At 33.6% G+C, this 72,089-nt stretch overlaps 2 protein-coding genes across 2 annotated transcripts; both read right to left on the bottom strand.

Moving 5' to 3' along the window:
* Positions 1–31,920: 31,920 nt before the first annotated feature.
* On the bottom strand, positions 31,921–32,412 carry LOC133037023 (secreted RxLR effector protein 78-like). The gene has a single exon (XM_061113822.1). It carries the CDS (start codon positions 32,410–32,412, stop codon positions 31,921–31,923), a length of 492 nt encoding a protein of 163 aa, XP_060969805.1.
* A 5,603-nt stretch (positions 32,413–38,015) lies between these two features.
* LOC115715081 (probable glucan 1,3-alpha-glucosidase) lies at positions 38,016–51,319 on the bottom strand. Its single transcript, XM_030643878.2, has 6 exons — positions 49,615–51,319; positions 41,490–41,763; positions 41,272–41,407; positions 39,501–39,711; positions 39,018–39,224; positions 38,016–38,648 (listed from the first exon to the last, which is right to left on the bottom strand). The coding sequence occupies exons 1-6, from the start codon at positions 51,187–51,189 to the stop codon at positions 38,283–38,285; spliced, it is 2,769 nt and encodes a 922-aa protein (XP_030499738.2). The 5' UTR covers positions 51,190–51,319; the 3' UTR covers positions 38,016–38,282.
* Between the last annotated feature and the right edge of the window lie 20,770 nt (positions 51,320–72,089).

Genomic DNA, 72,089 nt, shown 5'->3' with positions numbered 1-72,089 from the left:
CTACATTTAAATAATACAATTTCGAATTTATTAAAAAATGATTATTAAAATAAAATAAAATATATTTTGAAAATTATTCAAATTTAAGTTGTTCTGAAATTAAATTTCCAACTTAAACTAATTTTCTATTTAATTAAGTATTCTGAAAATAATATTTAAGTATCAAGAATAAAATCAACTTAAATATTTAATTTTCAATTTAATCAAATGTATTAAATATAAGAATTAAATAATCAAGTATAAAAGTATCTTAATTATTAATTCTAATTTAATACTAGGAAAAATATTCTAATTTAAGTTGGTCCAAAATTAATTAATAAATAATTAATTTTCAACTTAAAATATTTTCCTAATTAAATATTAGAAAATATAATTAGTTACTAGAAATAACTATTTAGAATATATCTCATTTAACTAAGTATTTTTCTAAAATTAACTTTAAAATATTCAATGAAAAATAAATTTCATATATTTTAAAGTTAATTATGTTGCTAATTCAATTTTAATTAGGTTAGACTAATATAATTAACCTAATAAAATTATTTAAATAAGGCTAATGAGCCTGCACAATTGCGGTGGTTCATGTGAGGGAGGGTTGGGTTCAGTATGTCGTACCCACTACTATGGCCCCCTAACTCTCACACAAGGCCCAAATAAGGGTGAGCATCGGTCGGTTTGATCGGTTTTTTTCTATATAAAAATCCAAAATTCGGTTTTCAGTTTGGATTGGTGTAATCTGAAAACCGACCGACCAATCCAGAACCTATATTAAAATCGACCGTTTTGAACCTCGGTTTGGTCGGTTTAAACTGCCAAAACTGAACTTTTTTTAAAAAAAAATAATCCAATTTATTTTATAAATATATTATTCTACATTTTACAACTATAAAGATACAAATTAATTGTTCAAAAACTAATTATTTTATTCTTTTAACTTTAATATTAATAAAAAAATATATAGTATTTTTTTTATTATTAGTAACTGTAATATATGAAAAAAAAAACCTAATAAATTAAAATATATATGTATAACGGTCGGTTTCAATTTTTTTGGTCAGTTTATTACCAAAAAAAGAACCGACCGTTTAATGGTAGTTTTAACCGTTAGCGGTGTTTTTTTTCGATTTTCGGTTTCCTCAGTTTCGGTTCTAACGGTGTTCGGTAGGTCGGTTTGAACGGGTTTTTCGGTTTTCTGGATTTTATGCTCACCCCTAGGCCCAAATGAGAGGAATTTAACCTTTAAATAAATAATTGTTATTCATTGAATAAGTCCAATTCTAATTAGGCCTAAATAAAATTACTTAAGTGAAATTTTATTTTAGCAACCTAGTCCATTTAATTACTAAAACTTAAATGGGCTTCCTATATGCATCTAAGCCCAAAAGCAAACATATAGGCTCACACAGGTCAAATGATTTGGATGTGCCCTATCATGTTACTAGGTTTACATAGAAGAAAGAAATTGAAAATTTTACCTGTTACAAATTATTTATAAGATCTATTAACAATTGGACTATGATTAAAATAAGATTATTGGATCTGTCAACAAGTTAATCATAGCAATTTAGATCAAATAAATAATAGGTTTGTAAAAAAAAATTGAATAAATAAATAAATAAATAATCAAACATTACAAACTAAACAAGTAACAGATAACTGGAAAGTAGGTAAATATAATTCTATTTTAAAATTAAAAATTAAAAATTTAAAATATATCTTAACTAGAATTTAAAATTTAAGTTGCTAGGGAATATTTGAAAAACATTCAAAAAAACTAACAAATCTCCTAAATATCCTAAATTTCCTAAATTCTAACTTAAATTTAAATATCTAACCAATTTTCAAATTTTAAGTTATTTAAAATTTAAATTAATAAAGTCTCTTAATTAATAAATAAATCCTAAAATCTCTTTTCTTCACAATTAAGCCCTTTGCTTAGTGAAAATTCATAAATTTTAGAATTATAATTGATTAATTAAAATCAATTAACTGAGTCTTACAAGCAGTATGGTTTCAACTAGTATGGGGACCATGGGCCTACACAACCGAGCTTCCTATAAGCAGATCTAGAATTTACCAAGTAAATTTCCTAACTTATTAATTCCTTATTGCATCCACCATAGAACTTGAAATTGCACTCTCAGTCATATAGAACACTCTATATGTTCCACGATATAGATACGCTATAAGCATTTAACCATCATTCTAATCCCAATAATCAAAGATCCTCTATAGATGATTTACACCGAGTGGGGATAAATTTACTATTTCACCCGTCAATGTATTTTATCCTTAAAACACTTAGCCTCCTATAAATTATATTTCAGTGAGCTAATATAATCACTGAAACAAGAGCTCTTCCATTTATTTCTATTAAGCCAAGCTCGAAGGAAATCATCATTTCACTTCTATGTCCAGATAGAAGCTACAGATTCCACATCTATGTTTAGCGCTCCCACCCAATTGTACTATCATGTTCCCAAAATGTGTTGGGTTTTATGCCCTAAATAAAACTCATTTCAATATAATCAGATTTACTTATTAATATAGATCATAAATAACATTTAATGTTGCATGGTTCACATGATTTATTTCATGATTATATGTATATAATGTATAAATTCATCTGAAACCCTTTTCACATACTTCATCCTGTTTATTGTGACGTTAACACATTGGAAAGTAAACATGACTATGTGAATAAAGTTTCCTAGATTTATCAGACATAGGGTTTTACTGATATGATAATCTACAACAAGAGTTTACTTGCATTTGGAGAAATGCTATGTTCTTTCCAGAGCATTGGTTAAAGTAAAGCACAGGTTGGATGCATGGAGTATGCATTGGAAGGGACCGATATTGAACTTTGACTTAGATTTATTAAACTTACCGTAACATCTATTCAAGTCAATATCGCCTAGTTGATCCTCGATCAAATGATCTTAATCCTGTTATGATTAGGATCGATCTCAAGAGGCTATTCGTGTTCTTTGATTTGTTAGTTAAGCCTACTTTTAGGTCAGGGTGATACGTACATTTTGGGAACACGGTAGTGCAATTGAGTGGGAGCGCTATCATAAACATGGAATCTATAGCTTCTATCTGGCGAATAGTAAGCAAAGGATGATCTCCTTCGAGCTTGACCAAACGAACATAAATGGTGGAGTACTCATTTCTCATAAGCTGAAATATCATTTATACAGGGTCAAGTGTTTTAAGGATAAATACATTGTCGAGTGTAACGGTAATTTAATCATTTTACAGTGTAGATCATTCATATAGAGGATCAGTGATCAAATTAAGATTATAACAATGGATAACTAATGATGTGTCTATATGGTGGAACATACAGAGCATTCTATATAACTGAGAGTGCAATTCTAAGTTCTATGCGTGGATTCAACGAAGAATTAATAAGTTAGTGAATTTTAGTGCTAAATCCTTGATCTACTTATTGGAAGCTCGGTTATATAAACTCATGGTCCCCGCACTAGTTGAGATAATATTGCTTGTAAGACTCATGTCATTGGTTTTGATTAATCAATTATAATTCTCAAATTAGACTATGTCTATTTGTGAATTTTTCACTAAGTAAGGGCGAAATTGTAATGAAAGAGTTATTAGGGGCATATTTGTTAATTATGATACTTTGTATGGTTCAATTAATAAATATGATAAATGACAATATTATTTAATAATTATCTATAGTTATTAAATAGTTAGAATTGGCATTTAAATGGTTGGATTAGAAAATTGGCGTTTTTGAGAAAAATCAGATGCAGAAAAGGTAAAACTACAAATTTGCAAAAAGTGAGGCCCAAATCCACTAGTATAGGGCCGGCCACTTTTGTAGGAAATTTAAACTGATTTTTTCATTATTTTAATGCCAAATAATTCAAACCTAACCCTAGTGGAATGCTATAAATAGATAGTGAAGGCTTTAGGAAATTTACACTTAAATTTCTACACTTCTGATTCAGAAAAATTGAGCCTCTCTCTCTCCCTATCTTTGGCCGAACCCACTTTCTCTTTCTTCTTCCTTCAATTTCGAAAAATTTAGTGTGAGAGTAGTGTCCACACACAGCAAGTGATACCTCAATCATAGTGAGGAAGATCGTGAAGAAAGACTTTCAGCAAGAAGGAGGTTTCAGCATCAAAGATTCAGAGAAAGAGATCCAGGTTCAGATATTGATAATGCTCTGCTACAGAAAGGAATCAAGGGCTAGATATCTGAACGGAAGGAGTCATTATATTCCGCTGCACCCAATGTAAGGTTTCTTTAACTTTATATGTGTTTATTTCATCGTTTTAGAAAGTTCATATTTAGGGTGTTAATAAACATACTTGTGAGTAGATCTAAGATCCTGGTAAAATAATTTCCAACAACTGGCCTCAGAGCCATGGTAATTGATTTACTTGCAAGAAATTTGGACTTTAAAACGATTGTTTGTTTGTTTTTGGATGGTATCATGTTGTATTGAGTGTTATTTGATGATTGATTGGTGTTTGTGAATTTTCGTTAAAAATAATTGAATTTCTATTTCTGGAATTATTTTTATTGGATAGTATGGAAATAATTAAGCAAGTTACTTTTTACAGAACTCTATTTCGATTTAATTTGAATTAGTTATGATTTTTTGAAGATTCAAAAAAATCGGAGTTGTGCTAAAATTTTCCTGCGATCGCGAAAACTGTCCGTACAGCTCACAATTTTTTCGTTTTTCTTCGATTTTTCATGCTTTTTCATGGAATTAACTTCCGATTTTTTGTAGTTCTATATTTATACTATTACTATTCCTAATTCAATTCTAATTATCATTATGAATTAATTTAATATTTTTTAAATTTAATTCAAGATATTAGTGTAATTTGAATTTAAAAATAGTTAGTATCTATCTTTTTTGCTTAATAATTTATCTTATTTTTAAATTTGATTATATCTTATCTTATTTTTAAATTTAAGGTCAGATTTTAAATTTTTAAATTAATTTTTTTTTTAAATAATTTGACCTTATTTAAATTTAAAATAAGATAACTATAATCATGTAATTTTAAATAGATGTAAGATATTTTGCTAACTTTTAAATTTTGTTATTTTATTTATTTAAATTACATTTAAAATCTGAAAAAGATATTCATTTATCTTTTTTAATTTTTTGTTTAATTTTTATATATAAAATAACATTTAAATTTTAAAAGTAGTTAGCAAATTTTTGAAATGATATTTAGGTTGGTTGAAACTTAATTTTTCAAAATTGTAGGTTTAATTTTAAATTTAATTTTTTTTTTAAAATTTCGAATTATTCAAATTTTTTTTTAAAATTTTCGAAAATTATTTTTATTTAATTAATTATTTCGAAATTAATAATTTAATTTAAAATTAAATAAATCCTACATCCAACTATCCAGCTAACCTTGTTGCAGGAGTATGTGTTTTAGCTTGTGTGTAAGTTTTCAAAACCTATTATTACTTGATTGCAAATAGCCATGGTTACATTTTGCCAAATCTATTGATCTGATGGCTCCCTTGGTCAAGATAATAATTTGTAACAGGTATATTTACAAACTTCTTTCATCTGTGTATGACCTAGCAACATGATAGGACCCATCCAAAGTGTGCCTGTGTGAGCCTATGTGTTTAATTTTATTATAGATGCATATAGGTTGCTGTTGCTAAATAAAATGTCATAGTTCTTGATAGATTTTATTTAGGCCCATTTAGTTTTTGGGCTTAGTCAATTAATAACAGTTGTTCATTTTAAGGTTAAATTCCTCTCTTTTGGGCCTTGTGTGAGAGTTGGGAGCCATAGAAGTGGGTACGACATACTGAACCCAGCACCCCCTCACATGAACCACCCCAATTGTGAAGGCCCATTTGCCTAATTTGAATAACTGTACTAGGTTAATTAAACTAGTTTAACCTAATAAAATTGATTAGCAACATAATTAATTTCATTTATTTTGAAATTAATTTAAGAAAATTATAGTTTAAAGAATTCTTTATTCTAAGCTAAACTATATGTATTTTCTTGTATTTAATTAAATATAGAATTATAACCATCTAGATTCTCTCTGGAGCTTAATTTAAATTTTTCATTAAATATTCCTATTTAAGTTGATATTTAGTTATCTACAACTAACCAACTTAAATCTGAATATCTTTTGAATTTCAAATTTCAAAATTATGTTGAGGAATTTTAGGTATTGGTTATTAAGATTCTTTAGATATTTTTTAAGTTAATATATTTTCGAATATTAACTTAAAATGGAATATTTTAGATATTTTTTGAGTTAATATCTTTTCGAATATTAACTTAAAGTGAAATATTTTCAAATTAAATGGTTATAACTTAATATTTGATATTTAATTAAATTTAAATTTGAAAAATATTTAAGTTCTAGATTTTTTCTAATACAACTTAAATTAGATATTATTTTTTCAAATTTTGTAGAAAAGATACTTAGTTAAATAAGATATTTTCTAGATAGTTATTTCTAGACTAATTATTATTTCTAATATTAAATAGGAAAATATTATACATTGTGAAATTAATTATTTTAAATAATTAATTTTGTTACAATTTATTTTTTCCTAGTATTAAACTAGAGATTAATAATTAAGCCTTCTCTACACTTAATTATTTATTTCTTGAATTTAATACATTTAATTAATTTGAAAATTAAATATCTAAGTTGATTTTCATCATGATACTTAAATATTTCTTTTTCATGACACTTAATTAAATAGAAAATTATTTTTAGTTGAAATTTATTTTTTCAACTAAATTTAAATAATTTTCAAAATATATTTTTTCTCTATTTTATTAATCAAATTTCAAAATTGCATTTCTTAAATGCTGGAATTTCGAATTTTATTTGAAAAATAGATTAAAGTTGTAAATTATTTATTTTAATTTTGGACCAACTTAAATCAATGATCTTTTCATTAATTGATTAATTTAAAATAAATGAATTAAAATATATTATTAAAAATTGAATTAATTAGTCAAAGGAAAATCTAGATAGGTGATATTTTTGCTTGAAGTATTTTTCTAGTGTATTTAATTAAATAGAAAATTAATATTTAAGTTCATACTTAAATATTTGAAATTTTTCTTATATATATTTAATTAAATAGAAAAATTATATTTTTTGTTGTAAATTAATTTTATTAATTAATTTTGGGCCAACATTAAATTAGAATAATTTTTCCAAGATTTATTTTTTATTTTAACATGCATTTTTCGAAAATTGTATTCTTAAATACTTTAATTTTTCGAAATGCAATATATATTTATAGAAAATTAAATTTGAGTTGTAAATTAATTTAAATTAATTTTGTAACAACTTAAATTGAATATTTTTCTAGATATTTATTGAAAATTATTACTAAGATGGAAATAATTCATGTTATTTTCATATCCATCTAAGTAAAATTTATAAATATTAAATTAAAATTTATATTTAGAATTTTTCATTCTAAATTGGAAATTTTAAATAAATAGATTAAATAAAGAGAATCAAAGAAAATACAACTCACTTTAAATAATGAGATTGATTATTATTAAGATATTCGATCTCCATTGTTGGTCTTACAAAAGTTAAATGTTTTCAATATAACCTCGAGACGCTAGACTTCGTCCCCCTATGGATGGTTATTCGTTGAACGCATTTAACACCGTAAAATCTCATTTGATAAGTGTTTTGTAAGTTTTCGTCTCTATTAGACTCTCCCCTACGGTGACTACTTAGAGATAAACTTATGAAACATGAAACAATGGTGGAAGCTCATAAAATGAGAATAACCTTGACTCTCGCCTACCGGGACAATGTTGGATTCTTATTTTGATTGAATAAAAGGTTGCTAGAATGGTTTCTATTTTAGATGAGCTGACAACTCTATTCAATGAATGATACTTTGACTCTCGCCTACTGGGACACTGTATCAGTTTGTTGAAAACCTTGGAAATTATTTAGGATTGTATGTTTTAGTATTTTCACTGGTCATTCCTACTTGCTATATGATTAATAATTTCTGAATTGTGTATGAATTTATATTGAACCATGTTAATTTCTGTTATTAAATTATAGTTTAATTTCAAATCTTCATTGTTGGTCAAATATGTTTGTTTATCTAATGAGATAAATCCCTAAGGGATTTTCACCATTAGACATACATAATAGTGTAAGATCTCGAAAGATAAATATTGTATATGCAACATCTAGCTGTTCATCAATTGACGACACCTTAGACTAGTATTTTTACAATATGAAACAAGAAGATTACATAAATAAGATTACTTTGTCTTTCGCTAATCGAAGCATCGTTGGATTCTTATTTATAAACGAAATTATCCTAATTCCTCTTAGTTTATTCATTTCGAATTAGCTTCAAAACATATCATTGGATGAATGGTCTATAAATCATTTCATGTCATTCTATATTTTTTCTTAAGAAATTAAATGACCCATATGATTATAATCCCGAAATTCTACTCCCAATTGATATAAATCCTCAATCTTAGAAATCTCCTACTTGTATGGGCAAATCTGACTTAGAGTTTGTATTAGTAGTGCTGGTCCAAGATAGAATTACTCATTCCAGGAAGCAATACAGTTACACTTTCCAAGTGTTCAATATCCATCTTCTATTAATGGATTCAAAATGTATGGAATATGAGTTTGGTATTCTGTGACCAGGATCCACTTGCACTATTCTAAGAACTCTTTGATGTAACTATACCTAAATCATCAAAAGACTCAACCACATTTTTCATTAATCTATGGCATTTGTATCTTGTTCATAGTGGATTTGACAAGATCAGTCTCTGCAAAGAGTTAATATGCTTATAACCACTGAAAGTAGTTCATCTCATTCGCAGATGGATGTACATTTAGGGGTGGATATGAGTTTTTCGTTGTATTCTTAAAACGATAACTCTAGATTATACCTTTTAGCCAGAAATTTGAAATGTTTGAAAATTTTCATTAATTTCTAGCAATGGTTAAAACCATTAAGGTAAGTGGTTAAAGATCTTGCGAACTGATAGGGGGTGGAGAAATAGTTAGTAGATATGCAGTTCAAAGATCATTAAATTAATTTTTGAATTATATCCAAACTTACCTCCCCAGAAATTTCGAGTTGCATATTGATGATTAATTACTAGTCATTGCCTAAATCCTTCTATGGTAATACAATTTCAGAATGATGTAATGGTTGTATACTTAATGTAAATCATTACTAGATTCATGGATGACCTAATTAAAATCTTAAGAAAAGCTAGAACTGTTAACCATGGTTTGTTAGCTGTTCGAAGTGATTAGGGGTGGACCATCCCATTGTCAATAGATAAGAAAGTGTTTGTTCAAACAAATACTACTTTTCTAAGATAATGACTAAGTCTGAAAACAAGTAGCAAATAAATGAGATATTTTTCTTGATTCCAAAAGTGTTCTATCATCTTATATAACATATGATGATCCCACTGCCTCTGTTGTCTTGTCACAACTGAAGAGATCAATACCATTTAGTTTTCTTAGACATAATTCACAGTACCTTGTCGTAGTGGGAGAGTTTTTAGTAACTCACCTTCTTATGACTTGGGAGACACTAGTGATTAAAATCCATTGTTAGTTTAAATAAGTAATGGATTGTCAAGATAAGAAACTAAGAAGAAAAGCCAATATAACTATGGTTTAATCCATTCACATGGAATAACCTAAAGTTTTCTATTACAAGGACATAAAAGGAAATTTTCGTTTATAAGTCTGTTCAATGGACTTAACAAAACTTCCTGTTCCTAGTATTATAGGTTTGAGTTTATCTAAACCTATGGCTTGTGGTATACCTGGTAATTACTTACTCTAATGCAAGCAACTTACTTTAGTAAGATGCTGAAGCATTTTCTTTCTAATGGCAATCTACAGAAGCTTCACAACTTCTTAGGCATAGATTTTATTTATCTAAGGAAAAGTCTCAACTATTCCAGAAAAGATAAAGCCATGAAAGAATTCCTTATATCAACAGTGAGAGGTCTTAGATATGTTTTTGTATGCCTTAGGCCAGACACCTGCTGTTGAGTGGGAGTAATGAGTAGGTATCAGATTAATCCAGGAGAAGAACATTGGAAGACAATCAAGTAAATCCTAAGATTAAGAAGAGGAACTATATGTTAGCCTATAAGAGTGTGTTTAAAACTCTTAGACTACACCACATCAGATTTCAAAATTTGCCTTTGTGCTAGAAAATCTTTCTGATAAGATGGTGGTTACTCTGGGGGTGGAATAGTGATTTTGGAGAAGTGTAAAAACCTATCTGAAGTCTCTAGGTCTACCAGAAAGGGACTGAATGTTAAAGTTGCAGGAAAGGTACTTATTCAGTCTAAGGAAAGTTCTATACATTTTTGGCACCATTCCAAATTGCCTAAACTACTAGTGTTAATTTCCTGATTAACCAAAAGTAGTTGCCAAAGGTATGTATAGAATCCAGTATCCCAAGAGAGTAGACATATAGAGAGGAATTTCACATTATTAATGATTTTGTGATTAAAGGAAGAGTAATAGTGGAGGAAAGGTTGTGGTTAATTCAACCTTTCAGATCCTATTACGAGGAGTTTACTACTACTACACTTGATTTATATATCAAAGTGTTAATGATTATTTGAAATGCACATTTTGTTTTATATTAGTGCAAGTGGGAGTTTGTTGGGTTTTATGCTCTAAATAAAACTCATTTCAATATAATCAGATTTACTTATTAATATAGATCAGAAATAACATTTAATGTTGCATGGTTCACATGATTTATTTCATGATTATATGTATATAATGTATAAATTCATCTGAAACCCTTTTCACATACTTCATCATGTTTATTGTGACGTCAACACATTGGAAAGTAAACATGACTATGTGAATAAAGTTTCCTAGATTTATCAGACATAGGGTTTTACTGATATGATAATCTACAACAAGAGTTTACTTGCATTTGGAGAAATGCTATGTTCTTTCCAGAGCATTGGTTAAAGTAAAGCTCAGGTTGGATGCATGGAGTATGCATCGGAAGGGACCGATATTGAACTTTGACTTAGATTTATTAAACTTACCGTAAAATCTATTCAATTCAATATCGCCTAGTTGATCCTAGATCAAATGATCTTAATCCTGTTATGATTAGGCTCGATCTCAAGAGGCTATTCGTGTTCTTTGATTTGGTAGTTAAGCCTACTTTTAGGTCAGGGTAATACGTACATTTTGGGAACACGGTAGTACAATTGAGTGGGAGCGCTATCATAAACATGGAATTTATAGCTTCTATCTGGCGAATAGTAAGCAAAGGATGTTCTCCTTCGAGCTTGACCAAACGAACATAAATGGTGGAATACTCATTTCACATAAGCTGAAATATCATTTATACGAGGTCAAGTGTTTTAAGGAATAAATACATTGTCGGGTGTAACGGTAATTTAATCCCTTTACAGTGTAGATCATTCATATAGAGGATCAGTGATCAAATTAGGATTATAACAATGGATAACTAATGATATGTCTATATGGTGGAACATATAGAGCATTCTATATAACTGAGAGTGCAATTAGGAATGTCAATGGGGCGGGTCGGATCTGATCCGACTCTGATCCAACCTGATCCAGGTCATATACGGATCTGCCCCGCCCCGCCCCGCTGGATTAGATACTCGGATCGGATCTGATCCGACCCGCCTTATACGGATCGGATCTGATCCGACCCAACCTTTTTTTTTTTTAAAAAAAAAAAAAATATATATATTTTATATCTAAATTTATATTTTTTTTTTTCAAAATTTATTTGTTTAAGAACTAATAATGCATCATTTTTTTTTTCTTATATATTTTTATTTTATTTGTCAAAATCGATAAAAAAAATATATCAAATTCTTATCACATAAAAATGTAATTTTACTATTGAAAAATTAATTTACCAAATTTTAAAAATTCCACTAATATAATCATCAATAATAATGTAGTATGATGATTACATGAAATAAATCTCCTCTAAAAAGATACATGAAATTAACTATAAACTTTTTATATGCTGTTCTCCTAGTCTTCAAGATTTACTGTGTACGGCTCCTAATATTTAAAAATAAATATGTTAATAATAAAAGTAAGATTTTTTATACTGAGTCACAACAAATTGTAATTTTTGTAACTAATACTTTTAGTGATGAACCTATTTTAGTCACAACATAATAATGATGATTTATAATTAGTTACAATCTTTTTACTTTTAGTCACAAATTTTGTTGTGATTAAAAATAATATTTTTTGTAATGATATTTTTCTTATCAATTTTTAAAATTAAAAAAAAAAATGGTTATAGAATACATATTTTTTAAAAACAAAAAATTACTTTTATTTTTATGATTAAAAAATTAAAAAAATTAAAAAAAATAAAAATATTACCAAATGCCCCTTAAAGACTTAAATATTTAAGAGTCAAATAATAATATTAATTACTCATTATTATAATATTTAATTAATTAGTATTTTTATTTGATAAACAAAAATTAAATATTATTCTTATTAATTAATAATATGTTTATATTAAATGTAAATTATTGTTGCATACATATATAAAAGTCATATACTATAAAAGTGTAAATTATTGTACAAATTAATATATTTAACAGTGCCTATACATAAATCGATCTATTGTGTATAACATTTGTTACTTTACTTTCTTATTATAGGAAATTTTGTAAATAATAATAATTATTATAATCAAATAATTAAAATATAGAGTGGCCAGTATGCATATATATTTTTATTTATATATATACGCATATATAAGAATTAAATGAGAGAGTAATTAATTCGAATAATAATATATAGTGTGGTCTATGGGCAGATCATATATGTCTAATGGTGGTATTCCACTGGCCTTACACCTTAAAAAAATATATTAAAAAGTAAAAATCTTTTTTAAAAAAAAAATATATATATAGATATATTTAAAACGGATCGGGTCAGATCCGATCCGTAAAAAAATTAAGCGGGGCCGGTCGGATCTGATCCAAGATCCAATAACTATCCGAATGTTTCGGATCAGTAATGATCCGTCGGATCGGATCACTGATCCGATCCGAATGAATGGATCTTTTTGCCATGCCTAAGTGCAATTCTAAGTTCTATGCGTGGATTCAACGAAGAATTAATAAGTTAGTGAATTTTAGTGTTAAATCCTTGATCTACTTATTGGAAGCTCGGTTATATAAACCCATGGTCCCCGCACTAGTTGAGATAATATTGCTTGTAAGACTCATGTAATTGGTTTTGATTAATCAATTATAATTCTCAAATTAGACTATGTCTATTTGTGAATTTTTCACTAAGTAAGGGCGAAATTGTAAAGAAAGAGTTATTAGGGGCATATTTGTTAATTATGATACTTTGTATGGTTCAATTAATAAATATGATAAATGACAATATTATTTAATAATTATTTATAGTTATTAAATAGTTAGAATCGGCATTTAAATGGTTGGATTAGAAAATTGGCGTTTTTGAGAAAAATCAGATGCAGAAAAGGTAAAACTGCAAAATTGCAAAAAGTGAGGCCCAAATCCACTAGTATAGGGCCGGCCACTTTTGTAGGAAATTTAAAATGATTTTTTCATTATTTTAATGCCAAATAATTCAAACCTAACCCTAGTGGAATGCTATAAATAGATAGTGAAGGCTTCAGGAAATTTACACTTAAATTTCTACACTTCTGATTCAGAAAAATTGAGCCTCTCTCTCTCCCTATCTTTGGCCGAACCCACTTTCTCTTTCTTCTTCCTTCAATTTCGAAAATCTTAGTGTGAGAGTAGTGCCCACACACAGCAAGTGATACCTCAATCATATTGAGGAAGATCGTGAAGAAAGACTTTCAGCAAGAAGGAGGTTTCAGCATCAAAGATTCAGAGAAAGAGATCCAGGTTCAGATATTGATAATGCTCTGCTACAGAAAGGAATCAAGGGCTAGATATCTGAACGGAAGGAGTCATTATATTCCGCTGCACCCAATGTAAGGTTTCTTTAACTTTGTATGTGTTTATTTCATCGTTTTAGAAAGTTCATATTTAGGGTGTTAATAAACATACTTGTGAGTAGATCTAAGATCCTGGTAAAATAATTTCCAACAAAATGTACGTATCACCCTGACAAAAAAGTAGGCTTAACTAACAAATTAAAGAACATGAATAGCACTTCTAAGATTGAACCTAAGCATGTCAGGATTAAGATCTTTTGATCTAAGATCAACCAGTGATATTGACTTAGAGAGATACAACAATAAGATTATAATATCTTTACAAAGATTAATATTGTTCACAGTCCAATGTATATTCCATTCATCCGAAACTAGCATACTTTACCAATATTTTTGAAAGAACATAACACTTATCCAAGGTGTAAGTATACTTTATCACTGATTATCACATCAGTATAAATCCAGTGCACTGATAAATCAGGGACATTATCTTTTGAAGCATATAATCACAATTACATTCCACTGTGTTGACATCACTGTAATTGTGAATAACTATATGTTCTGCACTTAACAGATTTTGTACACATTAAACCATAAACATGAAAACATAAATGACTTCTAATCTTTTATTGATAACAAATCAGATTAGATTGAAATGTGTTTTATTTAGGGCATAAAATCCCAACAGTTAGATGCTCATGTGGCCTAGCCAATTTTAGACAGTAAATGGGTAAGCCCAGTCCAAGTAGTGTCGAAGAAAGGGGGTATGACAGTGATCAAGAATGAAAAGAATGATTTGATCCCCATAAGAGAATTTTTCTTTTCCATTGAACATATGCTAGATTAATTGGTTGGACAAGAGTACTATTGTTTTTTAGATGGCTATTCCAGCTATCATCAAATAGCCATAACACTAGAGGACCAGGATAAGACAATGTTTACGTGTCCATATGGCACTTTTGCTTTTAGGAGAACGCTATTTCGATTATGTAACGCTCTAGTAACATTTCAATGGTGCATGATGGCTATCTTTCTGAATTTGATGGAGGGTTGTATAGAGAGTTTTATGGATGACTTCTCGGTTTTTGGCTCATCTTTTGATAATTGTTTGAGGAACTTGGAGATTGTACTAATTAAGTGTGAGGAGTCAAACTTGGTACTCAACTGGGAGAAGTTCCATTTTATGGTGAAAGAAGGGATTGTTTTGGGACACAAGATCTCAAGGGCATGCATTGAGGTTGATAGAGCCAAGGTGTCTACGATTGAAAATCTATCCCCTCTCTGTAAAAGGGCTTCGGAGTTTTCAAGGTCATGCATGCTTTTATCGAAGATTTACCAAGGACTTCTCAAAGATCTCTAAACCATTTTCCAACCTGCTTGTTAACGGAGTACCCTTTGAGTTTGGAAAGGAATGCTTGGAGGCTTTTTAAGCTTTTAAGGAGAAGCTAATCTCAGCACCCATAGTCACTACACCGAATCGAGAGTTGCCATTTGAGCTGATGTGTAATGCTAGTGACTACGCCATTGGAGCTATTTTGGGTCAACGAGTTGATAGGGTATTTCATACCATCTACTATGCTAGTAGAACCCTGAATGATGCTCAGTTGAACTATACCACTAAGGAAAAAGAAATGTTAGCTATTGTGTTTGCATGTGACAAGTTTAGGCCATATCTGATTGGGAATAAGGTAATAGTGTATACAGATAATTCAACAATTAAATACCTAATGACCAAGAAAGATGCAAAACCAAGACTAATTTGGTGGATTCTTTGCTCCAAGAATTTGATATTGAGATAAAGGACAAGAAGGGGACCGAAAATCTAGTTGATGATCATCAGTCAAGACTTGAATTGGAGGAGAGTCAAAATGCAAAGAAGGTGCAGATAAATGAAGAGTTTCCTGATGAACAACTATTTAGTTTGAGGGAGAGCTTATTGGTCACTTGGTTCGCAGATTATGTGAATTTCTTGGCTGCTAATCTTACACCTATAGAGATGTCTCGACAACAACTTAAAATGTTCTTTTTAGAGGTGAAGCACTACTACTGGGAAGATCCAATCCTCTAAAAGCACTGCGCTGATCAAATAATAAGAAGATGTGTGCCTGAAGAGGAGATGTACTCTGTCTTGAAACATTGCCATAGTTTACAATGTGGGGGCATTTTAGTGGAACCAGAACGACTGCAAAGGTTCTTCAAATCGATTTTACTGGCCAACTCTTTTCAAGGATGCTAATGAGTTTATGAAGGCATGTGATCGCTATCAGAGGACTAGAAACATTTCAAGGAGAAACGAAATGCTTTTGACTGATATTCTGGAGTAGAGTTGTTTGATATGTGGGGTATTGATTTCATGGGTCCTTTTCCATCAGCTTTTAACAACTTGTATATTTTGTTGGATGTGGACTACGTATCAAAGTGGGTGGAAGCAGTTGCAACACATGCCAATGACGGTAAAACAGTCTTGTCATTCCTTCAAAAGTACATATTCACCCGGTTCAGAACTCCTCGAGCAATCATCAGCGATGAAGGGAGTCATTTTTGTAATAAACAGTTTGAGGCATTACTTACAAGATATGGAGTCCATCATAGAACAACCCTACCTTACCATCCACAAAGCAATGGTCAAGCTGAGATTTCCAATTGGGAAATTAAGTTGATCCTAGAGAAGACAGCTCAACAATCTAGAAAGGACTGGTGAAGGAAAATAGATGATGCATTGTGGGCTTATCGAACTGCATTCAAAACACCTACTGGGATGTCACCATATAGGTTAGTTTATGAAAAAGCCTGTCATCTTTCAATGGAATTAGAGCATAAGGCCTTTTGGGTGATGAAAACTTTGAACATGGATCTCACAGTAGCACGAGAGAAGAGACTGCTACAATTAGATGAGCTAGAAGAATTCAGAAACGAGGCATACGAGAATACAATGATTTACAAAGAGAGGACGAAGAAATGACATGACAGGAATTTAGTCAGAAAAGAGTTCCAACCTGGCTAGAAAGTCTTAACTTTTTAACTCAAGGTTGAAACTCTTTCCTAGTAAATTGAAGTCAAGATGGTCCGGACCGTTTGCTATGGTCAAGGTGTATCCATATGGAGTTGTTGAACTGAAAGGCGAGAAATAAAAAACTTTCAAAGTTAATGGGAAAAGAATAAAGCTTTACTTGGGAGGTCAAATTGACCAACCCAAGTCCGCCATCATATTGGCACCTCTTTTAAGAAGAAGTTTAGCGTCTGACTATATGATCATAAAGACAGCGCTTTTGGGAGGCAACCCAAGTTATTATTTACATTAATTATTTTTGAGACATTTGCAATATTTATTTTTTTAGCATTTTAATTGTTGTTTTTTTAGAATTTTCAGACGTTTGTTTTTATTTTGAATCGTGCAAAGCGTGAAAAGTAAAAAAAAAAAATTGTGTCGACCCTACAGTGGCCGTGACTATCAAATGCCATACTTGCGACTAATTTAAGGGTCATGACACCAGATGTAATGACCGCATGTTAGATTACATATTAGTAAAGGCAATTATCATTAATTATTGACATTTTTATGATTATTTATGATTTTATATTGTTGTGGGCATCATTTTTTAGAAATGGTCATTAGAGTTATAATTTCTCAATTCTAGAGATTTTATTAAACTCTAAGAGTATTCATTATGCTAAATATGAATTATGTAATTTCTATGATTTTTGCTAGCGACGACAGAAAATACGATGGATGGTCGTTTGAGTCACAAGGGTAAGTTTAGAACCTATTTTTTTTAGTGGGATTAACATTTTGGATATTTAGAATACCAAGGTTAGGTAGGATTATAGTTTTAGACTATTTTACCTCTAGGCCTATTAATGGCTTAAGTTCTAATAAAAGGGCATTTTGATAATTTACATAAGAAGAATAGGTGGCAGGTGGCCTTCTTCTAAGTAAAAGAATAATAATACAATATTTTATTACTTTTAATTTATGTAAATAGAAAATTCAAGAGAAAACCCAATTTCTAACTTTCTCTCTCTCTCGTTTCCTTCTATCAGCCATGGAACCAAGGATTCATTCTACTCGTTTTTATGATTGTTCCTGGGAATTCAAGGTTTAGCTTAAAGCTTTTGGAAAGGAGAAGCTGAGGTAAGCTCTAAAACTTATATCCTTTGAGTTTTGAAGGTTTGAAGTTATGTATGGATGTATTGATTTAGGCTCTAATTTGTTAGGGTTTTGTTTGAAATTGCTTTAGCAATTTGGTATTGATGTTCTAGGGTGGTTTAAGCTGTTGAATAATTTTAAGGTTGAGCAACTTTGAGTTCTTGGAACTCAAACTTGGCTCAATAATGGCATACTGAGTTTTTGTGCTTTCTGGCTACTGTTTTTGGTTGGACTCTATTATTGGATGTTAGTGCAGGTGTTCTGGAAAGTTTGATGAAGTTTGGGATTTATTTGAGGGAATTTTGTTATTATTTAGGGAACCTGATGTAAAATCAGCTAACCGATTTTAATAACCCTGTAAAACTGGTTAACTGAATTAGGGGCAAGATTCCAAAAAATTCCATTTTGTCAAATCGTATTATTTTCAGAGCCTTAGTTTGTTGTTTCCTTGATAAATAGGTTATAGTCAAGTTAATTATCGATAGTGAAACCTATAATTGTGAGTTTTGATTCCCAAATTAGTTTTTAGTATGTTATTTACCTGTTTACGTAAATGTGACTTAGGACATCCATCCAGCACGAAGTTTTAAGTTCAGGTCGGCCAACTCACTTGAATTTGGAAACAAGGTAAGAATAGCATAAAACATGTGATATATGTAATTATGTGTATGTGTGATATATGCATGCTCATTGTGATTCATACACTACCAACACTAGTACGGTAGCGATATTGAGTACATTGGTATAATGTACGATATTTAAAGAGTAAATTATGGTGTTACCAACACTAGTATGGACAGGTACAGAGTGTATATGGTACAACACTTAGGGGTACTCAGGGTACGGGGCAAACCCTACCTACACTCATACAATAGTGGTACTCTTGGGTTTTGTGCCCTAAATAAAACTCATTTCAATATAATCAGATTTATTAATTAATAGAGATCAGAAATCATTTTATGTTGCATGGTTCACATGATTTATTTCATGGTTATGTTTAATGTATAAATTCCATTAAGTCCAGAACATATGTATTTGTTCATGATTATAGTGTTGTCAGCACAGTGGAATATAATCATGATTATATGTTCAAAAGTTTAATTCCCATGATTTTTCCATTCACTGGATTTAGACTGGCATGATAATCTGCGATAGGTATACTTACACCTTGGATAAGTGTTATGTCCTTTCCAGGGCATTGGCAAAGTTTACCAGTATTGGATGTATGGAGTATACATTGAAAGGAACCGATATTGATCTTAGATAAGATATCATAAACTTACCGTTATATCTTTCTAAGTCAATATCAATGGTTGATCTTATGTCTATGGATCTTAATCCTGATATGGTTAGGTTCGATCTCAAGAGTGTTATTTGTGTTCTTTGATTTGTTTGTTAAGTCTATATTTTGGTCTAGGTGATACGGACATTTTAGGAACATGATAGTACAGTTGAGTGGGAGCGCTAATCATAGATATGGAATTTATAGCTTCTATCTGAACATAGAAGTGAAACGATGATCTCCTTCGAGCTTGGCTGAATAAAGATAAATGGTTGAGGCCTCATTTCAGTAATTATATTAGTTTACTGAAGTTTCATTTATAGGTTGCTAAGTGTTTTAAGGATAAAATACATTGAAGGGTAGAACGGTAAATTTGTCCCTATTCAGTGTAGATCATCTATAGAGGATCCTTGACTATTAGGATTATAACAATGGATAATCATAATGTATCTCTATCGTGGTACATATAGAGCGTTTTATATAACTTAGAGTGTATTCAATTCCAAATTCTATAGTGGTTCAATGAGGAATTAATAAGTTGAGAATTTACTTGGTGAATTCTAAATCTACTTATTGAAAGCTCGGTTATATATGCCCATGGTCCCCTCACTAGTTGAGATAATACTGCTTGCAGACTCAGTTAATTGATTTTAGTTAATCAATTATAATTCTAAAATTAGACTATGTCTTATTTATGAATTTTCACTAAGGAAGGGCTTAATTGTGAAGAAAAGAGGTTTTCGGGTCAATTTGTTAATTAAGAGATTTTGTAGGGTCTAATTAATAAATTACATAAATGAAAATTTTATTTAGTAATTAATTATAATTATTAAATAGATAGTTTTGGCATCTATAAGGTTGAATTAAAAATATGGTATTATTAAAAGAAGAATATGTGGTTGAAATAAAGTGGTAAAAATCTAACTAGAGTTTGGCCCTTTGAAGTGTACGACCAACAAGTTATTTTGTCCAATATTTTATTCTTTTTAATCCATATAATTCAACCCTAAGCCCTACTTGAAACACTATAAAACGAACATGATACTCTCACTCATCCAATTAATGTCAACTTGACTATTCAACCAAACCTAGATGAGAGAGTTCCTTCTATAGAGATTTCACCTCCTTCATTGTTCTTCACTTATTTGAACCCTTGAGTGAATGAGTGCCATGCCCACACATAGCATGTCAAATACTCAATTATAGTGAGTAAGACGATGGTAACCAAACCCAAAGGAGAGAAAGAAATCCAGGTACAGATCTTGATAATGCTCTGCTACAGAAAGGAATCAAGGGCTAGAGATCTTGAACGGAAGGAGTCATATTATTCTGCTACAACCAATGTAAGGTTTTCTTAAACCCTTATGTGTTTATTTCACTATTTTAGAGAATTCATATTTAGGATGTTAATGAAACATACTTGTTAGTAAATCTAGATCCTGGTAAAATATTCCCAACAGGTACATAGTGCATGTGGTATAGTGGTCGTACCCTAGTAAAGAACATTCTTACTTAGCTGATATGCCTTGTGGATAGGTGTATGGACGCGGAGATACAAGTAAGTGATATATTATTTGTTATATGCTTTTCTTATTGGGTATATTGGCTCACAGATTCTATTTTCATGTGTAGGTAAAGGAAATCTAAAAGTTGAACGTGAGTGAGTTCTGAGCTCGGGTGATGATTGTGTTGGGAATGTTTTACCAGGATCTAAATTTACTAACAAGTATGTTGATTAAAATCCTAAATATAAATATCTCTAAAACAATGAAGTTAAACACATACGAATTTAGAAAACCTTACATTGATTGCAGCAAAATATAATGACTCCTTTTTCTCAGATCTCTAACCCTTGTTCCTTTCTGTCGCAGAGTATTATCAAGATTTGAGCCTGGATCTCTTTCTCTCCTTCGGGTTTGGTTACCACCGTCTTACTCACTATGATTGAGTACTTGACTTGCTTTGTTTGGGCATGGCACTCTATCACTAAGGCTCGAGTATGAAGAATAATGAAGGAGGCTTTAAAACTGTATAGTAGGTGTCTCTCATCTACTAGTTGTCTAACAGAGAAAACTAGGTTTGTTTTAGTTGAAGGCAATAGTTGGATGAGATGAGAGCATCATGTTCCTTATAGTGTTTCAACTAGGGCTTAGGTTTGAATTATATGGATTAAAAAAGAATAAAATATTGGGCAATAATTTACACTAGTGGTCGGCCATAAAGGGACCATTCTCTAGTTACAGTTTTGCTACTTTATTTCAACCACTTATTCTTCTTTCAATAATACCATATTTTCCAATTCAATCCTATAAATACCGAAATTGTTTATTTAATAATTATAATTAGTTTTCAAATAAAATTTCTATTTATATTATTTATTAATTAGACCATGTAAAGTCTCTTAATTAATAAATTGACCACAAAATCTCTTTTATTCACAATTAAGTCCTTGCTTAGTGAAAATTCATAAATAAGACATAGTTTAATTTTAGAATTATAACTGATTGATTAAAATCACTTAATTGAGTCTGCAAGCAGTATTATCTTAACTAGTGAGGGGACCATGGGCCTATATAACCGAGCTTTCAATAAGTAGATCTAGAATTGACCAAGTACATTCTCTAACTTATTAATTATGCCTTGCACCACTATAGATTTGGAATTAAATACACTCTCAATTATATAGAACGCTCTATATGTACCACGATATAGATACATTATGATAATCTATTGTTACAATCCTAATAGTCAAAGATCCTCTATAGATGATCTACACTAAATAGGGACAAATTTACTGTTCTACCCTTCAATGTATTTTATCCTTAAAACACTTTGCTACCTATAAATGATACTTCAGTAAACTAATATAGTCACTTCTAAATACTTATAGAAGCTATAGATTTTATATCTATGATTAGCGCTCCCACTCAATTGAACTACCATGTTCCAAGATGTCAATATCCGCCAGAGCCATTGGTTAGCTTCCATGAACAACTTAAAGAACATAAATAATACAACTGAGCTGAACCTAACCATATCAGGATTAAGATCCATAAACCTAAGATCAACCATTGATATTGACTTAGAAAGATATAACAGTAAGTTTATGATATCTTATCCAAGTTCAATATCAGTCCCTTCCAATGTATACTCCATACATCTGATACTAGTAAATTTTACCAATACCCTAGAAAGGACATAACACTTATCCAAGGTGTAAGTATACCTTATCGCCGATTATCATGTCAGTCTAAATCTAGTGAACTGACAAATCATGGGAATTAAACTTTTGAACATATAATCATGATTATATTCCACTATGCTGACGACACTATAATCATGAACAAATATATATTAATATATGTTCTGAACTTAAAAAAATTTATACATTAAGCATAATCATGAAATAAATCATGCGAACCATGCAAAATAGGGTCGAGCATAAAATTCAGAAAACCAAAAAAACTGCTTAAACGACCTACCAAACACCGTTTGAACCAAAACCGACGGAATCGAAAACTAAAAAAATCGCTAACGGTTGAAACCGCCATTGAACGATCAGTTTTTTTGGTTAATAAACCGAAAAAACTGAAATCGACCATTATACATATATATTAATTTATTAAGTTTTTTTTCCTTTATGTATTATAGTTACCAATAACATATAATAATAATATATTATTATTTTATTAATATTAAAGTTAAAATAATAAGATAATTAGTTTTTGAATAATTAATTTGTATGTTTATAGTTGTAAAATGTAGAATAATGTATTTATAGAATAAATTGGATCATAATTTTTTTTGTAAAAAAAAAGTTCGGTTTGAGCAGTTTAAGCCAACAAAACTGAGGTTCAAAATGGTCGGTTTTAAGATAGGTTCTGGATTGCTCGGTAGGTTTTCGGATTGCACCAATCTAGACCGAAAACCAAATTCTGGATTTTTATATAGAAAAAAACCGACCAAACCGAACGATGCTTAGCCCTTATGCAACATAAAATGATTCCTGATTTTTTATTAATTAGTAAATCTGATTATATTGAAATGGGTTTTATTAAGGGTAGACAACCCAACAAACTTCCACTTGCACTAATATAAAACAAAAGTGCATTTCATATAATCTCAACATCTTGATATCCAGATCAAGTGTAGTATATAGTACTCTCTCTGTAATAGGATCTGACAGGTTGTATTTAATACAAACTTTTCTCCATCATTACATATCCTTAATCATAAAATCTTTGATATTGTAAAATTCCTCTGTAACGTCCCCGCTTCAAGCCTCCATTGGGTCCTTGCACCCACGGAATTAATGGCTCTTATACACGAATACTCCACTCTAGCTGCTTTCTGGATTGACGACTGACCCTACAGACCAACACGAGTGTTTCCAGCTTGCTTTGTCCTCACTCACACGATTCCTGGAGGTCACCCATCTTGAAATTGCCTCAGGTCAAGCACGCTTAACTGTGGAGTTCTTTCGAGATGGGCTACCAAAAAACAAGATGCACCTTGTTGACATAGGTAGTACCAATCAATCCATTTAAGCTCTCTTTAACTGTGTAGTCCCATACCTACACAGTGTCAGAATCATCCCACTTGACCTTCCCTAGGCGGTGTGGGATTGCACAGCTTACCCGGTATTTCCCCTTACGGATCACGAGACTACTGACTGTCACAATCACCCCCCCCTTACGGGGTCCGACGTCCTCATCGACCACACTTCCGCCTGGGTCAAGGCTCTGATACCATTTGTAACGTCCCCGCTTCAAGCCTCTATTGGGTCCTTGCACCCACGGAATTAATGGCTCTTATACACGAGTACGCCACTCTGGCTACTTTCTGGATTGACGACTGACCCTACAGACCAACGCGAGTGTTTCCAGCTTGCTTTGTCCTCACTCACACGCTTCCTGGGAAAACTTCCCAGGAGGTCACCCATCTTGAAATTGCCTCAGGTGAAGCACGCTTAACTGTGGAGTTCTTTCGAGATGGGCTACCAAAAAACAAGATGCACCTTGTTGACATAGGTAGTACCAATCAATCCATTTAAGCTCTCTTTAACTGTGTAGTCCCATACCTACACAGTGTCAGAATCATCCCACTTAACCTTCCCCAGGCGGTGTGGGATTGCACAGCTTACCCGGTATTTCCCCTTACGAATCACGGGACTACTGACTGTCACATCCTCTCTATATGTCTACTCCTCTAGGGATACTGGATTCTTTACTTTTTGGCAACTACTTCTGTGTTAGTCAGGAAGTAACATTAGTAGTTAATTCATTATTGGTACAATGTCAAAAACTGTATAGAACTTTCCATAGGCTGAATAAGTATCTTTCCTGCAACTTTAACATTCAGTCTCACTGGAAGAGTTATAGATTCTGAATAGATTTTTATACTTCTCCAAAATCACTACTCCACCCCCAGAGTAATCATCATCTCATCAGCGAACTTTCTAGCATCAAGCAAGTCTAGAAACCTAGTTTGGTGTAGTCTAAGAGTATTAAAATACCACTCTTATCAACTAACACATAGTTCCTCTTCTTGATCTTAAGATTTATTTGATTATCTTCCAATGTTCTTTTCTTGAATTAATCTGATACCTACTCATTTCTCCCACTCAACAGCAGGTGTCTAGTCTAATGTATTGCAAAGCATATCTGAGACCTCTCACTATTGATCCTAAGGAATTCCTTTCATGACTTTTATCTTTTCTAGAATAGCTGAAACTGTTCCTTAGATAAATAAAATCTATGTCTAGAAGTCAAAAATCTTCTATAGATTTAGCTATTAGAAAAATGCTCGAGCATCTTACTAAGTAAGTTGCTTGCACTAGAGTAAGTAAATTACTAGACATACCACAAGCCATAGGTTTAGATAAACTTAAACCTTTAATACTAGGAGCATGAAGTTTTGTTAAGTCCATAGACTTATTTTGAAAAATTTCCCTTCTTGTCCTTGTAATAGAAAACCTTTTGGTTACTCCATGTGAATGGTTTTAACCATAGTTCTCTTGGTTTTGCTTCTTAGTTCCTTATATTGACTATCCATTACTTGTTTAAACTAAGAATGGATTTTAATCACAAGTGTCTTCCAAGTCATAACAGGGTGAGTTCCTTGAAACTCTCCCACTACAACAAGGTACCGTGACTATCTATCTAAGATCATAAGTGGTATTTTCCTATTCGGTTGTGTCAATACAATAGAGGCAGTGTGACCATCTTATATAGAATAGAACACTTATGGAATCAAGAAAAAAATAGTATCTCCTCTACTTTGCTACTTTGTGTTCAGATTTAGTCATATTGTTAGAAAAGTAGTATTTGTTGAACAAACACTTTCTTATCTTAATGACCATAGGATGGTCCACTCCTAATCACTTAGAATAGCTATCAAACATGCAAACTTAAGTTAACAGTTCTAGCTTTTCTTAAGGTCACGATCAGGACATCCCTAAATCTAGTTATGGTTTACACTAAGTATACAACCATTCCATCATTCTGAAATTTTCCTATCACTAGGGTATTTTGTTAGGTTTTCTTTTTTGATGAATAAGAAATTTTATTGCTCCAACCAAACTTTTACATCACTAATCTTTACAATTTACTAACAAAACATTTACATTTTGATTCTATACAATTCAAGTCATTAATATCCATGCTTTATCTTCATCCTTAGCTTTTTTAGGAAGCAGCCCCTTGATTCTAAGCTTACTCATTTGCTGAGTTTTCTTGACCGTGGTGTTGATGAGCCATTCTTGTTGATTCCATAACACCTCATTCCTTGCTTTCCACACATAGTACACCAAACTTGCAGGTACAGTCTTCACCATACTCTTCCTAGCCGCTGAGAATCTTTTTCGTGTTGTTGTAAGCTTGAAGTAGCTGCTGAATGTTGATTGCTGGTGTGTTCCATTGCAGGAACTTTTTTCATTTCTTGCAAGCAGCTTCGGCTGTATTCACACTCAAAAAACAAGTGTGTAATGGTTTCCTCTTCCTTGTTGCAGAATAAGCACTTTGCATCCATGTTGGCCATAAACTTACTTAGTCTATCTTTTGTATTCAGCCTTTCCCAAAACACCAGCCAAAGGATAAACCTATGCTTTGGAACAATAAGTCTATCCCAAACTAGGTTACTCCAAGACAGTTTTTCATATTCAGCAAATAACAAATGATATCCCTATTGTATTTTATATTTCTGCATAACAAGTATTTTGTTAGGTTATTTTTAGTATTAATTTTGGATTAAGTTTAGTATATTTTTAATTAAGTTTTAATCGTGTTTGGAGCATTTTTACGCTTGTTATCTTTTATTTTTTGCAGATTTAAAATAAAAGAAGATTAGAAAAATATTAGAGGAAAAAGATGGAAAAAAAGATAAAAAAATATCTCACAAAAGGATGATATTTAAAATAGAGAAAATTGTGCAAGAAAATAAAGCTGAAACTTCAAGCCTGAATTCTACTATCTTTTGATTAGATTTTGGAAAAAGTCAAAATATAAAAGTTCTAGATCTCTCTTTTATCTTTCCGAAAAATATTGAATCGTCCAATTCCAAGCAATATCGAGAGAGTTATGGCCGAAATACTATCAGTCAACGCAGTAGAAAAAATATCTCGTCTGAGATTTCCCAAAAATTTAAATCCAAATGGGAATTTAAACATGTGCGTTTTTTCCATCTTTTTAGGCCTTCAATGCCTATATAAAGGGAAGAAGTGAGTTGATTTCAGCAAGCAATTTCAGAGAGAAAAATAGAGAGAATACAGATGCAAAGGGGAGAGATCAACTGCAATATTGGAGACATTCTTCAGAGGGTTTTCAGCATTCTTCTCTTCTCTATTTTCATCTCTTTTCTTAAAGTTAATATGTGTGATTGTGCTCTCATAAAAATGAGTAACTAAACATTTAATTAGGGTTAGATGGAGATTGTTTAACATTGTTTTATGGTTTTAATATGATTTATTTTTCCCCTAATTTCTATGTATTCTATTTTATTTGTGCTTAATTACTTTTAATTGCCTGATCACCAATTAATTGTCTATGATTTTGATGCGAGATTTGAGAAGTGAGTGTCAAATATGCTATAGTAAAATAGAACTGAATTTCGATATAGGACGAGAGTACCTATATGGTTTAGATAGCTTATAGGGTTTCTGTGTTTAATGCCTATTGCATGTTAAATTTATCACGAGAGTAGAAAGTTTGCATGTAATTGAGATTTATATATCTGAGAAAACTATAAATTACCTTAGTAAACCTGCTATTGCATAGAAATCAACATTAGGAAAATAATCATATTAGGCCATAATCAATAGAAACAATTGAAATTGAAACCCTAGTTTTTATTAACTGTCAATTTTCTTAAATAATTGCTTCTTACTAGTTTTCTTATTTTTAATTCTTTCTTAATTTTTATAAAACCAAATAGAAGTAAAAGTTTAATTTCAACGTACTTAACTGCAATCCCTGTGGGATCAACCTCACTCCTAGTGAGTTTACTACTTGTAACGATACGTACACTTGCGTGTGTAAAATATCACAACATATTTCCCTAGAAGGACTTAGGCTAGTAACTAATCATTGACCTTTTACTTTCATCAATACGCAATCCAAATTTTTGGGGAGGTAAGTTTGGATACAATTCAAAATTTAACTTAATGATCTTTGAACTTCATATCCACTAAATATTTCTCCACCCCTATCAGTTTGCAAGATCTTTGACCACTTACCTTAATGGTTTTTCAACATTGCTAGAAATTTATGAAATTTCTCAAACATTTCAAATTTCTTTGCAAAAGGTAAAATTTGGAGTGATCGTCTTAAGAATATAATGATAATTCATATCCACCCCTGAATGTACATCCATATTCGAATACAGATGATCCTACTTTCAAGTGGATATAGACATATTTTCTCTTTGTAGAGAATGATCTTGTCAAAATCACTATGAACAAGATGCAAGTGCCACCATAGATATATAAGAATGTGGTTGTGGTCTTTTGATGACTTAGGTCTAGTTACAATAAAGAGTTCTTAGAATAATCCAAGAGGATCCTGGTCACACAATACAAAACTCATAATCCATACATAAACATACAGTTTGGATCCATTGATAGAAAATAGATATTAATAACTTGTGAAAGTCATACTGTATTGTCCAATGTATTCTAGGAAACTGAAATTTAAAATTTCTATTTGGAATCTAAAATTTAAAGTCAAAAACTTAAATTTATACCAAATATACAATGAGTAATGATTCTTTCTTGGACCACCAATACTAATCTAACTCTAAGTTTAGGTTGCTATAGTAAGCATATACAAGTAGGAGATTTCTAAGATCGAGGATTTATATTATTTTGGGATAGAATGTTGGGAATATAGTCATCTACGCCATTCAATTTCATAGAAGAAAATAGAATGACATCATAAGCAGATGATTTATAAACTATTCATCCAATAATATACTATTTAAGCACATTCAAAATGGAAAAGCTAAGAGAAAAAACTAAAGGATAATTTTGAATAAATTAGAACCCAATGATGTTCCATTTAGGCCAGAGTCAAAGTTATTCTTATTTTATAAATCTCTTCAATGTTTCATATTGTAAATACTAGTCTAAGTTGTCATCTTTGGATGTACAACTAGATGTTGCATTTACAAATACTTATCTATCGGGATCTAACACTATTTTGTTTGTCTAACGGATGACAATCTTTTGGGATTTGTCCCATTTAAACAAAAAACTAAGTTAGACCAACAATGAAGATTCGAAATTTATACTACAACATTAATAACAGAAAATAACATGATTCAATATAACTTCATACACATTCAAAAATTATCAAGCATTTAGCACGTAAGAAAGACATGTGAAAATACAAAACAAACACATCTTAAATAATTTTCAAGGTTTCCAACAAACTGATACAGTGTCCCGCTAAGCGAGAGTCAAAGATATCATTCATTCAATATAGTAGTCAGCTCATCTAAAATGGACACCATTCTAGCAACCTTTTATTTGATCAAAATAAGAATCCAACGTTGTCCCGGTAGGCGAGAGTCAAGGTTATTCTTATTTTATGAGGTTCAACTATTGTTTCATACTTTGTAAATTTATCTCTAAGTAGTCACCGTAGGGGAGAGTCTAATAGAGACGAAAGCTTACAAAATACTTATCATACAAGATCTTTACGGTGTTAAATGGTTCAACGAATAACCATCTATAAGGGGGACGAAGTCTAGCATCTCAAGGTTATATTGAAACAATTAATCATGTAAGACCAACAATGGAGATTGAATATCTTTATAACTAAAGCTCAATATTTTAAAGGATTGAATTTTCATTTGATACTTATTTTTATCTATTTATTTTAACTTATATATTTCTTTAATTAAAATTACTAATTTTGATAATTCTAGAATAAATTTAAATTTTAATTTAATATTTATAAAATTATACCCTAGGAAGATCTGAAAAAATAAAAAAAAAATATTTTCCATCCTCAGTATTCATTTTCCAATAAATATTATGAAAATTACTTAATTTAAGTTAGTCCAAAATTAATTAAATAATTAATTTTCAACTCAAATTTAATTTTCTATACATATATATAATTGAATTTGAAATCTAACGTATTTAAATAATACATTTTTGAAATTCACCTTAAAATAAAATAAAATAAAAATTGGAAAAATTATTCAACATAAAAATAATTTTCCTATTTAATTTTTTTTTTAAAAGGGAGAGGGTCCGCAAGTCATAGACAGGACCCTCCTAAAAATGAATTAATAAACCTCGCTTATGGCGGAGGGAAACCATATTACAAAGTGATACAAAGGATAGTTAGCACACCAAAATTGCTGAGAAAAGGGTAAAGGGGATTTCCTTTACAACAATGCGTTCCAATCTCTACATAAATCTAAGAAAGACAAGTCCTCGAAAAACTTGGTTTTAAAAACCCAAGTAGCTGTCCAGAATTTAACTTTCTCCCACAAGTCCTCTACTAAACACCCAACCCCTTCGAAGATTCTAGCATTCGTTTCCAACCACACAACCAAAATTATTGCTAGTATTGTCGCTCTCCAAATCTTTGTTTTGCATTTGCTGCCATTTAACTTGCTAACTAACAGTTGTGGTACACATCTTGGCATGACCCATGACAACTTAAATTCCTTTATCAACTTGATCCATAATTGACTGGTGAAACTGCATCCTAAGAACAGATGCCCCACGTTTTCCCCGCTAGCTTTGCAACAAACACACCAACTAGGTGAGATGGATGTGTATCGCCTCCTCTTTTGCATCTTATCATGAACATTCACTTTTCCTAAAGACACAAGCCACCCAAAAACTTTGACTTTTGACGGAACACAACTTTTCCATAAGGGCCTTACCCAATAGACTCCACTGCAATTCGGGTTTGCTGTAAACAAAGAGAAGGCTGACTTACAAGAAAAAATTCCGGATGATTCTGGTTTCCATATTCGGCTATCATTTGAGATATTGAGCACTCTAACATGTTCCACCTTTTGCAACAGCGAGGAGAGGCTTGGGATCTCCCGCTCCAGTAAGTTCCTTCTAAATTTGAAATCCCAGCTTTCAACCCACCCCCCAAGCTGACCTTCGTCGACAATCAGATCTTTGATCGACACATTTCTGTCCTTGGAAATCACTGCTAAGTCAGGAAAGGACCTTGATAGGGGAGAGTCACCAAGCCAAACGTCTTCCCAAAACCGCATACTGGCTCCATTGCCTAATTTGAATTGTACTAATCCAAGGTATTCGTCATACAGATCTGAGATATCCCTCCATGGGCCTTTGGGAGAAAGGCGACTTCCTTTTCTTGTATCCCAAAAATTATCAGCCTTTCCATATCGACTCAACACTACCTTGTGCCACAACAAATTTGGTTCTAGAGGAAACCTCCACAACCATTTCATAAGCAAGCCCTTGTTCCTCAACTCCAAGTTCCCAATTCCCAAACCGCCCTCCTCACGAGGTCTGCAGACCTCATCCCAAGCCACTAAATGATCCCCACCCGACGACTCGCAGCCTTCCCAAAGAAAATCCCTCATCATCTTCTCCAAGGCTTTAGTTAAAGATTTTGGAGCTTTAAATAGGGAAAGAAAGTAGATGGGAAGAGAGGATAGAACTGACTGGATGAGAGTCAACCGACCCCCACGAGATAAAAAAGCGCATTTCCATCCATCTAGTCTTTTAGCACACTTGTTCAAAACCGGCTCCCAGAAAGCCCATTTTCTAGGCGAGCCCCCCAAGGGCATGCCTAAGTACGTCAATGGCCAGCTGCCAACTTCACACCCTATCTGATACGCCAACCTTGACACCTTTTCCTCCTCCAAGCAAATCCCCAATAATTGACTTTTGTTCATGTTGACTTTAAGCCCAGAAATAACACAAAAGGCTTCCACTAATCGTATCAGCTTCTGCAATGAGTCATCATCTTTGATGAAGAACTAGGTATCATCTGCAAATTGAAGATGGCTTATATGAACCTTCTCTTTTCCAACCTCAAACCCGGAGAAATTGCCTGAACTTACTGCCTTAACCACCATCCTCCCTAGAACGTCCGCGACCAGAGTAAACATAAAGGGTGATAGTGGGTCACCTTGTCTGAGGCCCCGAGAGCAAGAGAACTTCCCCCTCGGTCTTCCATTAATGAATACTGAGAATGAAGTAGAAGACAAGCATTTATTGATCCATTTTCTCCAAGTGACTCCAAAACCCTTCTTGCACAATACCAAATCCAAGAAATTCCAATCCACTCGATCATAGGCTTTTTCAAAGTCGATCTTTAGGACCAATCCGCTTTTGCCTTTGCATCTATAGTCCTCCACTGTTTCATTAGCAATAAGAACCGAGTCAAGAATTTGTCTACCTTCAACAAAGGCAGATTGAGTTTCATGTATGGTCTTCTCCAACACCCCTCTAAGCCTGATGGAGAGCATTTTTGCAATTATCTTATAGACGCTCGTTATAAGGCTGATTGGTCTGTAATCTTTTACCCTACAACTGTTGAGTTTTTTTGGGATTAGGCATATGAAAGTCTCGTTGATGCTGCCTTGGATGATTAACAACTAACATAAGGTCTTCCTTAATTACCTCCCAGTGAGATTGAAAGACAGCCAAACTGAAACAATCTGGTCCTAAGGCCTTACTTCCTTCGCCGCTAAACACTGCCTCGTTAACTTCCTCTATCTCAAAAGGCCTCTCCAGGTCCATGGCAGAATCCATTGGAATCTTTTGCCAATCAATACCTTCTACGCTCGAGCCTCGTCTTCTTTCAGCTTTATACAGGTTTGAATAGAAAGACACTATCTCTGTGACTATTTCTTCTTCTCTATCAATGATTGAACCATCTTCCCTTTCAAGTCTTGATATTGTGTTCCTGGCTTTTCTTGCATTCAAGAGGTTGTGGAAGAACCTTGAGTTTGCATCACCCTCTTTAGCCCATTTGCACTTTGATTTGAGCCACACACTTCTTTCCTCTTCAAATGCAAGCTGCTGCCATTCTTTTTTGATGGCTTTCCTTTCCTCCATTAAGGACTGATTCCACTCCTCAGAGGCTTCCAGACGATCCAGGATCAGCAATCTTCTTTCCATGGCAATCTTAGCCTCCCGTTTGACTCCATAGTTTTCTTTGCTCCACTCCTGAATGTTTTCTCTTACTGCTTTTAATTTGCTCATGAATTTGGTGTCTGCCCATCCTGACCCGACTGCCTTTTTCCACCAAGTCCGGAATTCAATGGGAAACAATTTATGTTCCAACCATTGGTTGTCGAAAGGGAAAGGGCTAGGACCTCATTTAGGAGGGTTTGAGTCCAGGATAACCCGACTGTGGTCCGAGACAATCCTCACCAACATTTCCTGTCTCACATACGGGAAAACGTTGCTCCAATTACTGGTGAATAGGAATCGGTCCAGTCTATAGCAAATAGGTTTATCTCGGAAATTCGACTAAGTGAAGCGTCCGTTATTTAATCTTGGATCAATTAGCTTCAAATCCCGAACTATTTGATCAAACATCTTCATACTCTTAGTCCAAGAAGTACTATTTAGTTTTTCTTGTACCGTTCTGACTACGTTGAAATCCCCTCCTAAACACCATAAATCACCACAAATTGCGGTAAGACCAACCAACTCATCCCAGAAATCATGTCTTGATTTGTACGAACACGGTCCATATATCCAAGAAAACCACCACGGGCTTCTACCTTCTGCTTCTACTAACACTGAAATAGAGAACTCGCCCACCAAGGAGTCCAACACATTAATACTTCTGGCATCCCAAACTAACAACGTCCCTCCCGAACTTCCATTAGCTGGAATCAAGATCCAAGCTTTAAATCGGGAGCGTCAAATGCTGCAAATAAAGTTCCTATCTACAGATGCTTTCTTCACTTCTTGTAATATAACTAAATTCGGATTGACTTTGTTGATAGATGCCTTAATTGCTTTTCTTTTTGCCTTGTCTCCACTACCTCTTACATTCAACGTTAGGATTCTCATAATGATCTCTTTTGGGATCCCTCTTTTTTCTGACCTTGCTCATAGTCAATGTTAAAGGCCAGATTTTTGACTTCTCTGATGCTCCTCCTCTGAGCCTTTGATTGTTGTGTTGTTTGTTTTTCTTCACCCTCGTTCATTATCAAGTTCAAACCCAATTCCTCCAAGGCTCTCACCAAATTATTTTCTTGAATAGCCCCTATCTTGCCCTTTGCAGAAGCTTCTACCACCACATCACCTAGTTCCATACACAATTCATAACTCACTGGGCACTCTCTAGACTTTTCACTATCATTCCAAAAAGCCTTGATATCCTTCATAATTTCCTCCTGCTCTTCTCCTTCATCTTCTACTAATCCCGGATCATCATCTTCTTCTGAGTTATCGCTCTCTGAGGAAAAATCAAGAATGTCATTTGTCATGGGATCGTTGTCAACCAGTGTCACTTCTTCAATGTTGTCCATTCAATCTAAAATCATTGTTTCCTCTCTACTGCGTTTGGATGTAGACTTCCTTTTTCTAAAGTACGTTACGACATTGCGTTTGCTTACTAGTTCGTCCTCCACTGGGATTTGTCCAATTCTTTCAACACTACCTTTGAATAATCTCTATCTCTCGGGTCGAATTCTTCCCAGAATTGAATAATTGCACTTCTGAATTTTTGTCTTGTTTTTGGCTTGACAGACTTGAGGAAGCCATCAAAATATTCAGAGATGATCTAGGTTGGGTTCTTCTTGCTGAAAATAGATAATGACTCCTTCTTGCCGACTCTAATCGGCCTGCTTCTCTGAAGTTCATGATTAATCAATCTCAGCGTGTAGGGCCCTTGGTGCATATAAACTTTCAAACCCATTTTGCTACTATTCTTTAGGCCCAGGCAGTCCCATTCCATCTCATTAAAGCTTGTATATCCAGCATCTATTTGACCCACTTTATCCCTAAGTGGTCGGCCCATTAAGTCTTGGCCCAAATAAAAAGTCACATCTTTTTCAATTGACTGCCACAACAAATTTAAATTTAAATATCCAGTTGGCATTGAGAGAGCACCCACACGTGGCTCATTCAGGCTTCTCCAGATACGGTGAAAAACCTTTTGAAGAGGAACCGACCTCCTATAATCACGTAGCTCTTCATTGGGAATCTTAATCGACGGCAATTCTACAACACTAGGGCGGCTATCCGTCTCGAGGGACGTACCTTCATCATTGCATGGTAATTGGATTTTTGAAATTAGCTTCTTTGACAATTCTCTCCTTCCCTGAATCGCCCTACGTTGCTTGGCCCTGCCGTTGCCGGAGAAGGGAGAGTCCTTGGTTCCTTTTGTCGAGAAACCACCATTAATGCGCCGGCCGATCTCTGAAGTTCACCCGACGCCTTCCCGCTGGACGAAAATTCCACCTCTTCTCTAATTTCTTCTTCCCTTAGAGATTGACTTTTTTCAGCTTCATTATTTTTATAGAACTCAGAGTCCTGGTGCCATATTGTGTGGAAAAAACCACTAAATCTATAGCCCCAGTCATTCAGTCTGAACAGTTTCAAAGGAAATTCGAGTCCCCCGTGACGTAACAGAATAGAGTTGTTTGCGAATCCCTGATCATCTCCTCTCAATTTGAGTCTCAAGTGGTGTAAAAAGTTCTTCTTTGCTGTGTCTTTCTCTACATCCAGCAGACCTCCATATAAGCCACCAATTTTCCCCATGATCTCAAGGTTCCATAAGTTCAGGGGCACCCCTTCTACCCCAATCCACGAGCTCCTGCATTCTACTTTCACCTCTTTGTATTGTTCTTCCCCTAATCACTTAACAAAAGAGACAATAGTGTCGCCTGTTCCCGGTATTACAGTACTTTTGATCTTCAGTAAGGTTTCCATCTCTTCCACGTTCTTGCACCATATTATAGTACGATCATCGAACATTTGACTAACCACTAACTTTCTATTAATTTCCCGTGATAGGTTATAGAAAATAGAGCTCCAAGACAATTCGCTGTTGTTTCTGAACATAATCACAGCTCGGCTCCAATCCTTATCACAATCCTCTGCTTGTAGAAATTCATGAAAAATTTTCTGTTCCATTCTCCTCCTTGGAAATGGATTTCGTGGCCTGAAACTCCCATTACCTTTTGTAAGAAGTTCCAGTATCCCAATCTGTTGGCTTTCCGATTCTGAGACAATTGTTGTGGAATACTGTTTCTCCCACCAAGAGGTTTCAAACCTTTAGGATAAGTTCGGTCGAAGTGTCTGTCATCAGTCTGACTTCTCGATGAACCCGTTGTCTGTTTCAAAATATTTGCCCAAGATTGCTTTGTTCCTCCCCGCTTCTGCTCCTCAGAAGGTTCCATGGACATGTTCACTTTGTCAATATTCAATTGATAGTCTCTCTTTAATGCTCCCTTGAGGCATCGTGCAAAATCCTTTCATCCACTAGCATGTTTCTCCTCTGGGATGATCACCATTGATATCTTGTTATTCTTAAGGACTGATACCTTCATGAACACCCCCCTGTTGTTATGAAAAAATTCCAAGAAGCAGCTGTTGGAACTGTTACGAAATGATCTCTTGTAGTTTACTTTCTGCATCTCCTCCCTGTCTAACAACTCTTCTAAAATATCTGACATCCACGAAGCTGCATCCAATGTAACTGCAATTTCATACCCTGAAAGGCGAGTTCTTTCGCATATTCTAACCGAGCCTCCATCATTCGATAAGGTGATCATAAACACCTTATGAGAAGTACGAAAGCTCCAATATTTTTGAGACCCCTGGTCGCCAAAGGATCCAGGATGTTTTCTAAGGCCAAAACCAGTGGGGTAATAGCCATTTTTCTTCCCAAAACCAGTGGGGTTTCGGTGCTTACCATGGCCAGAAGAGCCATGGAACCCCCTCGTATGCATGGGCACAATTCTCTGACTTGAGAATTGTGTTTAGCCATCTTTTTTTTTCTAAAAAAGAGTAATTTTCCTATTTAATTAACTCTCTTAAGAAAAATATCAAATATATAAGTGTCTTGAACAAAATCAACTTAAATATTAATTTTCTAATTTAATTAAATATATCTAGAAAAATACCAAAAGTCTACCTAAAAAATATATGTCTAGATATTTCACTTTTGGAGATAACTAATTCCCTGCCAGTCAGTAGAGTTCCAAACCCTTCAACATAACTATCAAATGGTCTACCCAATTTTATCAAAAATTCTGGCCGCCACATAAGAATGAGTGGCCCTAGAATCAAATACATAGAAATAAGAGTTGTTGACCGAGAGCTGACCTGTAATAACTAAGGGACTGGCTAGTATGGGTAAGAGCAAACACCCTTATTGGAGCAGGCTTTGCTACGGTCTTCTACTCTTCTTTCTTGAGTTGCAGGCAATCTCTTTTGTAATGTCCAGGCAAACCACACTGAAAATATACTCGCCCTTTACACTCAACCAGATGATGCTTCTTACATTTGGGACATTCTGGGTAAGTGTATCGGGTTTCAAAACTACCTTGACGGTTGCCACGACCCTGGTTCCCTTGAAACCTCTTGTTCTGATTTGAGCCACCAAGTGCAGATGGTGCCTTTCTCTTCTGAAGAGTAACTACCACCCCTACCATAACAAAAGGTAGGAGGAGCAGTGACTCCACCAACCACCTGAGTCCCTCGAGACTCTTGGATGCACTCAACTTCGCCCTCAGCTCGTAATGCTTTTCCAACCATGTCAGCATAAGTGGTGTTATTGTCGGTTGTGATCATCAGGTCGTGTTTGATTTTGGTATTCAATTTAATTATCACTAAAAAAATACAACTGCACGCGAAACGCAATTTGTTTCCTAATTAATATAATAGAAGAGAATAATCTAATCCCACCTTTTTTTTACGATATCAACATTATCTTCAAGGATAGTTTTATTACTAAAGAAATAACATTACAATATTAAACCCTTAAAACAAAGATAATGTTTAACATTACTATTTCCATGCTAGTATGAATAGAGTAAGCTATTAAAGTATAACCAATACGGCGGAAATGCAAATTTCCGTATCTACATAGTAGGGACCAAACTTCAAGCAATAGCAATCAGTATTGAAAGATAAAAGTCAGAAAAACCAAAACAATGAGACCAATGTCAAAATCCGCACAGAGAAAATATATAAATATATATCATGCTGGCTGAAGTCTAAAGCATATAAAGGTAAAATTGCATCTGGAAGAGGTCATTCTGTCTCTAAAACTAATTATGTAAGCAAGGCTCTTCTTCCGTCAACATTAAGACCCTATCAAATTACTAGATCAAAGTTAATATGGTGGGATGGGGGGCATCGTAAATTTCTACAAAAATTTTATTGTCCAATCACTGGCAACCGGTACATTAGGTTTGCGGATTGTGATGAAACTTGAGCTTTCCTTTGATTTAAGGAGTATCGGTCCCATTTCAACTTCTACGTTCCTATCTTCTGGTTCGATGATGGCATTTTTCGGTCTAGCAGAGTGTCCCAACAATATGATCCTCTCAATAACACATTCAGAAGAAAATTGTGCTCCGCCAGGAGCAGATGCCACATTGTGAGATGTAAGCTTGCCGTTTGAGAAAACAAAGCGACGGTGGATGTAAGCACCGTTTTCAAATGAAAAGCTTTTGCCATCGTCGATATAGAGCTCTCCTTCAGCCTTTTGGGAACTATTAAGAGCAATTACCTAAAAAAATGGCACAAGACGATATCAATAATCTATGGATCATATGTCAAACAAACAAGAACTACTGAAACACATGTTCTACTGAAAAATGTCAGTGACAGTAACCGGCAATTCACCATAATATCCAGAAACACATGCTCTAAACTTCTTTACATCTGCCTAACAGATGCCAGAGAACTGACAGAGTATATGTATCTAAGTATATATTAACAAGTTCTATGTATAAGATATACAAATAAAATTTCCGTGCAAACATACATGTTATTTTTTCTCTTTTTCATATTTAATTCTAAATGTATAATACAAAAGATAAAGCTGACTTGACGTCCAATAAGTTTTTAGAATTTTAGAGACATGCTCAAGTTTTACCAGAGTGTATGGATCGTTTATCATCTGAGTAGAGCTTCGTCGCAACCTGTCCTTCCGTGGAATGATTGTTCCTGCTTTCTGGAATGCAGGAACACTCTCTTCAGAAACGTCAAGCTTATGAGTCACACCTCCCTTGTATACAGCTCCAGTTCTCAAATCATACCAAGATTCTTTCCCAGGCAAATAAACAGATGTATGCTTTGCTCTCTGGTAGAAGGCATTGGAAAAACAGATTTTATCACCAGAATAATATTAGCGGTAAGGGAATGAAAAAAGGAGAGCATCAGCAAAGGGAATAGCGGTGGAATTCGATGTGCAAATATACAAGGGAAAAGCAAACCAAAAGATGGATATCATTGCCTAGCTAGCACATTGGTAAAGGATGTTGAGATTTGTGGGCATTAGAACCAGGATAAAGTGAAACAAAGCTATGAAGTACAGAAAAAAATACAAAATCAAGTAATAAGAACTCAACTAATTTACCTCTGTGTAAATGCCTTGTACCAAAAGACTGTTTCCAACCATAAACGCTTCATCGTTGCTAAAAGTAGCTTCATCAGAAGGAAACTCCATCCATAAAGGACGAGCAACTGGAATGCCACTCGTGTTCGCCTCCCTAAATAAAGTGTAAAAATATGGAAGCAACATGTAGCGCATTTGTACAGCCTCCCTTATAAGCTCTGTTCTTCTTTCTCTGTATTAAGAGAAAGAAAAAAAAATATTACAATTATGTCCTAACAAGTAACCGAGCATAATAAATTTACATGTATATTTGGAGATGGGATATAACCACCAAGGAAAACAAGAGGCAGGGAAACAAGAGTACTACAAGTCGACCTCAACCATACAAAAGTGGAAGACATCAAACAATCACCAAAATATACAGCTACATACCGGTTCATAAAAACACAGAAAGGGTATCACTCAGTTCTGTAACATAGAAGACTGATATTAAAATCCAAAAAGTGAACAATTTTATAGTTCCTTCTAAGCCATAGGAGCACAATATTTGCCAAAACTCAACAATTGCAAAAATCTGAGCTATTTTTGACATCAAAACCAGGAAATAAAAAAAAAAAAGCACTCTTCCTAAATTGAAATTAACAGAGTAGCAGAGCTCTGTCAACATAGTCTGGAAACTTTCAAACAACACACTAGCAGAGAAATTATACATAGAACACAGCTTAGACAGCACACAATAAAAGCCATTAATATGGTAATATTGAAAATGAAAACTTGACCACATGGTATTATTGACGAAGCATCTTCTGTATAGATGCTTTCATCAATACACAATGGTGGCGCTTCAGCAGCTGCTGCTCCCGCTGCTGAGGAGAAGAAGGAAGAACCAAAGGAAGAGAGTGATGATGACATGGGTTTCAGTCTGTTTGATTAGGAGCTTCTTTCAGTGTGTGATGCAGTACTTTGATATTTTAGTTGCTTTTTTGGGTTATTACCTTTTTTATCTTTTGTTTTAGGAGTTTTTCTTTTATTCTTAACAAATATGTGTTCGCATTGAGTGAATTATTCAGGGTCTTGTGAATTTGAACATCTTTAGTTCTTTAGATTTTCCCATCGAGCTTCTTGGTATACGCTTTCTTTGGAGTCATTTTTGGCTTCCTATTTTTAAATTTGCAAATGCTCTAAAAAAAGCTCAATGACAATCCTTAATCATTTACCTAAAATTATGAGAAAAGCACAATGACAATCCTAAATATTATACTTTCTTTTCATGTGATAAGATTAATTTATGGGCAACCCAACCACTTAAACACACATTCATGCATCTAACCACGTAGATGAGCCTTATGTGGCTCCAAACATATCCTAACTACAAATAATGATAAAAATAATATGGTCATAATGATAAATGTTGAAAGCATTTGGGACAAGATTAGACATTGGGTAGCCACTTAGTTACGATAAAGATTTCAAAAATGAAACTAAACAGGTAAAAAGTTCATTAGCTTTCTGTTTTTTGGCTACTGGTCCAAGTGGGAGTTCTCACTCACTCTTCTTGTATCACTTTCAATACATCAATAAAAGTCTTTCCTTTCAGAAATGTACATATACACACATACAGATAGTCATACATATATATAACTCCTAATTTAGATAGTTGTCTTTGTATCAGTTTTGCTTTGTCTCCAAAAAAGTTGGAATGAATCATCTTCTGTCTTAGATAAATAAAAGCAAGGAGCACCGCATTTGGGGTTGAAAACTGTAAAATTAAAAAAGATTATGAAAATCTTACCCAAACAACCAAGGTTCTCGTCTTTTTGTGTCATGATGAGCATGTGCTCTGAAGAAAGGATAGTAAGCACCTATTTGATACCAACGAACTAATAATTCGGGCTCAGGATTGCCAAAGAATCCACCAACATCAGCACCTGTATAAACATTATAACATCAGTTGGTGTTAACAAGCAAATATTGTTGCTTGATTATCCTAATTAAATAGTTGTTTCTGACCTGAGAATGACAATCCTGTAAGACCAAGAGTCAAAATCATAGGAACTGAAACCCTAAGGTGATCCCAATCGGCTGTATTGTCTCCGGTCCAAACTGCACCATACCTTTGGCTACCAGCAAAAAATGCCCTGGACAACACAAAAGGTCTGTCGCTACCATCACCTCGCTTTACAAGCCCATCAGATGTAGCCATGTGAAAGTAGTATCCATAAGCATTATGCACCTCCCGGTGCTCAACACCCCCTTGGTGTAAAGCATCTCTAGGCATCGTAACCTGGAAAGTCAAAAAGTTTTCTAAGTATGTAGCAATGAGATTAAACTTTTATGCAGAACCATCTCTTTTATATTTTAAAGAAAAACAAATAAATATATAAATGAGAGAGAGGACAGAGAATAAAAATTAGTTAGAATAGCCATGCTATGCTGTACTACATAGTCTCTATAAATAAAAAGTTAACATTAGTTAGAACAGATATTATATGCTGCAGCATCACTTCTCTACCTATGAAACATCAAGGGCCAAATTACACCTACCTTTTAGGCTTCCTATAAATGTACTTTAACTAGATTTTGTCAAAAAATTATGTACTCTAACAAGATCAATCTAATGAGAAGGGAAAAGGGGACGGTCTCGACATTTTAATCAGACTATTTAAATAAACACACGTGCACGTACAAGGCACCAAACACTGTAAAAGTAAGGGATAACCTAACAATCAATATGGGAATAAGGAAAAGGAGAATTTGAGTTTCAATGCATTGTCGCCCCATAATTCAAATCAATCCCATATAATGGCACCATTACTAAAATATGCTAATTTTTTCTATACTTCCAAAACTACTCCCACAGCTCACCCAAAACCGCCACCTCCACCACCAGTCTCGATGGCGCCACCCAACCCCCTCTCTCAATTTCAGATTCTCTCATTTCTCTTAACTTCCATTGAAACTACAAAAAAATAAAACCCATAATGTTTTTTTATGATTTAGAACTAGTAGAAAATGATGAATCAATTGTATATTTTATTGAATAGAATAGGATGTACTGTATTTATATACAAAACTAAAGAGATTAAATAGAAAATTAGAAGAGAAAATAAGAGCTTGTTTGGCTGTGTTTTCAGTTTTCGGTTTTTAAAATTGTGTTTTTAAAAGTGGGAATAGAAAACAGTTTTTTGTCATTTTAAAAATTTAATGGTGTTTGGCACAAATTTTTAAAAACTGTTTTTAGATTTTTTCTTACGAAAAAAAAATTAATATTTTAGCACCATACCATGACATTAACCCATCCAGGTCTAGGTTCGGGTATGTGAGCAGAATATAAAATATAATATGTTAGACAAAAAAAATTGTTTTTGAAAATTGAAAACAGAATTTTGATGGTTTCTGTTTTCTAGTTTTTTAAAACTCAATTTTTAAAAAACAGTTTTTAAAAATTTTTGCCAAACGACTCCTAATAGTTTTTTAAAACTGTTTTCAGTTTTAAAAAGTAGAAAACAGTTTTTAAACTGTAAAACCAAACAGCCTCCCACTTATTCAGGATCCTCCTCGATATTTATATTTATTAAAAGGCCTCACTTATGGCAGAGGAAAACCATAATTACAATTAACAACAATCAAAGTCCTAAGATAGAAGCATTTTCCAAGACTTATAAGATTGTTTTCCATTCTCTACATAAATCTAAAAAAGACAAATCCTCAAAGTGTTTGGTTCTAAAGACCCAAGTAGCTGTCCAAAATTTAGCTGTCACCCACACATCCGCTTTTGATTTAGCAACCCCTTCAAAAATTCTGGCATTTCTTTCCAGCCACACAGTCCAAATTATTGGTAAGATCACTGTTTTCCATAGCTTTGTTCTGCGTTTACTGCCAGTTAACTTGGAAGCTATCATTTGTGGTACGGACCTTGGCATAACCCAAGCCAATTCAAACTCCTCTAGCGCATGTCTCCATAAGTATCGAATAAAATTACATTCCAGAAACAAATGTCCAACATCTTCTCCGCTGCCTTTACAACAAACACACCAGCCAGGGGAGATGTAAAGGAAAGGCTTCCTTTTTTGCACCTTGTCATGGACACTCACTTTGTCTAAAGCGACGAGCCAACCACATACTTTAACTTTTGAAGGAACACAGCTTTTCCATAGGGTCTTCGTCCAAGCCAAGTCCCCAGTCGATGGATTTGATGTCAACCAAGAGAAGGCTGATTTGCAAGAAAATACTCCCGATGGGTCCGATTTCCAAATGCGACTATCATCCGAAATACTCAATACTTTTACATGTTCCACCTTTTGCATTAATGAGATGAGGCTTCGCATCTCTCTATCCATCAAGTTCCTTCTAAACTTGAAATTCCAATTCTCCACCCATCCACCTGGTAACCCTTCATCACCTATCATTTCTTTTATAGGAGCATTCCTTCCTTTTGATATCACTGCTAAGTCAGGGAATTCACTAATCAAAGGGGAATCGTTAAGCCAGGTGTCTTCCCAAAACCGAATCCTATCTCCTCTTCCAATTTTGAAGCGTACCAATCCCAAGTACTCGTCATACAGATCTGAGATATCCCTCCACGGACCTTTGGGAGACAGCCGACTTCCTTTCTTAGAATCCCAAAAAATCTCAGCCCTCCCATATCTGCTTACCACCACCCTGTGCCACAACGAATTTTGCTCTAAAGGAAATCTCCACAACCACTTCATAAGCAAACTTTTATTTCTCAACTCTAATCTCCCAATTCCTAAACCTCCCTCATCGCGAGGCCTGCAAACCTCATCCCAAGCCACTAAATGGTCCCCACCTATAGACTCACTGCCTTCCCAGAAGAAGTCTCTCATCATTTTCTCCAGTGTTCTAATTACTGACTTAGGTGCTTTGAATAGTGACACGAAATATAAAGGAAGAGAGGATAGCACTGACTGAATGAGAGTCAACCTACCCCCTTCAGATAAGAATGCACATTTCCATCCATCTAATCTTTTGGCACACTTGTTCAGTACTGGTTTCCAGAAACTCCATTTTCTAGGTGAACCCCCCAGAGGCAATCCTAAATATTGAAGTGGCCATCTTCCTACTTCACATCCAATTCTACATGCCAGACTTGAAACGATACTCTCATCCGTACATATTCCCAACAGTAAACTTTTTCCAAAGTTAATCTTTAGTCCGGATATAGTACAAAATGCTTCTACTAACCGCAACAACTTGTATAGCGACTGCTCGTCATCAACAAAGAATAACGCATCATCTGTGAATTGAAGGTGACTAACTTGGACTTTCTCCTTTCCTACCAGAAATCCAGTATAGTTGCCTGAACTGACTGCCTTATTCATCATTCTCCCTAGCACATCCGCCACCAGAGTAAATAGGAAGGGAGATAATGGGTCACCTTGTCTGAGTCCTCGTGACCCAGTAAACTTTCCGCTTGGGGTGCCATTGATGAAGACTGAGAATGAAGTAGAGGAGATACAACCTTTAATCCATTTTCTCCATGTTTCCTCAAAACCCTTCTTCCACAAGACCAGGTCTAAGAAGTCCCATTCCACTCGGTCGTAAGCTTTTTCAAAATCAATTTTGAAAATCAAACCGCTCTTGCCTCTACTTCTGTAGTCTTCCACTGTCTCGTTAGCGAAGAGAATTGAATCCAGTATTTGTCTTCCTTCAACAAAGGCCGATTGAGTTTCAAGAATAGTTTCTCCCAATACACTCCTGAGTCTGATTGAAAGCATCTTCGCAATGATCTTATAAACACTTGTTATAAGGTTGATTGGTCTGTAATCTCTAACCCTACAACTGTTCAGTTTCTTAGGGATTTGGCAAATAAATGTTTCGTTGATGCTTCCTTGGATGGTGCCATCTTTTTCAAATGCCTTGATAACTTTCATCAAATCTTCTTTAATTACCTCCCATTGAGACTAGAACAAGGCATAAATGTTAATCATGTTCAGCTTGTTACAAAGATAATCAACTGGCACCTCATTCAAAGCCTTTGTGAAAATGTCTCCTAATTGTTCTTCAATCTTCACATATCATGTGGAGATCAAGCCTTAAACTACCATGGTGTAGAAGGTGTAGAAGTTACAGTGCCAGATCCAAGAGCAAATAATGGTGATCCATCAGCTACGGTAACAGAAGAAGTGGGACTATAAGATTGAAGAGTGGAAAATGGAATTACCTGTCATGTGATTTGTTGCACCAAAATCAATGACCCATTTTGAGAATGTGGAAAGAATGCATGCATTATATTTACCTAAATAGGCAATTGCAATGACAAAAGGAGAAGAGGACTTGAGTGATTCCTGGTACCTTGAAAACTTGGCAAATTCATCCGCAGAAGTAATAATTGATTTGTCAGATGCATTATTAGTGCTTGCAACAAATAGTGTTTTTGCTTATATTTAAATTGCAACCTCTTACACTCAAACTTGGTAAGGCTTAGTTTCTTACAATTGGTGTAGTAAATACGGGTGCGCTTTTTGACACTGCACGAGCCCAGAAGGCCTGGTTTCTTACAATTAGTGTAGTAAATACGAATGCGCTTTTCGACACTGCACGAGCCCAGAAGGCACGAGCACGACCAGACATAAGAAAATATGGGCTTGGGCACGACACAACACAAAAAAATTTGTGTTTAAGAACGACATGGCACGAGAAGCACGAAAGGCATGACACATAAGCAAGAATAAACAAACCCAAAAGACACATCACGCGACAAACCCAAAAAACACGACACAGAACAACAAAAAACCCTATAATTTAATAATTATAATAATAATAATAATAATAATATATGTATTTGTCAATTGTAAATAAGTAAAAATAATAATAACACTAAATATTTTAATTCTTTAATTAAAATTATTAAAATAATGTAAAACTAAAACTATATATTAATTTATCTATAGAGTGATAAAAAATTGAGTATTTATAAGTAAATATTCAAATTCTAATAATCTTAATATTTTTTTAAATAATTATCAGTAAAATATTATTGAAAAATTACATAAATGTAATTAGGATTATTAAATATACAATATAGTTTAGTAATCAACTCATTAATTGTAAAAAAACAAATATTGAAAAATAATGCACGAATTCGAGTCTGGATATGAAAACGGGCCGGTGTGAAAATATCGAGCCTACGAGCCGTGTCGAGCCTACCCTTTGAAAATATTGACACAACATGACATGGCCCATATTTTTTTAAGGCACGATCCATATTTTGAAAAGCACAAAAAAATGAATCGTGTTAGCACGACGCACACGAATTTACAACACTACTTACAATAGTTGCACATAATGCTTCTAGATTCCGGTGTTCGATTGTCAGGCCCTTGTGAATCGCCTCCTTTGTAACCACTTGGAGTAGAGATTTTCAATGGTGCATGATTATTATGACTAACCAAAGCACTACTAAGAGAAACATATGGAGTAGTTTTCGTGCAAAGAACTTGTGACTATACAGAGTCAAATTTGGATGAGTGTTGCCAAAAAGCTCATGATAGCCATCTGCTCTCGCTGGCACGGTTGAACATTCACACCAGGACTACATGGCAAAAACACATTAAGCTTTTTGTATATCCTCTTCAATGCCATAAAAAAGTTCATAAGAGTTTGATCTTGTATCTCCGCGCAATAAAAGGCTTTGCAAACATCTACATATGAGATAGATTGTCTTTTCCAGAATATATAAAAACTCCAAGTAATCCATTAGTTCTTTAACCAATTCACAATGATTGATCAAACTAATTATCTCATTATCAATAGAATTTTGAATTTGAAGAAATAAGTGAGCATCCTCTCATAGCCACATTTTTCTTGAATCGTCTTTTTCTTAGGGAGGATCATCAGTTAGATGACCATCTTTGTCAACACTCCTTATTTAAAGTTGAATTGTCTTACTCCATTCCAAGTAATTGGGACCAGTCAATTTATGATCCATAATTTTGGACATCATAAGAACCACATCACAGAAAACCACTGATTTTGGATCTAATTTCATTTCTGCCATAACCTCAAAAGCAAATATCGAACAACAAAGCAGGAAACAAACAACAAAACACCCAAACACATAGAACAGAGAAATACCAAACTAGAATAGTGTAGTGGGACAAATGCAAATAGTCTAGAGAGGAGCTGAAAAAGAGCTAGAGACCAACCACCACCGGAGAGATCGTCTGACGCACCGACACATAAGGTGGGTGGAAGCAAAAACGAGAGGCGCGTGAGGCACACACGTAAGGAATGCGACAACCTGACTTCGGGGTATAGGAGATCGGTGACTGGGCAAGCTTTATGAATTGGCGGTGAGAACAAAAGATCACTCTAAATAGGGTTCCCTAAAAAGAACTCTTAAAACCTAATTGCAAACCCCAATTTGTGATTCCTAATCCTAAAAATCAGCTCTAATACTATGTAGAAAAAGGTGAATCAATTATATATTTTATTCAATAGAATAGAGCATGTATTTTTATATACAAAACTAAATAGCCTAAATAGAAAACTTAAGTAATTACATTTATTTTTAATTTCTACAACTATTATACAGCTAATATATTCTAACAAAACTTAAACCCACAAATAAGTTCTAGTAAGACATTTGTTAATATATTTTGAATAGATCTTGACCCTATTTTTTGATTTGTTTAGATTTGAAACTCTAAAATCTGCAAAAATATGATTTTACTCGATATCCAACTCGATGGGACTTAGAAATAATGATTTTTATGAAGAAAAAAAAATTGCACGATAAAACTCAATGCCCAACTCTACAAGGCTTAATATCATGATTTTTATAAAGAGAAAAAAAATACATTTTCACTTGATAGTGCTTAAATGCAATTCTTGCAATAGGCTTAATGTTTCACTTAGGTGTCCATTTAAAGTGATCTATTTTTTGAATTTGGGTATATTTTTCAGGATCTACGGGTTTAATATGTGTACATACACGTTAGATAAATGTATACCTTGAAAACATGCCAAAATTCAAAACAATACCCTATTTCGGATGATCATAGTTTTAAGGTATACATTTCTCAAATCTTAAATGCATATGTAGCAAAATGATCACCCCCGAGAGATGTCCACCTTCTCATAAAAACTCTTGCATAATTTTTTCTTCCAGCAAATTGATTGAGAGAAATAGATTTTGCTGCAATTTGGCTCTTAAATGATTGAGAGCAAATTGGTAGGGGTAGGCGTAGAATTATGGCTGGCAGCAGTGCTAGCCATTTTATGGGCGGTTTAAATTGGGAGAAACACGATAATATTTGAGGGTAAAGAGTCTACAAAAGAAGAAATTTGGGAGGAGATAAAATTTTAGGTAGCAACTTGAACCTTTTAATCAAGATATTTTGAAAAGATCTTTCTTTCCTATATTTGTGTAGAGAGTGCGGAAACCTATTGTGCTAGTTTTGTTTTCAGTCATCTAATAGGTATTAAGCTTCTGTAATCATTTTGTATATACAAAGCTTTTTGACTTTCATTCTCTTGGGAATCCCAAGTTCATGTTACCACGGTTTTCCTTTGGCAAATGTGAGGGTGGAGATCAGACAAAGACATTAGACCTCTGTCTCTTTTTTCAAAAAATAAAAATAAAAATAAATTAATAGCTAGTGGTGGCAGTATGATTGGAGTTGCTTGCTTTGCGTTCTTTGGTTATTAAAAGAACAGGTTATTTCTCCATGGATTTGGTATTTTCTAAGCTATCCTTGATTTTTTTTTTTTTTTTTTTTTTTTTTGGTGCTAGCCTTAGAGAATATTAAGTATTTTGTCTAATTTTCCAAGAGTGTCCTAATCTTTGAGTAGATGAGAATCTAAATTTTTAGGCTAGGATTTTTCTTCTTCCTCTATGTAAGAGAAAAACCAAAAAAAAAAAGTTGCATTACGTAATTTAGGACACAAATTCATGTTACTCTCAGCCAAAACCAAAAGAACCAAATTCTGCGTCATGAAATAATCAAGCATGACTTTCGGTTAACATCAAAGTAAGAGGAGATTCATGAATCATGAGTGATTAAAAAGAATAGAAAGGCAAGTCACCTTTTGAGTCATGACCACTGAAAGCAGAAGCGTGAAGATAATAAAATGCATGCATGAGAAACATAAGAGGTTGCAAGCCACTTACCTCTGGACCATTGAAAACAGAAGGCTCATTCATGTCGTTCCAGATATACAAGGAAGGTGTGGAACCAACATAAACTTCAGTAGAGAACCTCTCAGCCCACCAAGATCTAATCTCAGGATTCACCACATCCAAGTAAGAAGACGAACCAGGCCAACACCACCCATCATAATCATTGCCAGTAGCATCCTTAACATAATAACCCTTCTGAGATGCTTCCTTGTGCAAAAAATAAGAGTCATCTCGCTTAATATGAGGATCAACGATAGTTACCATGTGCCTACCCTTGGCAGCCAACTTCTTCTGCATCTCTTCTGGATGTGGAAAAAGAGTTGTATCCCATGTGAGGTACCTCTTCCCATCAGTATGCTCGATATCAAGCCACAACACATCATAAGGAATATCATGCTCGTCAAACTTGGAGTCCACATTCTCAACATCCTCCTCGTCTCTATAATTCCACCTACACTGATGATAAGCAGTAGCAAAAAGCTGTGGCATCGATGGCCGGCCAGTCACACTGGTATACTGCCTTACAACATCTTTAGGACCCGGACCAACGAAAAAGAATGTGTCAACAATGCCTGCTTCGCTCATCCAAAATGTATCAATCCTACCCTGAGACGAAGGCAGAGAAATTCCAGACTCTGCATCCCATCCAGACCCAAGAACATCAATCTGCATTTCAGCTGAGTTCAACCAGAAAAACCCAGAAGTCCCACGAGATTTCCCATGGGAAATCATGAAGGGTATTGATCCATAAAGCCCAAATGGGGATTCATGAACGTACTCAAAGACATCCAAATTAAACAATCTATAAGGTTCAGATTCCTCAATCCCAGGTCCTCTGGTGGGCTTAAGAGCAAGGCTTGTGGCATGTTCAGGAATCCCATAAACAAAATCAGCATCATAAAACGACACGTCAAAGCTAATAGATTGAGAGCCATAAGGCCTCGTATCAGTATGTCCTTTAAACCTCTCTTCCCATTCTTCACCTTCTTTCTTCACCTTCAATTGCTCAAAATCAAACAAACCATGGGAATTAATAGAGATTACACGACGCTTACCTTCTTTTTCCCGAACATAAACTTCGAACGGGTCGTGGCGAAGAACGACCTCGTAGCCGTCGGATAAATAAACGACAGACAACGATGAATCTTCCTCCGTCGAAAGCTTCTGAAGCCAAAGCTTCTTATCATCAAGCTCAGGCAAAATCACATCAGGGACCTCAAACCGCTTCTTTCGCGGTTCTAGCTTGGGGTCCTCATCGATCTTTAGCCGCACGATCCCGTCCTGGTAAACGGAGAGACTGAGAATCAATGGCTTGGATTGTTCTTGATCTGGGTTTTCGTGATTTTCCTTTGGAAGGAGCTTAGCTGTGAGCTCACCATTGACGATGGTGACATCATGGGCAACGAGGGCGCATGAACCAGGGCTGCGATGCCGGGCTTGCTTGCAGAATGGGGTCTGGTTGCAGGTCCTGAATTCTTCCTTCTTCCATGAGAGAACTGAGCTCAGATTTGAGCCCAGAAGAAGGAGAAGAAATAGGAGACTGAGATTTCCAATTTGGGTTTCCATAATGGCTGATGATTGCAAGGAAAATGTGAAGCGAATGCTTTTAAACCCAAGTATTTTTCTAGTAATGACTACTTGGACAGTTCTATTCTATGGATGCAAAGCTACATACTTGGAATTGCTTTCAAGGACTTCAGTAAATTACCACACATTGAGAAGTTATGTTTAAAGAATATAAAATTTAAAATGCATACAAAAAAATTATTATATCTTTTTTTCATCATGTATTGGAATAGTCTTTCTTTTCATTTCAAAATAGAATAGTCATTCCACCAAAATGATAAAAATGTCATTCTATTAAAATGACATTCCAATACTTTAATATGCAATCAAACAAAAGAATAGAATGAAGATTGTTTGATTTCCATTATATTTCATTACCTCCAACTACAACGCCACATTTTTTTTCTTGCTAATACCCTTCTAAGCTTTACTTATGTTTGCAGATTAAAAAACTGCGAGAAAATTACGACTAATGTTAGAGAATCAAATCAGTTAAACATTAAACAATCAAACAATTAATAATGACAAGATTTACAAACACTAAATCAAAATCGAAAAAAAACATGGGCAAACAGAGTATATTATTTTAGAAACAATAAATGCAGAAAAAAAAAATCAACACCAATATATATACTAATTCAAGTCCGATAGATCGATGTGATCTATGGCTCTACTCCAGTTCTGGAACACCACCGAAATCCTTCTTTCTTGATTGAGCAAAAGTAGATACAATACAGTCGGGATGAGATTCTTTGTTGAGTTCTCACTAAGTGTTTCAAATCTCATACTAACACCGAAGAATATTCTTCATCAACAGAAGAGTCTTCTTACAATATCAAAACCCAATCTCTCTCTTTTCTCTGCACCTATCTCTCCACCTCTCAATCCTCTCAATCTTTTCTCTCTCAAATTCTCAATCTCATATGAACTGAGTTCTCAATCTCGTGTGTCGAAATAACAAGTCAAGGTGGTATTTATAGCCTTAAGATCAAGATCCTAAAGTCGATAGTTGCAAAAAACGAGGTTGTTAAGTTAGTTAGAAATAACCAACTTAACCAACTCCTCTTTGAGCAAAGTCTCCATATCAGCGTAAATATCAGAGCTTTCGAGACTCGCGGACCAAGGACACTCATTGATGACGCTTTCATATACGAATGGACCTACTAGAGTCGACTATCCGAAACTATCCTTCTAGGAGGGATAACTAGCCAACTAGAGCTCTATCCCGGAGTGAGGCTAACTATCCTGAAGACTAAACCTGTAGTGGACATGATAGTTATTCGAGAACACCCTTTCAGACTCAACGATCATTCCACAAGACACCTTCCGGGATGGACAAGTTAGTTGTTCAAGAACAACATTCGGGAGACATCTAACTTTCTAGGGACGACTTTCCAAGGATGATATTGGAGACCTTTTCATTTAGAGGAACTATACCACAAATTCCACCTAGTTACTTCAAATTAAAAGAATGACGATGATGAATAAAGAATGCATCCATCATTGATTGGTATTCCAGGAATATCAGTGTACTAACTTATGAGATTAATCAAGTTCAAGCAATGCTTAAACTTGTTTAAGGTTAAGACCTTAGTCCCAACATCAGCATGATTATCCTCTATTCTGACCGTCTCCAAATCAATCATTCATTTTTCTATCTTCTCTCTGATCCAGTAGAGTCTTATATTTATATGCTTTCTCTTTTAATGATAAACTGAATTCTTACAAAGGTGGATGGACGATTGGCTATCCAAAAACACATTCACTCCCCCTTTGATTTTTTTCAACTCATAAAAACTCCCTAAAGCCATAAAGCTTCCTTGAATGCTTCTGTAGTTGCCATAAATTCTGCTTTTGAGGTGGAAAGAGCAACCACGAACTGTAATTGGGCCTTCCAGTTTATACAGTTCCGGTTTGTTAAGAAAACATAGGAAGTGGTTGATTTTCTCATATCTCTATTCGAGGCATAGTCTTCGTCCATGAACCCTTTTAACTCCAATTCTCCTTCTGCTTTCTCATAGGTTAGATCATAATCCCAAGTGCCCTTCAAATATCTCAATAACCATTTAAGGGCTTTTTAATGTTCCATGCCTGGATTGGACATGAACTGACTTAGGATGCCTAAGCGTGAGCTATATCCGATCTCGTGCTCACCATCACGTACATTAAACATCCTAGAGCCACAACCTAAGGTACATCCTTCATATTTTCTTTCTCTTTCGTGCTGTTAGGACATTGTTCTTTTGACAAAACAAATTGACCCCCCAACAGAACAGATGTACTCTTTACATCTTCCGTTTTGAACTTTTGAATAATTTTCTTGATGTACCCAAACTTCTTTAAGCTAATAGTCCATTCCTTTTAGTTCCATGAGACTTCGATACCAAGTATCTTTTGAACTGGTCCAAGCTCTTTCATCTCAAATTCTTTTTTAAGCTTGGCTTTGATACTTTTGATCACAGATTTATCTTTGCTCATGATGAGCATATCATCCATATAGAGCAATAAGAACACAGTTGTAGATTGCTCCAGATTCTTGAAATATAAGTAGTTTTCATATACATGTTGTTTGAACCCGATTTGATGCATGTACGCATACAATTTCTTATTCCATTACCTTGGGGACTGCTTCAAGCCATATAGAGATCAGTCAAGCATCCATACTAGTTCAACTCCTTTCCCTTCTACCTAAAACCCCAGGTGGTTGCTTCATGTATATCTCTTCATCTAAGAATCCATTCAGAAAAGCAGTCTTAATATCAAGTTGTTCAACCTCGAACTCCATTTGAGCAACTAAAGACAACATCAACCTTATTGTCTTGTATTTTACAATAAGTGAGAAGATTTTTGTGTAGTTTATAGCTTCCACTTGAGTAAATCCCTTAGCCATTAATCTGGCTTTGAACCTTACTGGTTCATTCTCATTGATTCCTTCTTTTAACTTAAGAATCTATTTGCACTCTACAATCTTCTTAATCTCTAGCTTCAGCACAACTACCCAAATCTTGTTCTTTCAGAGTGAATCCATCTCCTTATCCATGGCCTGAAGCCATTTAGACTTGTTTCCACTTGAAATTTCCTTTTCATAGCTTTTGGGCTCTTCAATTTCAGTTTGTTGGACTACCACTAGTGCAAATGCTATTATATCTAATTCCACGAACCTTACTAGAGGATGGATCTCTCTCCGGGTTCTATCACAAGCCAACGAATAACCTTCCAGACTTGTCTGTTTGAACCCTTCTAGCACCTCTGTTTGGTCTTCGTTATCCTGTTCTTCGTGCTCCATAACAGCTTTCGTCTACGCATTGTCTTTCAGTTCTACACTAGCTTCCCTCTGTGAACCTTCTTTTGGGAACTTCATTTTGCACTCCATTTCTACACTTGCAATGTCTTTGTTTCCTCTTTTTCCTACGTCACATGGAGACACACTACCTTTCCTGGAAGTCAAGTGAGGATATTCCAACTCATTAAAAAACAATACTTCTAGCAATCACAACCTTTGGTTTACCCTTCCTGAAAATGTAAATTCTATACCCCTTGATTCCTAAGGCATAACCTAAGAAAGTTCCCTTCACGAATCTAGGTTCTAGCTTGTCAATGGATTGGTGTACGTATGCAGTACACCCAAATGTTCTTAAATGTGTTAGGTTGGGGGTTTTGTTGTACCATATTTCATAAGGTGTTTTTAAGTCTATCACTCTATTTGGGCTTCTATTTATGAGGTATGTTGTAGTTGCTAGAGCTTCCCCCAAAATGGTTTCTCTAACTGAGAATTAAACAGTAAACATCTAACTTTGTTTAATAAGGTTTGGTTCATCCTTTCAGGAACGCCATTTTTCTCTAGGGTCTTCACTATAGTTTTATGCCTAGTGATTCCAAATTCTTGACACATCTTGTCAAATTCAGAGTTAACAAACTCCAACTCATTATCAGTTCTAAGGTTCTTAAGTTTAAGGTCAGTTTGGTTTTCCACTTGAGTTTTCCAATTTATAAACTGTCCCAGACATTAATCCTTAGTAGTTATTAAGTAGGTCCAAACACACCAACTATAATCATCAATTATTGAAAGAAAGCATTGTTTTACCGGAGTGAGTGGGCACCTTGTATGGCCCCTAAAGATCAGCGTGCACATATTCAAGTATCTTTTTAGTTGCATGCCTTGTTGGAGTGAACTTTAGCCTATGTTGTTTCCCTAAAACACGAGCTTCACAAAATGGTAAGGCACAAGAATTTAAATTTTCAACGATACCTTGTTTGTGCAGTTCTTTGAGGTCTTGTTCACTAATATGTCCAAGTCTGTGATGCCACAATTTCATATCCGATTCTAGCCCTTTCACCATGCTTGCCTCTCTAGCTGTGACAATTTCTCCTTGGAGAACATATAAGCCATTGATCTTTACACCTTTCATCACTACTAAATAACCTTTGGTGATCCTCAAGTTTCCATGCATTTACTTGTATCTGTATCCTTCATCATCAAGCGCATTTGGGGATATAAGGTTTCGTCTAAGCTCCAGGATGTGCCTTACATTCATCAACACCTTGATTTTGCCATCATATTGTTTGATGGCAACCTTCCTAGCTCCAATGACTCTGCATGAATGATTATTACCCATTAGAACTTTATATCCATCAACTGACTTATAATCAAAAAATGACGCTCGACTCGAACACATTTGATAAGTGCACCTAGAATCGAGAATCCACTCCCTATTCATATAAGACTCTGAGATAGAGAATAACTCTCCATCTGTGGAGCTGTCATCACTATCTTCCACGATCATAATAGAGTCTTTCCCGTGGTGATGGTGCTGGAAGTCCTACTTATCTCCATTGTGAGATTTGTTGAAGCCTTGTTGCTCTTGTACTTCTTGCAAAATCTTTGCAAGTGTCCAGACTTCCCACATAAGTAACACTTTCTTGTGTCCTTCTCTTTGGACTTAGATCTTGATTGAGAGTGATGGTGTTTACTCTTCAAACTACTTTTCTTGGGTGATCTACCTCTTGCCAAGTACACTTTTTCTTTCTTGGATTCCTTCTCCAACTGTAATTCGAAATCTTTCGATTTAAGTGTGGCGAGAACATCTTCCAATGCAATCACATCTCTGCCATACTTAATGGCTGTCTTGACTTCTTGATATACGATTGAAAGTGATATCAACCGAATGATGGCCTGACTTTCTTCATCAACCTTGTGATCTATATTTGCCAAACCTACAATAATCCCATTAAATCTATCAATATTCTCATCTAAAGAAAGGGAAAAAATCACTCTAAAACTGTAAAAACTTTCTAGCAAATTAATCTTGCTAGCAATTGATGGCTTGATAACTCTATGGTACAGAGTTATTTAGTAATGAAAGTGTGTTTGTTTGATTTACTTCAATTAGTTTTATCTTCATTTTCTATTTAGCAAGTTAGCTTCTAAGTCTTGTAAAAATTGTTATTTTTAGTTGTGTTTATGTAATTAAATGTTGTTTGTTTGCTGTTAGGAAAGAAGAATTGACTTGCTAGGGAAAAGGAAAGGATGCAAGGACAAAGTGGAAATAAAAAGCTGAACCTGGGAGGAAAAAGTTGAAAAACGAATTTTATCCATCCACATCAGCACTTATGTAGCAGCCACTTAAAGTCATGCTAGCTGGCTGCTGTGGTAGGATGAGACAAAACCTAGTGGGCCAAGATTGGAAAGGAATGGGCTTCTATTTTTAGGATATTACATTGCACCCTAATGACCAAGCATATTTTTGTTGGATTTTATGCCCTAAATAAAACTCATTTCAATATAATCAGATTTACTTATTAATATAGATCAGAAATAACATTTAATGTTGCATGGTTCACATGATTTATTTCATGATTATATGTACATAATGTATAAATTCATCTGAAACCCTTTTCACATACCTGATCTTGTTTATTGTGTTGTCAACACATTGGAAAGTAAAGATGACTATGTGAATAAAGTTTCCTAGATTTATCAGACACAGGGTTTTACTAATATGATAATCTACAACAGAGTTTACTTGCATTTGGAGAAATGCTATGTTCTTTCCAGAGCATTGGTTAAAGTAAAGCTCAGGTTGGATGCATGGAGTATGCATCGGAAATGACCGATATTGAACTTTGACTTAGATTTATTAAACTTACCGTAATATCTATTCAAGTCAATATCGCCTAGTTGATCCTAGATCAAATGATCTTAATCCTGTTATGATTAGGCTCAATCTCGAGAGGCTATTCGTGTTCTTTGATTTGTTAGTTAAGCCTACTTTTGGGTCAGGGTGATACGTACATTTTGGGAACACGGTAGTGCAATTGAGTGGGAGCGCTAACATAAACATGGAATCTATAGCTTCTATATGGAGCGCTAATATCGGGGTGGTGTCGCTGCACCTCGCGCGCACGCGGAAATCATGCAGCCTCCCCCTGCGCCGAGGTTTCACGCCCAAAACACACCCCATGCGCGCGCGGACATGTATGCTCAGCATACTGTCCGTACAGCTCGCATTTTTTTTTTCATTTTTCTTTGATTTTTCATGCTTTTTCATGGATTTAACTTCCGATTTTTTGTGTAGTTCTGTATTTATACATTTACTATTTCTAATTCAATTCTAATTATCATAATCAAATTACTTAATATTTTTTAAATTTAATTCATGATATTAGTGTAATTTGAATTTGAAAAATAGTAAATATCTATCTTTTTTGCTTAATTATCTATCTTATTTTTAAATTTAATTATATCTTATCTTATTTTTAAATTTAAGGTCATATATTAAATTTTTTAAATAATTTGACCTTATTTAAATTTAAAATAAGATAACTATTATCATGTAATTTTAAATAGATGTATGATATTTTGCTAACTTTTAAATTTTGTTATTTTATTTATTTAAATTACATTTAAAATCTAAAAAAGATATTGATTTATCTTTTTTAATTTTTTATTTAATTTTTATTTATAAAATAACATTAAATTTTAAAAGTAGTTAGCAAATTTTGAAATGATATTTAGGTATGTTGAAACCTAATTTTTCAAAATTGTAAGTTTAATTTTAAATATTATTTTATTAATTTCGAAAAAATTTTAAATTTTATTTTATTATATTAATTTTTGAAAATAATTTTTTTTATTTAATTAATTTTTCGAAATTATTTATTTAAAATTAAATAAATCCTACATCTAACTATCCAGCTAACCTTGTTGCAGGAGTATGTGTTTTAGCTTGTTTGTAAGTTTTTAAAACCTATTATTGCTTGATTGCAAATAGCCATGGTTAACTTGTTGACAGATCCAATGATCTGATTTTAACTCATGGCTCCCTTGGTCAAGTAAATAATTTGTAACAGGTAATTTTCACAATCTTCTTTCATCTGTGTATGACCTAGCAACATGATAGGATCCATCCAAATTGTGTGCCTGTGTGAGCCTATGTGTTTAATTTCATTATAGATGCATATAGGTTGTTGTTGCTAAATAAAATATCATAGTTTTTGATAGATTTTATTTAGGCCCATTTAGTTTTGGGCCTATTCAATTAATAACAGTTGTTCATTTTAAGGTTAAATTCCTCTCTTTTGGGCCTTGTGTGAGAGTTCGGAGCCATAGAAGTGGGTATGACATACTGAACCCAGCAGCCCCTCACATGAACCACCCCAATTGTGAAGGCCCATTTGCCTGATTTGAATAACTCTACTAGGTTAATTAAACTAGTTTAACCTAATAAAATTGATTAGCAACATAATTAATTTCATTTATTTTGAAATTAATTTAAGAAAATCATAGTTTAAAGAATTTTATTCTAAGCTAAACTATATGTATTTTCTTGTATTTAATTAAATATAGAATTATAACCATTTAGATTCTTTCTGAAGCTTAATTTAAATTTTTCATTAAATATTCCTATTTAAGTTGATATTTAGTTATCTATAACTAATCAACTTAAATCTCAATATCTTTTGGATTTAAAATTTCAAAATTAAGTTGAGGAATTTTAGGAATTGGTTATTAAGATTCTTTAGATATTTTTTAAGTAGATATCTTTTCGAATATTAACTTAAAATGGAATATTTTCAAATTAAGTGGTTACAACTTAATTTTTGATATTTAATTAAATTTAAATTTGAAAATATTTAAGTTCTAGATTTTTTCTAATACAACTTAAATTAGATATTTTTTTCCAAATTTTGTGGAAAAGATACTTAGTCAAATAAGATATTTTGTAGATAGTTATTTTTAGACTACTTATTATTTCTAATATTAAATAGGAAAATATTATACATTGTGAAATTAATTATTTATATAATTAATTTTGGTACAATTTATTTTAAGTATATTTTTCGTAGTATTAAACTAGAGATTAATAATTAAGCCTTCTCTACACTTAATTATTTATTTCTTGAATTTAATACATTTAATTAATTTGAAAATTAAATATCTAAGTTGATTTTCATCATGATACTTAAATATTTCTTTTTCATGACACTTAATTAAATAGAAAATTATTTTTAGTTGAAATTTATTTTTTCAACTAAATTTAAATAATTTTAAAAATATATTTTTTTCTTTATTTTATTAATCAAATTTCGAAATTGCACTTCTTAAATGCTGGAATTTTGAATTTTATTTGAAAAATAGATTAAAATTGTAAATTATTTATTTTAATTTTGGACCAACTTAAATCAATGATTTTTTCATTTAATGATTCATTAAAATAAATGAAGTAAAATATATTTAATTAAAAATTGAATTAATTAGTCAAAGGAAAATCTAGATAGATATTATCTGTGTTTGCTTGAAGTATTTTTCTAGTGTATTTAATTAAATAGAAAATTAATATTTAAGTTGATTTTCATCATCATACTTAAATATTTGAAATTTTTCTTATATATTTAATTAAATAGGAAAATTATATTTTTTGTTGTAAATTAATTTTATTAATTAATTTTGGGCCAACATTAAATTAGAATAATTTTTCCAGGATTTATTTTTAAATACATTTTCGAAAATTGTATTCTTAAATAGTTTAATTTTTTGAAATGCAATATATATTTATAGAAAATTAAATTTGAGTTGTAAATTAATTTAAATTAATTTTGTAACAACTTAAATTGAATATTTTTCTAAATATTTATTGTAAATTATTGCTAAGATGGAAATAATTCATGTTATTTTGATATCCATCTAAGTAAAATTTATAAATATTAAATTAAAATTTATATTTAGGATTTTTCATTCTAAATTGGAAATTTTAATTAAATAAATATATATTTAAAATAAATAGATTAAATAAGGAGAATCAAAGAAAATACAACTCTCTTTAAATAATGAGCTTTATTATTATTAAGATATTCGATCTCCATTGTTGGTTTTACATCGCGTTTGTTTTAGTAAGTAATCCTCTCTAATGGAGGAACGTTCATTAGCAATTTCGCACCGTTTAATCTCGAAAGATAAGTAGTTTGTAAGTGTTTTATATGGTATGGATCACCCTAATGGTGGCGACCATATTTGACTTGCAAATTATGAAACAATGGTGGAAGCTCATAAGATAGAATTGCCTTGACTCTCGCCTAAACAGGACAACGCTGAATTCCTATCTTGATCGAATAAAAGGTTGCTAGAATGTTTAACATTTTAGATGAGCTGACAACTCTATTCAATAAATGGTAGCTTTGACTCTCGCCTAAACAGGACACTGATATCAGTTTGTTGAAAACCCTAGAAATTATTTAGGATTGTATGTTTTAGTATTTTCACTTGTCATTCCTACTGGCTATATGTTTAATAATTTCTGAATTGTGTATGAATTTATATTGAACCATGTTATTTTCTGTTAGTAAATTGTAGTTTAATTTCGAATCTTCATTGTTGGTCTAACTTGGTTTGTTTATCTAATGAGATAAATCCCTAATGGATTTTCACCATTAGACATACATAATAGTGTTAGATCTCGAAAGATAAATATTGTATATGCAACATCTAGCTGTTCATCAATTGATGACACCTTAGACTAGTATTTTTACAATATGAAACAAGAAGATTATATAAATAAGATTACTTTGACTCTCGCTAATCGAAGCATCGTTGGATTCTTATTTATAAACGAAATTATCCTAATTCCTCTTAGCTTATTCATTGCGAATTAGCCCAATGATATATCATTGGATGAATGGTCTATAAATCATTTAATGTCATTCTATTTTTTCTCTTACGAAATTAAATGACGCATATGATTATAATCTCGAAATTCTATTCCCAATTCATATAAATCCTCAATCTTAGAAATCTCCTACTTGTATTGGCAAATCTGACTTACAGCTTAAATTAGTAGTGGTGGTCCAAGAAAGAATTACTCATTTTATTTGGTATAAATTAAGTCTTTGACTTTAATTTTAGAATCCAAACAGAAATTTTCTTATATTTCTAATTCCAGATACAATACAGTTACACTTCCACAAGTGTTTAATATCCATCTTCTGTTAATGGTTTCAAACTGTACGGAATATGAGTTTAATATTCTGTGACCAGGATCCACTTGCACTATTCTAAAAACTCTTTGATGTAACTATACCTAAGTCATCAAAAGACTCAACCGCATTTTTTTTTAATCTATGGCATTTGTATCTTGATCATAGTGGTTTTGACAAGATCAATCTCTACAATGAGTTAATATGCCTATATCCACTGAAAGTAGTTCATCTCATTCGCAGATGGATGTACATTCAGGGGTGGATATGAGTTTTTCGCTGTATTCTTAAAACGATCACTCTAGATTATACCTTATGCAAAGAAATTTGAAATGCTTGAAAATTTCTTAAATTTTTTAGCAATGGTTAAATCCATTGAGGTAAGTGGTTAAAGATCTTGCGAACTGATAGGGGTGGAGAAATAGTTAGTAGATATGCAGTTCAAAGATCATTAAATTGATTTTTGAATTATATCCAAACTTACCTCCCCAGAAATTTCGAGTTGCATATTGATGATTAGTTACTAGTCGTTGCCTAAATCCTTCTATGGCAATACAATTTCAGAATGATGTAATGGTTGTATACTTAATGTAAATCATTACTAGATTCATGGATACCTAATCAAAATCTTAAGAAAAGCTAGAACTGTTAACCATGGTTTGTTAGCTATTCTAAGTGATTAGGGGTGGATCATCCCATAGTCAATAGATAAGAAAGTGTTTGTTTAAATAAATACTACTTTTCTAAGAAAATGACTAAGTCTGAAAATAAAGTAGCAAATAAAGGAGATATTTTTCTTGATTCCAAAAGTGTTCTATCATCTTATATGACATATGATGATCCCACTGCCTCTGTTGTCTTCTCACAACCAAAGAGGTCAATAATATTTAGTTTTCTTAGACATAATTCACGGTACCTTGTCGTAGTGGGAGAGTTTCTAGGAATTCACCTTCTTATGACTTGGGAGACACTAGTGATTAAAATCCATTGTGAGTTTAAACAAGTGATGGATTGTCAAGATAAGAAACTAAGAAGAAAGCCAAGAGAACTATGGTTTAATCCATTCACATGGAGTAACCTAAAGTTTTCTATTACAAGGACATAAAAGGAAATTTTCGTTTATAAGTCTATTCAATGGACTTAACAAACTTTCTGTTCCTAGTATTATAGGTTTGAGTTTATCTAAACCTATGGCTTGTGGTATACCTGGTAATTACTTACTCTAATGCAAGCAACTTACTTTAGTAAGATGCTGAAGCATTTTCTTTCTAATGGCAATCTATAGAAGCTTCACAACTTCTTAGACATAGATTTTATTTATCTAAGGAAAAGTCTCAACTATTCCAGAAAAGATAAAGCCATGAAAGAATTTCTTATATCAACAATGAGAGGTCTAAGATATGCTTTAGTATGCCTTAGACCAGACACCTGCTGTTAAGTGGGAGTAATGAGTAGGTATCAGATTAATCCAGGAGAAGAACATTGGAAGACAATCAAGTAAATCTTAAGATTAAGAAGAGGAACTATATGTTATTCTATAAGAGTGTTTTTAAAACTCTTAGACTACACCACATAAGATTTTGAAATTTGCCTTTGTGCTAGAAAATCTTTCTGATAAGATGGTGATTACTCTGATGGTGGAATAGTGATTTTGGAGAAGTGTAAAAACCTATCTGAAGTATCTAGGTCTACCAGGAAGGGACTGAATGTTAAAGTTGTAGGAAAGGTACTTATTCAGTCTAAGGAAAGTTCTATACATCTTTGGCACCATTCCAAATTGCCTTAACTACAAGTGTTACTTCCTGAATAACCGAGAAGTAGTTGCCAAAGGTATAGAATCCAGTATCCCAAGAGAGTAGACATATAGAGAGGAATTTCACATTATCAATGATTTTATGATTAAGGAAGAGTAATGGTGGAGAAAAGGTTGTGTTTAATTCAACCTTTCAGATCCTTTTACGAGGAGTTTACTACTACTACACTTGATTTGTATATCAAGGTGTTGAGATTATTTGAAATGCACATTTTGTTTTATATTAGTGCAAGTGGGAGTTTGTTGGGTTTTATGCACTAAATAAAACTCATTTCAATATAATCAGATTTACTTATTAATATAGATCAGAAATAACATTTAATGTTGCATGGTTCACATGATTTATTTCATGATTATATGTACATAATGTATAAATTCATCTGAAACCCTTTTCACATACCTGATCCTGTTTATTGTGTTGTCAACATATTGGAAAGTAAACATGACTATGTGAATAAAGTTTCCTAGATTTATCAGACACAGGGTTTTACTAATATGATAATCTACAACAGAGTTTACTTGCATTTGGAGAAATGCTATGTTCTTTCCAGAGCATTGGTTAAAGTAAAGCTCAGGTTGGATGCATGGAGTATGCATCGGAAGGGACCGATATTGAACTTTAACTTAGATTTATTAAACTTACCGTAATATGTATTCAAGTCAATATCGCTTAGTTGATCCTAGATCAAATGATCTTAATCCTGTTATGATTAGGCTCAATCTCGAGAGGCTATTCGTGTTCTTTGATTTGTTAGTTAAGCCTACTTTTGGGTCGGGGTGATACGTACATTTTGGGAGCACGGTAGTGTAATTGAGTGGGAGCGCTAACATAAACATGGAATCTATAGCTTCTATCTGGCGAATAGTAAGTAAAGGATGATCTCCTTCGAGCTTGACCAAACGAAAATAAATGGTGGAGATCTCATTTCACATAAGCTGAAATATCATTTATACGGGGTTAAGTGTTTTAAGGATTAAATACATTGTAGGGTGTAACGGTAATCTAATCCCTTTACAGTGTAGATCATTCATATAGAGGATCATTGATCAAATTAGGATTATAACAATGGATAACTAATGATGTGTCTATATTCTATATACTGAGAGTGCAATTCTAAGTTCTACGCGTGGATTGAACGAAGAATTAATAAGTCAGTGAATTTAGGTTATAAATTCTTGATCTGCTTATTGGAAGATCGGTTATATAGACCCATGGTCCCCCCACTAGTTGAGATAATATTGCTTGTAAGACTCATGTAATTGGTTTTGATTAATCAATTATAATTCTCAAATTAGACTATGTTTATTTGTGAATTTTTCACTAAGTAAGGGCGAAATTGTAAAGAAAGAGTTTTAGGGGCATATTTGTTAATTATGATACTTTGTATGGTTCAATTAATAAATATGATAAATGACAATATTATTTAATAATTATTTATAGTTATTAAATAGTTAGAATTGGCATTTAAATGGATGAATTAGAAAATAGGCGTTTTTGAGAAAATCAGATGCAGAAAAGATAAAACTGCAAAATTGCAAAAAGTGAGGCCCAAATCCACATGTATAGGGCCGGCCACTTTTGTAGGGTTTTACCTCTGATATTTTCATTATTTTAATGCCAAATAATTCAAACCTAACCCTAGTGGAATGCTATAAATAGATAGTGAAGGCTTCAGGAAATTGACACTTAAATTTTCTACTTTTTCATTCAGAAAAAACTGAGCCTCTCTCTCTCCCTATCTTTGGCCGACCACTCCCTCTCTCTCTTCTTCCTAAAGATTTCTAAATTCTTAGTGTTAGAGTAGTGCCCACACACAGCAAGTGATACCTCAATCATAGTGAGGAAGATCGTGAAGAAAGACTTTCAGCAAGAAGGAGTTTCAACACTAAAGAATCAGAGAAAGAGATCCAGGTTCAGATATTGATAATGCTCTGCTACAGAAAGGAATCAAGGGCTAGATATCTAAACGGAAGGAGTCATTATATTCTGTTGCACCCAATGTAGAGTTTCCTAAACTTTATATGTGTTTATTTCATCGTTTTAGAAAGTTCATATTTAGGGTGTTAATCAACATACTTGTGAGTAGATCTAAGATCCTGGTAAAATAATTTCCAACAATTTTTACCAAGTATAACCACCTTCTTCAACATGAGATCAGCTGCCATTTTTGGGTAGCGAAGAGGAAAGATTTTTCATTCTATTTACTATGCAAGCATGACTGTCGTCGACCCTCAAATTCACTATTCAACCACCGAAAAGGAGTTATTGGCTGTAATATTTGCTTTCGACAAGTTCTGATCTTATCTTGTGGGAACGAAGGTGATTATCTACACCGACCATTCAACCATCAAGTATATTATCAAGGATACGGGTGATTGTACTCATCCACTACTCAACTTTGATTATGTCAGTACCTCCTAGAAAAGTTGGAGGTTTCAGCTTCACAAACTGCTCAAACTTCGAATCTCTATGCAGCAACATGAACCCCTGATTACACACCACTGACACAGGTGCAGGTGGTACCACTTGCTTAATAGGGGCAGCCGATGCCGGTTGCTGCACAACAGGAGCAGCTGGTTGCTGCACAACAGAGAATGGCCGGTTCTTTGCCAACAGAGCGTTGATTCTTTGCACAACGAGGAAAGCGGCGGATTCTTTTGCACAACGAGAACAGCGGTTGCCTTAACCGATGCAACTCTTCCTCTTGACAAAGTATGATACCTCGCATTTCTTGAAACATCTGCTGCCAGTCAGAAGGCAGATTAGCATTGCCAACCCCCCGCATTATCCCCCGGATTCTGCAAAGGCACAGGCGGTGCTGGTGGATTGGTTTGGTCTACCCCAGGCTCTACTTGCTCGCCCTGTGGTCTAGATGATTGCGGAGGGTCCATTTTTACAAGTACTCCTGTAATCAACAACTCCAGCGAGTTAAGCACCAATATCACACTTATGCACTTATTGCCTTAAACCCTAACTCAACTATTCATTCCATATAAATAAACACTTAACATATAGCATTTTAAGCATGGCATCATATATCACATAAATACTCTAGATGCTCACATATTGCCTAAAATGGAAAGCGATAAATAAATGATCATATAAGTAGTAAAGCATTTACTCTCAACATTTACTGCACCATGAGTCGAGCTTGTCTCTGACGATGATTGTACATGTTCGGTCGGTCTACAGAAAGTTTAAAAATCTTGGCGCTCAGATACCAAACTGTAATGCCCTAACAATTAGGCACGCTACCCAAGGTGATTAAGAACCCTAATCCCCTAAACAAGATTACTAAGTAGAAAAATGCGGGAACTTTAAACTTTAAACAAAAATAGAATGAAAATAAAACTTGCAATAATTTTAACTTTACAATCAAAGGTTACATATTTCGGGATCCCAAAAATATTTTTCAAAATATTACAAGTCTTTCCACTAGCCGACCTAAGCGGCAAAACAAAATTACAAAAGTTCACACTGGTAGACCCCAACCTGCTTGGTCTAGTGTGGCGCAAACATGTACATACATCGCCCAGCTCTCGCACTCATAGCTGATTAGAGGCAGATTTACCCTTTCCTACACAGTAGAGCACTCGTGAGCCAAGCCCAACAAGACAGTGTAAAATACCAAAAATCGTAAATAACACATCATATAAACATTAATGCTATTTTACCTTTATCTGTATGACATAGACCTGCATGTTACGCTCACATGCCTATTTATGTCTATGTGGCATAGACCTACGTTTTACGCTCACACGTCTACATACAATAAGGCCTTAGAACCGTGCATCTCGGTTCTAGTTACCGAGTCCAACCTGATTATGCTTTGAACGCATAACCCTAAATCTCAATATACACATATAATTAATATGGCATAGCATTTACACATTATTAATCACTAGGGTAATAACCCTAGGCCATTAAACTGTTGGGTTTTATGCCCTAAATAAAACTCATTTCAATATAATCAGATTTACTTATTAATATAGATCAGAAATAACATTTAATGTTGCATGGTTCACATGATTTATTTCATGATTATATACATATAATGTATGAATTCTATTTAAGTCCAGAACATATGAATTTGTTAATGATTATAGTGTTGTCAACACAGTGGAATATAATCTTAATTATATGTTTGAAAGTTTATTCCCTGATTTGTCAGTTCACTGGATTTAGACAGACATGATAATCAGCGATAGGTATTCTTACACCTTGGATAAGTGTTATGTCCTTTCCAGGACATTGGCAAAGTTTACCAGCGTCGGATGTATGGAGTATACATCGGAAGGGACCGATATTGAACTTTGATTAGATTTGTTAAAATTTACCGTAATATCTATTCAATTCAATATCACCTGTTGATCCTAGATCAAATGATCTTAATCCTGATATGTTTAGGTTCGATCTCAAGAGTACTATACATGTTCTTTGATTTGTTAGTTAAGCCTACTTTTGGGTTAGGGTGATACGTATATTTTGGGAACATGATAGCATAATTGAGTGGGAGTGCTAACATAAATATGGAATCTATAACTTCTATAGGAATTTAGAAGTGAAACGATGATATCCTTCGAGCTTGGCTAAACAGAGATAAATGGTGGAGATCTCATTTCACTTTACTGAAATATCATTTATACGGAGCTAAGTGTTTTAAGGATAAAATACATTGAAGGTGTAACGGTAACTTAGTGCCTTTTTAATGTAGATCATCTATTAGAGGGTCATTGATCAAATTAGGATTATAACAATGGATAACTAATGACGTGTCTATATCGTGGAACATATAGAGCGTTCTATATACTGAGAGTGCAATTCTAAGTTCTATGCGTGGATTCAACGAAGAATTAATAAGTTAGTGAATTTAAGATATAAATTCTTGATCTGCTTATTGGAAGCTCAGATATATAGACCCATGGTCCCCATATTAGTTGAGACCATACTGCTTGTAAGACTCAGTTAATTGATTTTGATTAATCAATTATAATTCTAAAGTTAGACTATGTCTACTTTATGAATCTTCACTAAGCAAGGGTGAAATTGTAAAGAAAAGAGATTCTAGGTTTATTTATTAATTAAGAGACTTTATATGTCTAATTAATAAATATATTAAATGACAATATTATTTAATAATTAATTTTTAGTTATTAAATAATTAGAATTGGCATTTAAATGGTTGAATTTGAAAATTGGTATTTTTGAGAAAATGAGATGCAGAAATGATAAAACAGCAAAATTGCATAAGTGAGGCCCATTATCCAATGCCCAGGCCGGCCACTATTGTAGGCTTTTATCATTTATTTTTTTATTATTTTAATGCCAAATAATTGTAACTTAAACCTAGGTGGTTACCTATAAATAGATAGTGATGGCTCTCATTCACACTTAATTCTGTCAGATGAAAACTGAGCCTCCTATTCTTTTCTCTATAGGTCGAACCACTTCTCTCTTCTTTTCTTCTCTAAATTTCGAAATCCTTGAGTGAATGAGTGAGTGCCCACACACATCAAGTGGTATCTCAATCATAGTGTGTAAGACTATGGAAAATCAACCAACAAGAAGGAGATTCAGCATCAAAGGAAGGAGAGAAAGAAATCCAGGTTCAGATCTTGGTGATGCTCTGCTACAGAAAGGAATCAAGGGCTAGAGATCTGAACGGAAGGAGTCATTATATTCCGCTGCACCCAATGTAAGGTTTTCTTAAACTCTTATGTGTTTATTTCATTGTTAGTAAATCTAGATCCTGGTAAAATATATCCAACATAAACTGCTTATATTGGGGTAATAACGCTAATCCCAGTTTCTAATTACTCACGTATATCATTTCCAATACAAGCACCACCGTGCATAACTCTACGCGCTAAACTACTGTCTTACCTGATGTCCCACAAACGTGGAGATTCTAAATCCCTTGGTGCCCCTGACCAAGTGCCGGTAATCCTAGTCACAAATTCAAGATTCATAAGTACAAGGTTAATCCCTAATTCCACTTTCACAGAATACAAATTGGCATTCAAATCACAGATATTCACATAGAGCTTGGAACGAGCTTTCCAACGATATATAGAACTCCTAAATCGGAGTCCAGATCACAAAGTTATGAATATTCGAATATCGCGTTTGAATCTGCCTAGAAACAAGGGGGTGGGCCGCGGCACTCCCCACACGGGGCCGCGACACCTGGGTTTAAAACCCAAGATTTCAACAGGGTTGGGTCGCGGTGCCCAAAAGCTGGGCTGCGGTCCCTGGGTTCCAAACCCAAAAAACCCAATTTTCCAGCTTCGAAAAATCATGCACAAACACACCAAGTCATACCCAAAGCTTAATCAAAATCTCAATTAATAAATTAAAAACATCAATATACATACAGAGAGTTGAAACACCAAATTATGGCTCAAAATCACAGCCCATAAGCAAAAATTTCAGAGTAAATCACTACACAAAACTAAGCTCAACACTTTGAGCAAAAATCCACCATAAACACCCACACAAGAGCTAGAACTCAAGAACGAATCTCAGCAATAAATTTAGAGCTGCACAGATTAATTAGAGAACCAATCTAAACTCAAAATTCCCTTTAATTCACAATACAAAGCTATCTACAACAATCTTTAAAAACAATCAAGCATAGAGTATCATAAATACACTAATATCAACACACATGCATTTCAAGAACACCTAAAGCTTAAAATTATAACATTCAATTTCAATTTCAGCAACTCAAATCCAAGAATCAAAGTTGTAGGAACTGCCTCAAGCTTCTCAACAACCCAAGCTCCAAGATTCCCACGAACAAGCTTGAATCCAAGCAATTTTCAAGCAAAATCACAAATTTTCAAGATAGGTTTAGAGTAGGGGTGAAATTCGGTCGGTTTTTACCTGCTGCCAAACCGACCAGGCGGTTACGGTGTGATTGTTCACAAAACCGTAACAAACCGTTAACATCCAAAAACCGATCGTAACCGACCGCGGTTATAAACGGTTTTTAAACGGTTTGGGCTTTATAAGGCCCATTAAATTGGATTTAATGGTTTTTTTTTTTTACGTTTTTGACAATTTGACCACTTATTATATGTTCCATTTACAATACTTTGATATCTATAATCAAATATAAAACTTATAATCATTCTAAAGTCCATAATAAATTACGTAATTCGTCAAAGTCTTAAATTAAGTCCATAATAAATTACATAATTCATCAAAGTCCTTAATTAAGTCCATACTCCATAATAAGTTCCATAGTTGATCAAAATACATAATAAAGTCCATATTACAACATAAAATTCAAACTAATATAGTCCAACCTCCAAATAAAAATAAAGAGTCCAATGTCCAAATAAAAATAAAAATAAAGAGTCCAATGACCAAGTTCATTACAAACAACAATATTTAAGGAATAACATGCATAGTCTAGCTTATGCCCAATCTAGCTTGCTTCAGCTAGAGACTCTAAGGTAATAGTAGAAGCATCCTCTACAAAATTCATAAAAAATTATAATGAACAAATGAATTAATTAAAATTAAAATAAGAGCATTATATTGTGACTATAATTCCACATTACCTGACACAACTTCAATTCAATCATGAAAAGTTTGCACTTCATCCATCTAGCTTGCTGCATCTTCTTGACTTGCTTCAGCTAGAGACTCTGATGTAATAGTAGAAGCATCCTCTACAAAATTCATAAGAAAATATAATGAACAAATAAATTAATTAAAACTAAAATAAGAACATTATATTGTGAATTTATAATTCCACATTACCTGGCACAACTTCAATTGAATCTTGAAAGGTTTGCACTTCATCCATGTATTGCCTTACAACCACAGGCTCACGTGAAGAGCTAAACCAATTTTTGGAGCAAATGCATGCTTCAACCATTTTAGGAGTTAATGAACTCCTAAAATTATCAAGAATTCTACCATTTGTAGAAAAAGCTGACTCCGAAGCAACAGTCGACACTGGAGAAGCAAGCACATCTCTAGCAATTTCAGATAGTATGGGATATTTCTTAGTTTTTCCTGTCCACCATCCTAATATGTCAAAGTCATCAGATGTTGGATCCTCTGTTTGTTCCACAAAATAAGTATCCACCTCTGTTCCTCCACATTGTCTGGCTTGTTGTTGTAGGATCCATAACTATTTGACACCAATATCCTCATCATTCAATGAGCTCAACTCTGAGACATTGCTAGAAGTTTGAGATGGGGTTTGTGACCCACTACCATTGGTGCTAGGAGTAAACCTCTCACCATATTCAGCAAACATGCCCTGCAGAGTCTCTTCAACAGATTTAATCAAAGCATCAACATCGTTCTCATCAAAAATGAAACTCAAACAATGTCTTGAATATGCCAACTTGTATCTTGGATCTAACACCATACCAAGTATCAACACATGATTCATTCTCTCACTTTTCCCCCAATACTTGTTAAAATTTTTACGCATATTGCCAGCCATCTTACTCAGTATGGGATCTTGACAATTAACTAGACGTTTCAATTGTCTATGAACATCAGATATTCGATCCAAATACAAGTTTGAAGTAGAATACAAAGACCCACTAAACTTTAGTGTCAATGTGTAAAATGTATTCAAGAACCTCACAA

The sequence above is a fragment of the Cannabis sativa genome, chromosome 4 (genome assembly GCF_029168945.1).
Source record: "Cannabis sativa cultivar Pink pepper isolate KNU-18-1 chromosome 4, ASM2916894v1, whole genome shotgun sequence".
NCBI lineage: Eukaryota > Viridiplantae > Streptophyta > Magnoliopsida > Rosales > Cannabaceae > Cannabis > Cannabis sativa.
This window is presented reverse-complemented; position numbering and strand designations above follow the sequence as displayed.

Coding starts and splice junctions, on each gene's coding strand:
- LOC133037023 (XM_061113822.1), bottom strand. CDS start 32,412: ATGCTCTCCATCAGGCTTAGAGGGGTGTTGGAGAAGACCATACATGAA.
- LOC115715081 (XM_030643878.2), bottom strand. CDS start 51,189: ATGGAAACCCAAATTGGAAATCTCAGTCTCCTATTTCTTCTCCTTCTT. Junction 41,764..49,614: donor CTGTTTTCAATGGTCCAGAG/GTAAGTGGCTTG, acceptor TTGACTTTCCAG/GTTACGATGCCTAGAGATGC. Junction 41,408..41,489: donor TACAGGATTGTCATTCTCAG/GTCAGAAACAAC, acceptor ATGTTTATACAG/GTGCTGATGTTGGTGGATTC.